The sequence below is a fragment of the Salvelinus alpinus genome, chromosome 30 (assembly GCF_045679555.1).
Source record: "Salvelinus alpinus chromosome 30, SLU_Salpinus.1, whole genome shotgun sequence".
Taxonomy (NCBI): domain Eukaryota; kingdom Metazoa; phylum Chordata; class Actinopteri; order Salmoniformes; family Salmonidae; genus Salvelinus; species Salvelinus alpinus.
Window position 1 is genome coordinate 31,564,383 of NC_092115.1, and position 72,089 is coordinate 31,636,471.

The following is a 72,089-nucleotide window of genomic DNA, read 5'->3' on the forward strand; positions in this document are numbered from 1 at the left end:
TTTTTTTGTACAGCTTTGACAGTGCTACTTATAGTAGTGGTGGCGCTTGGCTTGCACGTGCAAATTCATCACACACAACATTCTATAACAGAATTGTGTTATTTGATTATAAGCTTATTTAAGAATTGCGTCAAATTAAAAGCTTATTTAACGCGTCAAACAATGTTATATGACGTATCTTTTTTGACACACAAAAACGCCCAGACGAGTTCAATGTTTAGAGAAATGTAATCATTGAATATTGTAAGATCTTTCATTGTCTATATATGTAACGGCCCATGTTCTGAATTCTATCGCTGTACATTTCAAAACTGCTGAAAAAATAGTTATATTGACTACGTCCGTCGTCTCTCGCTCATTAATGTCTTAATCGAAATTACGGATTGCCTCTTCTCCGCTTATCATCCCCTTATGCCATAGTTTTTACATCTCAATTGTCAGTAGAAACCACATTTGTTTAAGCAAGTCAGCCATATCATCTATGTTTTTTTAAAAGGCAGTAAATGAGGCTGAATGAACTGTAGCAGTGGTAAGGTGTTGGGACTGCTGTTGGGAGTCTGCTGTTGGGACATCTTTATGTATGCCCTAACAGTTTGTGGGCACCATTTGTCACCGTTATAGTGCAATTAATGTATTGTTTAGTGTTGTGTTGTTGCTTTGCTGGCATGCATCCTACATTTTTTTAGTTTGCCACTGGGCCCACTACACTTTGCAGTGATAGACAGATTAACATCAACCAATTATCATAGAATGCAGATTGCAAAGCCTAACTGCCTTGTACTTCCAACTGTCTGCTAACTGTCTGCAGCTATTGTGCAATAAATTCTCCAGTACTCTAACCTTTAAACCTTCAACTTCAAAATTTCATAACTGTTCAAATTCACACACAAAAAAATGTGCATCTCTGCCACAATTCTATGAGACCGTAAATAGCAGGCAAAGCCAGAGAAGGAGCAGGTCCTTGCCTGTTTACGTCTTTGTGTTGCTTCTATTTTGGTGATGTGGTCTCCTCTCCACCTCACCTTAAGGCTATGGGTACACAGCCTGCCAAACAGATGGCAACAAAAACATATAAAGACTGTCAATTAAAATAAGGAGGGAGTAAGGTTATCCAGAGGTGACGTTGAACCCAGAGGTGACGATGAACCCATTTTGCCGTGTTTTATGCTGTGTTCTTACGCTATCTCAGTTAACCAAATATGATAACAATATCAATGTGGGCCCCATTCCATGACATTTTAGCAATTTTTGATTCTCCCTGACTGTCTAGTTTTTATTTTGTTAGTTTGCAACTATGAGTTTATTTTGATTTATTTTTGTATTGCGTACTTTATATATGGTTTTAGTCATTAAAGATTACTCTGAAAATGTTTCACCATATCTGAAAAACGTTTTTTTAAAGTAAGAACTTAAAAATTGAGTCCTTTTTTGGAGTGGCGAAAATGATTTTGAAATTAATATAGGGGAAACGATGTTGTGTATGTACAGTATCTCAAGAAACGGAGGTAGTAACAATATCTGACAGATGACTGCCTATGAGTTTTTAATCAACAACTCGAAAGAATGATCCCATTTGGTGCCTTCAGAATGTGTTCATACCTCTAGACTTCTTCCACATTTTGTTGTGTTACAGTCTGAATTCAAAATGGATTAAATATATTTTTGTCACGCATCTACACATGTTTTTAGAAGTATTTGCAAATGTATTGAAAATGAAATACAGAAATATCTACTTTACATACTGTAGGTATTCACACCCCTGAATCAATAATTTGGAGAAGCACCAGCGATTACAGCTGCCAAAGGTAAGTTCTGGGTAAGTTTCTAAGAGCTTTCCACACCTGGATTGTGCAACATTTGCCCATCATATTCTTCAGAATTCTTCATGCTCTGTCAAATTTTTTGTTGAACATTGCTAGACAACTATTTGCCATAGATTTTCAAGTAGATTTAAATGAAAACTGTTACTCAACCACTCAGGAACATTCACTGTTTTCTTGGGAAGCAACTCCACTGTAGATTTGGCTTTGTGTTTTGTGTTATTGTCCTGCTGAAAGGTGAATTCATCTCCCAGTGTCTGGTAGAAAGCAGAGTGAACCAGGTTTTCCTATAAGATTTCGCCTGTGCTTAGCTCCATTCCATACATGTTTTATCCTGAAAAACTCCCCAGTCCTAAACAATTACAAGCATACCCATAACATGATGCAGCCACCACTGTGCTTGAAAATATGGACAGTGGTACTCAGTAATGTGTTGTATTGGATTTGCACCAAACATGCTTCATTCTATACCTCGACGACTGCTGACATCTCCAGGAGTTTTGCTTAATCTACTTAAATTCTACCTGTCTTCCCAGTAGCCTACTTGGTGTGTGAACTGCTGACTGCTCATAACTTGCAGAGGATTGTTGACACAGTCGATTGTTGCTGGATCCCAGGAATAGAAATACATTAACCAAGATCAAGTGGCAGGGCAATTTGTAACTTGTTTTGGTAATCAGTGGCTGTATTGGAGAGGGGGGGGGGGTTCCTGTCCTAGACAATAAGCAATTAGTGTTAGTACTTCAGTCTACCCTGGTTTCTCAGCGACAGCTGTAAGCGGCAGTTGTGTCAGTGCGGGGCCGTCTGCAAAATTAAGACCAATAGTGAAACAAAGACGGGTCTGCCGAGTTGTTCTTCTGAGTTATTTGAGGAAGGAAAGAGAGGAAGGCTCCACATCACTCCCTCACTTGAGTATCATACGTAGTTATTTTCTGATTATCAAATTTAGCTCTTTGGCAGCTTTGTCAACAATGTGACCGGCAGCCTTGACTTTTGGGCCCTGACTGAGACATGGCTCACCCCAGAGAACACTACAACTCAAGCTGCTCTCTCTTCATCTGACCATGTTTTCTCTCATAGTCCAAGAGCATCTGGCCGTCGCTGTGGTGGCACAGGGCTACTCATTTCTACTAACTGAAGATTTTCAGTTTCAAATTGTTGAAGACTCCAGTGCCAAGTCTTGGTCCAAGAGGCTTCTAAACATCTTCTACCCCCAAGCCATAAGACTCCTGAACATCTGATCAAATGGCTACCCAGACTATTTCCATTGCCCCCACCCTTTGACGCTGCTGCTACTCTCTGTTATTGTCTATGCATAGTCACTTTAATAACTATGCCTACATGTACATATTACCTCAATTACCTCGACTAACTCTGTACCCACTGTATGTAGCCTCGCTATTGTTTTTTTTACTACTGCTCTTTAATTATTTGTTACTTTTATTTCTTCTTTTTTTTGTTGTATTTTTCTTAAAACTGCATTGTTGGTTAAAGGCACATGTGACAAATACAATTTGATTTGATATGCTTGACTTCATCTTTATGAGAGGCTGTTCGCCTACTCATATCACTGCAACCCCCCTCTAGGTCTCTGATCACTACTTTGTTCCCTTTTCTGGCTCCCTTTCCTCCAACCATAGCCACCAGCCTCTACCCAGATGGTCATGCACCGTTGCAATCTTCACTCTCTCTCTCCCTCCCACTACTCTCTCCTCTTCTATCCTATCATCTCTCCCTTCTGATAAATCCTTCTCCCTCCTGTCTCCTGATTCTGCCTCTTCGACCCTACTCTCCTCCCTCTCTGCATCATATGACTAGCACTGATCCCTTACCTTCTCTCCTGCTCTGTGGCTGAGTGACTGATTGATGAAATGGAGGAAAACAAAACTTCCGGAGGACCTATCATCCTTTCACTCCCTTCTGTCTACCTTCTCTGTATCTGCTGCTAAAGCCACTATCACTCTAAATTTCAAGCCTATGCCTCTAACCCTAGGACATTATTTCCCACCTTCTCCTCCCTCCTTAATCCTCCACCCCGCCTCCCCCCCCCAATCTCCCTCTCTGTGGACGACTTTGTCCCCCCTCTTTCCAGATGAAATTATATGACTAGTGACATCTGGCCGCCCGACAACCTACTCAACCGCTCAACCCCATCCCCTTCTCCCTTCTCTAGACCATCTCTGGAGACCTTCTCCCATTCCTCACTTCCCTCATCAACTCCTCTCTGACCCCATTGACTTCAAAATGGCCCAAGTCGCTCCCCTCCTCAAGAAACCAACACTCGACTCATCTGACATCAAATACTAGACCTGTGTCCCTTCTTTATTTTCTTTCCAAAACACTTGAGTGTGATGTCTCTGATCAACTCGCCAGTTATCTCTCTCAGAACGATCTTCTTGACTGCTCTTTTCTTTCTCACTGAGGCTCTCCAAAGCTGACTCTCTTTCCTCTGTTCTGATCCTCCTAGATCTATCCTCTGTCTTCGACATCGTGAACCATCATGTCCTCCTCTCTACCCTCTCACGGCTGGGCGTCTCAGGCTCTGCACACTCTTGGATTGCATCATACCTGGCAGGCAGCTCCTACCAAGTGATGTGGAGGGGATCTGTGTCTGCACCACATACTCTCACTACTGGTGTCCCCCAGGGCTCGGTTCTAGGCCCTCTCATTTTCTCTCTATACACCAAGTCACTCAGCTCCGCCATATCCTCACATGGTCTCTCCTATCATTGCTATGCGGATGACACTCAACTACTTTTCTCCTTCCCCCTTCTGACACCCAGGTGGCGACTCACATCTCTGCGTGCCAGGCAGATATCTCAGCTTGGATGTCGGCCCTCCACCTCAAGCTCAACCAAGACAAGACAGAGCTGTTCTCTTCCCGGGAAAGGCTTGTCCGCTCAAAGACCTCTCCATCATGGTTGAAAACTCCCAAAAACCTTGGCGTGACCCTGGACAACACCCTGTCGTTCTCTGTAAACATTAAAGCAGTGACTCGCTCCTGCAGGTTCATACTCTACAACATCCATAGAGTATGACCTTACCTCATACATGAAGCGGCACATGTCCTAATCCAGGCATTTGTCCTCTCCCATCTGAACTAACGCAACTCTCTATAGGCTGGTCTCCCAGCTTGTACCATCAAACCCCTGCAACTTATCCAGAATGCTGTAGCCCACCTGGTTTTCAACCTTTACAAGTTCACCCATGTGACTCCGCTTCTCTGCACACTCCACTGGCTTCCAGTTGAAGCTTACTTCCACTACAAGACCATGGTGTTTTTCCTACGGAACAGCAAGAGGGAGTGTACCTCCCCACCTTTGGGCTATGCTGAAACCCTACAACCCAACCTGAGCACTCCATTCTGCCACCTCTGGTCTCTTGGCCCTTCCACAAATACGGGAGGGAAGCTACCACTCAGCCCAGTCCAGGCTCTTCTCTGTCCTGGCACCCGAATGGTGGAACCAGACTCCTCCTCCTTAGCAGTCCCTGCTAATCTTCCAAAAGCACCTGAAACCCTTCTTCTTCTAAGAGTATCTAAATAATCCCGTTCCTCACCTAGATCCCCCCCCCCCCCCCCCCCCCTTGTATTCAGGACAAGAAGTGAATTGCTTTGCCACATTTTTTTCCAGTATTACTTTAGTGTCTTGTTGCAAATAGGATGCATGAATATTTTTATTCTGTTGAGGTTTCCTTCTTTTCACTCTGTCATTTAGGTTAGTATTGTGGAGGAACTACAATGTTGTTGATCCATCCTCAGTTTTCTCCTATCACAGCCATTCAACACTAACTGTTTTAAAGTCACCATTGGTTTCATGGTGAAAATCCTGAGCAGTTTCCTTCCTCTATGTCAACTGATTTATGAAGGACCCCTGTATCTTTGTAGTGACTGGTTATATTGATACACCGTCTAAAGTGTATTTAATAACTTCACCATGCTCAAAGGGATCTTCAATGTCTGTATTTTTCTTTTTACCCATCTACCAATAGGTGCCCTTCTTTGTGAGGCATTGGAAAACCTCCCTGGTCTTTGTGGTTTAATCTGTGTTTGTAATTCACTGCTCAACTGAGGGACTTCACAGATAATTGTATGTGTGTGGTACAGAGATGAGGAAGTCATTAAAAAATCATGTCAAATACTCTTATTGCACACAGAGTCCATGCAACTTATTATGGAACTTGTTAAGCACATTTTTACTCCTGGATTTATTTAGGCTTGCCATAAGAAAGGGGTTGAATACTTATTGACTCAAGACATTTCACCTTTTCATTTTGAATTAATTTGTAGAAATTTGTAAAAACATATTTCAATTTTGCCATTATGGGGTATTGTTTGTAGGCCATTGACAAATAAATTCTAAGTTGATCAATTTTAAATTCAGGCTGTAACACAACAAAATGTGGAAAAAGTCAAGGGCTGTGAATACTTTCTCAAGGCGCTGTAAATTCCTACTTTTCTTCCATCTGTATAAGTTCAGGTGTGAATTTTGAAAATGTTTATGAATAACTTAATACATTATTCTCGGCGATTGCTCTCGATGAGTCTTATTGACTGCAGAGAACACACTGTAACTGCTTTTCTCTGTTACACTGTGGCACAGAAAGTTACAGTTTATGGGGTACAATGTAGTTCATATGATAAAGCTCTAACTTTGATGTTTGTCATTGCATTCTATAACTATGTTGGATTCTCCGGAGGGATTTATTAATTCAAACGTCTCGTCCAATTGCACAATGGACGTTCGTCATTGAGAATCTTACGTAAGAAGAGGTCATTGGCAGGTTGTGAGTGGGGAAAGATCTGGCAACTGTGTAGAGATACTGGCAGCCATTGAAATGCAATGCTAATTTATCATGCAGTCTTTTGGCATTTTGTATACAGACAAATGATGGACATCTATGAATACAGTAAGAATATAGCAGATATAACTACTGAGTTAGTGCGAAACATGTATTTCTTTAGTTGTGAGGGGTCTATTGTTTCTTGTGTAACCATAAATGGGTCTGGGACTTGATATCAAGGCTATTATCCCTAACATTCTACAAATCCCTAACTGAGCTTCAAATGATGCGGCCATAACGACTGACAAGAGACAATTATGTAACCACTAAACCTGTGTGGCTGCAATTGATGTATTATCACTTTTCTCCTTGCAGTAACTAGGTCACTGAGTTGGATGACTCTCAGCTGAGCTGTGATTGAGGTGTGAGGGTCTATAAAAAGTAGCATGTGAAGGGCCTGACTGAGAATGAACTATGTACAATATGATATTTTCTGTAGCAAAACAAGGTAAAAAGAAAAAATATGCATGTGGTGTTCCCATAGGACATGATACCGTACATGTTGCCCTTGCTTATCATGTCAGAGATATATTTGACAATCTAAAGTTTAGCAAGACACGATTCTTCTCAAACTCATGAAACACAACCAGCAGATTTAGGCTTTATCTAGCCTCTGAGCCCCCCTAGTTTGACGTTAGTGGTTGGTGTGTGGTGTGGATCTGCAATGAGATGCTTATCTGATCCCTCGCTCGACCATGGTGTGGACTTGTTAGCTCTCCTAGCACAGCTGCTAACGTAGCCAGAGTCTGTCAGTAACAGCTTATACAGATCTGTCTCTCTCTGGCCTGGCCCTTCACACGCTAGCCCTCCCTCCACAAGGGCTACACCACCAGAGCCTATAGGAGAATAAAGAGAGGGAAATGATTGATACCCATTCTAAACGCTTTAGCTGTCTGTTATCACTCACCCTGTTATGACGCTGCCCTCATTCAACACTGAGGATTTTTTCTTCTCTCGAGAGGTTAAATCGTATCCCTGATCTTCCCCTCTCTCTGCACTTTACATCAGCCTCACCTACAGTACAGTGCTGCTGCCTTCTTGGCAGCGGTTTCACCCCTTCCCCCCTTTTTCTTTTTGTCTAAACACGAAAGAGGAGCCAAACACCGTACTCACGCAGAGGGCTTGCACGAGATGTACCGCTTAACCGCCGTACCACAGTGCCCCTCCAGCATCCCCTGCTACCCTCCACCTCTCCACCCCATTCTTGTTTCCTTCAGGTCGGGCAGAGGAGGACCTGTTTCTCCCTATGACTGGATTAAACCAGAAAGCCCTGGAACCCTCTGCGCTGAAAGACTAATTGGCTTCTAAGATGCAACTGTAATAAAAAAATGGAATGCTGTTGTGTCAGTCAAGTGTATTTTTATACTTGTTACCTTTTCACCTTTGCAAACAGCCAGGAGTCTCTCGAGAGAAAAAAAAACCACCACACTTGAGTTAATAAATCCATTCATCTCTCTCTCTCTCTCTCATATCCCAATGGGTTTTCAATTCCTTCTCTTTCTCTCTCTCTCCTACTCAAAACCAATGGCTAGGTGCCCTTCGACTGACTCAGAAACAATCTAGAGAAGATCTAGAGAAGATATTAGTCATCTTACCTGGAGAAGTCCGTCATCCAGTATAGCCGACACAAGACCATAACCAAGTCTTTTAACAATTAATCTCTTCATCAAGGACCACACACATGCAGCGACAGAATCCTAACACTTTGCATGGTGCAATGCTATCCCTTCAATCAACACTCTTTGGACACACCTACTCATTCAATGTTTTTTCTTTATTTTCACTATTTCCTACAAAATATGGAATCATGTAGTAACCAAAAAAGTGTTAAACGAAACCAAATATATTTTAGACTTTAGATTATTCAAAGTAGCCACACTTTGTCTTGATGACAGCTTTGCATTCTCTCAACCAGCTTCATGAGGTAGTCAAATGGAATGCTTTTCCAACAGTCTTGAAGGATTTACCACATATGCTGAGCATTTGTTGGCTGCTTTTTCTTCACTCTGCAGTCCCAAACCATCTCAATTGGCTTGAGGTCGGGAGATTGTGGAGGCCAGGTCATCTGATGCAGCACTCCATCACTCTCCTTATTGGTCAAATAGCCCTTAAACAGCCTGGAGGTGTGTTGGGTCATTGTCCTGTTGGAAAACAAATGATAGTCCCACTCAGCGCAAATCAGATGGGATGGTGTATTGCTGCAGAATGCTGTGGTAGCCATGCTGGTTACGTGTGCCTTGAATTCTAAATATATCATCAACAGTGTCACCAGCAAAGCACCCCCACACCTCTCAAATTTGTCGAAGGACCATGAAGGCCTTGAAGGACCACGCAGTCTCCTCTGAACAGTTAATGTTGAGATGTGTGAGGTGCAAACTGAGGTGCAGTTAGTTGCCAATTTCTCAGGCTGGTAACTCTAATGAACTTGTCCTCTGCAGCAGAGGTAACTCTGGGTCTTCCTTTCGTGTAGCGGTCCTCATGAGAGCCAGTTTCATCATAGCGCTTGATGGTTTTTGCGACTCCACTGGAAGAAACTTTCAAAGTTCTTGACATTTTCCTGATTGACTAACCTTCATGTCTTAAACTAATGATGGACTGTTGTTTCTCTTTGCTTATTTGAGCTGTTCTTGCCATAATATGGACTTCGTCTTTTACCAAATAGGGCTATCTTCTGTATTCCACCCGTACCTTGTCACAACACAACTGATTAGCTCAAATGCATTAAGAAGGAAAGCAATTCTACAAATTAACTTTTAACAAGGCGCACCTGCTAATTGAAATGCATTCCAGGTGACTACCTCATGAAGCTGGTTGAGAAAATGACAAAAGTGTGCAAAGCTGTCATCAAGGCAAAGGGTGGCTACTTTGAAGAATCTCAAATAGAAAATATATTTTGATTTGTTTAACACTTTTTTGGTTACTACATGATTCCATATGTGTTATTTCATAGTTTTGATGTCTTTACTATTATTCTACAATGTAGAAAATAGTCTAAATAAAGAAAAACCCTTGAATGAGTAGGTATGTTAAAACTTTTGACTGGCTCTGTTCGTTCCCATAAATAATCTTTACAACATGCCATCTTCCCCATCCATCAAACAGTGGCAGGCTGACGCCTCAAATAACTGATTTCTAATTGCAGACTGACAGCACAGTCAATCGTCAGCGAGCGTTCATTCCTCTGATGTTTAATGAAACCGTTAAAACAAGGGAGGAGTGCTAATCGTTTAGCATTTGACTTCTTGACCCTGTGTGGTGGAGTTTTTATGGACTTCGTTGCAGTATTTCTGCAAGGTTAAGCTTTGACTGCTCTATTTAGACTAGACTACCATCGAGAGATTTACAGGCACCACGTTCCTCTTCACCGGTAAATAACCTTCTCCCCTTGTTATTTGAAATTGTGGGTTTTGATACATTTCTGTTGCCACCTAGTTGTCACGTGAGGAAACCACATTACCAAAATAGAAACTTCTTCCAGCCAACAACAGGCAAGGACATGCTCCCTCTAACAGTTTGGTACTTTTCACATGGGAGGGCATGAAAAAACTTTGTTCACTGCTATCTTCACATCATTAGACTATATGAAAGCATTGTAAAAGCTTTTGTAAGCTGACCTTGCTAGTATTTATATCATAACGTAAGAAAATAAAAAGTTGAACACTTGGCTCAAAGACCTCCGGAAGAGATCTTATAAAGATAAAGGTCAGTGCTTGCCTTAAAAAGTGTTCTTATAAACCAATGCTTTTGGTTTTGGAACTCAACATCATCCAAAAGAACAGCAACACCTGTTTCTATATACTGCAAAGACTGTTACAAAATATGGTTTCCAAATATGCACAACAACGTAGGACTGTGACCAATATGAAGAAACAGCCTCTATTGCAAGTCGTTGTTATTACCAAGAGCACACAGACACACATTTGAGCAAAACCATAAAGCTCCAGTAGAACACTAGGCGCTAGGAAAGGTGGTTTGGGAACAGTGCTGTCAAAACACTAATTATTGGCTGATGGAATATGCTGGGCTGGAATGCATTGTACAATGAGGATAAAACGCAGTAGCTGTCATTAAGAACATGAAGGAATGTCTGGAATCACCCTGGAATTCAGAGTTCTATTTTGAGCCTTGCTTTTAGTCGATCTCCACTCAGTGAAGTGATTCAGTGGTCTTAATACTTTCAGCCACGTAATCTTCGGCAAAACATTGGAACATCTACCCAAATTAGCATCAGCGTGGCACACGTAAAAAACTGTTTGGTTGCTCAGAGGGAGAGAGACACAACCTTTTGAGCTGAAGCTATGCAGACTTACCGCTTGGCAGGTATAAGATCCACAGATGAGGATATTTTTAGACAGGGCTGGGCAATTAGCTGAGACAGTTTACATTACTGAAATACTTACAAGGTCAACATTTTAAAAGGCTTTTCTAACTTTAACAGATGTTTCTAGATGACTTGTGATAAATAAAATATATTTTACTCCACTGTAACTGTGTGACCTGTACAGTTCAATTACAAGATCCATTGACATGAAAATACATTACGTGCTTATGTCTAATACATTTAGACCTAAGGATGTATTGATATCACACAAATGTATTAGGCCTTACGACACAATTCCAGACCATTTCCTAACATTGTATAATGGAAACGGACCAATCTCAACGGCCATTGGCCCAGACATACAGTTGCTTGGCAAAAAAAAAATTGTGGGCCCATTTAAAGCTCATGTTTTATTTGACCATATCCCATATCAGGGCCTGTTTATTCTCAACAAACACATATCTCCATCACTGTATTGTATTAACACTCAAATACATTTCAACCATTTGAATAGTCCAAAACATTTCCTGTATGTTTGTTTGAAGAGCAATCACCATGTCTCAAAGTTTGAAAGCAATGCACCTGTCTGACTGTGACAACCACACTATCTGTAAACATGATAAAACAATTTGTAAAATGGCCACCCTTATGCTAGTTTCAATCAAACAATACTTTACTCATTCTTTCATTCCCATTGCACTGGTTGGCACATAGGTCAAATGGTACTACAACTGATCAAGAAAATTCAGGGGTTGATCATATTGACAGAACAAATTACAACACAACTCTGCCTTTGAAGGATCATGTTAAGAGAAATCATTCGTTCACCGACCATAAATCTTGTCCTCTATACTTTCATCCCCTCCTAATTTATGTGTAAAACCTTCAATCTGCTGAGAGTGCAGTTGTTTATGTTTGGGCCTGCCGGTTGGGCACTCCAATCCATACCCCAAATGACTAAGGCCCACTTTGTCTTTGGAAACAAACACAAAGACAGAGGGAAGGAATTAGAGGGAAAATATCTGTGACTACTCCTCTTTATAGGATTTACTGCTGAACCCAGTCAGAGTAGAGTTCTGCTGTAAACCAAACTAGGTTGTTTATTTGACTGTGGTATTGAATGGTGAGGGGTTTTAGTTGGGTACTGTATGGGGAACGGATACAGGTATTTAATCATGTCTTAACACAGAGTTTTCTGTTACAGAATTCAAACCTCCTGACCCAGATACATAAAAATAAAAAAAATAAAAACTTTTTACCTGAACATACTGTACGATGATGAAACAACTTGCAGCTAGCTATATGGCTAATCATAATACTGACATTATTCAACAGCGTGATGAATGTTGGAGTGTCTGGCTGAACTGCACATAAAGTACTGTACATGAACGTGACGTGAACCAGTGTGCGTGTGTGTATGCGTGTGTGTGTGTGTTTATACCTGACCGTGGTCATTAACTGGAGGTGTCTTATCTGATCTAGGGCCTGTGGCAAGGCTCCTGAATGTAATCTAACGTCCTCATAAATCTCACAGCACTGATCTTGACGCAGGTGAGAGTGAGAAGGAGATTTCTTTGATCTTAGGCCACCACATAGAAAACATCAAATGTTCTTTCTCAAGTTCTTTGGGAGTTCAACAACACCATTGGCACTCACGCAGAAAACTCAGTCCCCGGAGGGTTAACGGGGTTAATGTTTGTGCAACTGGAGGATTGTCTAAGATGGCCACCGCCACAACACATCAGTTGCTCGTCTACCATTGGTTTGTTTGTTCGTTGGTAGTCGGTCGGTAGCCATTCCTCGTTGTCTGTGGCACCCAGCCCGTGGTCCGTTCCAATGCAGTCGACAGGGGGGGGGGAACAGCAGTTCGACATGCTCGTCCTCCTCCAGCTGCAGCTCCCGAGTGAACTGCGAGCTCCATTTTAAGGAGCTAAGGAGTTAGTCAATGAGGCCCAGGTGTGGCAGATCTGGGCCAATTCGCATCGCCAAGGAAATCATCCAAGGGGGAGGAGTCTACCATCGATCAATTAGAAAACACGAGGGAGCAACACAGAAAACCATAATCATATGAAATTAGAATAAGGAACACCAATATACTGTATATATAATAATGGTCACTGCTTTGAGAAAAATACAAAGGAGGGCAACGTGTAACATTTACCCTGGGTTGTCCCATCCACCTGAAATGCTACAGGTCATTCTACAAACCCCAAACCAGTCTGTTTAGGGTGCTGGGATCCTGCCGACTATGCCCAGTGTCAAAAACTGGTTTCTTTAATCCCAGGCCAGCACACAGACAAGGTTATACAGGTTTGAAAATGTTCCTTATCTCATGTTCTTGTGTAGTACAAGTTCAACAACACCATTCACACACACACACACACACACACACACACACACACACACACGGTTCTGGAGATAATGTCTGTGCTGCTGGAGAATTGTTAGTCTGTAGTCATTTGGCAGTCATTCCTCATCGTCCATTGTCCTCAATCGTCTGTGGCACCCAGCCCATGATCCGGTCCAATTTAGTCAACAGAGGGGGGGACAGGAAAACATGAGCAAAGAGCCATTCTGAACAGAAGTATTCAACCAAACTCACACATAAATGGTCCCCCTCTGGTTGCAAGGTAAGTGGCAGAGCGGTGTGACATGGTCCTGTTGATGGTATCGTCGGTAGTGGCAACAGCAGTTCAACATGGTCTTCCACCTCCAGCAGAGTAAACATGGAGATCTGTGAAACTTACTCCTCAGCCTGAAGTGTCCCGCTGGCTAGGTTTTGAGATGGCGCAATCGACTAAGAGACTTGAGGGAGGACGGTCACGTGTGCTTTCAAGGCAGAGGTCCGAGTATGGGCTGAATCGGGGGGGAAGTGGTACTCGCTGAGCAAGCAGCGTGCCAACCTTTACACAAGCTCCATTTTAAGGAGTTCAGGTAGCTCGTTGGTCAATTACGCCCAGGTGTGGCAGACCTGCAACACAAGGAGGGAGAAAAATAGCAAACCTTAATAATGCAAAATTACAAAAAGGCACAACAAATATATATAATAAAGGTCACGGCAAACTCAAAATAATGAAATACACACAAAAAGTCCTGGTCTCCAATTTGGAGAAAATATTAAGGAGAGCAACATGTGACAATAGCAGGTAGAAGAAGCACTGGTTAATCACAGGTTTATTTAATAAATCAAAGAGTCAGACACCATGTGACTGGGGAGAGTGAACGGGGACCACCATGACAAATTGTTGATGATCTCCTTTTGTTGTCAGCTTAAACTACAATTCAATCCCACACACCCATACAGAGGCTAACAATTTCATGAACATGGCTATATTCATATTGACAACTAGGCTACCATACCAAGTCATCCTGGTTTTCTATAGTGGCACTGTTCTACTCTATTCCATCACTGTGACTTTCACCTGCACTCTGACGTAGGTCCCAATGTGATATCTCTCTGTGATACCCATCTGCCATGCTCTCTCCCTCTCTCCAGTCCCACCTGCTGCAGCATGTCAGCCAAGCTATTATTAAGAGGATCAAGACATACAGTGCCTTCAGAAATTATTAATGCCCCTTGACTTATTCCACATGTTGTTGCTGCAGCCTGAATTGAAAATGTATTAATTGCATTTTTTTCTAATTCTAATTTATTGAAAATGAAATACAGAAATATCTCATTTCCATAAGCATACACACCCCTGAGTCAATACTTTGTAGAAGCACCTTTGGCCGTGATTACAGCTGTGAGTCTTTCTGGGTAAGTCTCTAAGAGCTTTCCACACATGGATTGTGCAACATTTGCCCGTTATTCTTCACAAACGTCTTCTAGCTCTGTCAAATTGGTTGTTGATCATTGCTAGACAACCATTTTGAGGTCGTCATAGATTTACTAAACGAAAATATAAAAGCAACGTGTAAAGTGTTGGTCCCATGTTTCATGAGCTGAAACAAAAGATCCCAGAAATGTTCAATACACACAAGAAGCTTATTTCTCTTTATATATGGTAGTATGTGCCAGGCACACCAGCCACTATAATGTGCAGTTTTGTCACACAACACAATGCCACAAATGTCTCAAGTTTTGAAGGAGCGTGCAATTGGCAGGCTGACTGCAGGAATGTGCATCAGATCTGTTACCAGAAAACTGAATGTGAATTTCTCTACCATAAGCCACCTCCAACCGGCCTAACAACCGCAATCCACGTGTAACCATGTCAGCCCAGGACCTCCACATCCGGTTTCTTCACCTGCTCTGAGACCAGCAACTTCACACAGCCATTGAAGAGGAGAAGGACAACATTCCACAGGCCACAATCAACAGCCTGATCAACTCTATGTGAAGGAGTGTGTCACGCTACGTGAGGCAAATGGTGGTCACACCAGATACTAAATAGTTTTCTGATTCACGCCCTTACCTTTTTTTAAGGTATCTATGACCAACAGTTGCATATCTGTATTCCCAGTCATATGAAATCCATAGATTAGGGCTTAATTAATTATTTTAATTAACTGATTTCCTTATATGAATTGTAACTCAGTAAAATCTTTGAAATTGTTGCATGTTGCGTTTATATTTTTGTTCAGTAGATTTAAGTCAAAACTGTAACTCTGCCGCTCAGGAACATTTACTGTCTTCTTGGTAAGCAACTCCAGTGTAGATTTGGCCTTGTCTTTTAGGTATTGTAATGCTGAAATGTGAATTCATCTCTCAGGGTCACGGATCCCTCTGGAACTTTCATCACGCACACCTGTCCCCTATTCCCACTGATTAGTACTTATATAAGTGTGCATTTTGGTTTCCCTTGTTTGTCGATTATTGTTCCAATGTCCGTTGGTATGTGTGAGTACCTGTGCTGGGTGTTTTGGCTTTCATGCCATTGTGGAATGTGCAGATGATTACGGGTCTCCTCCCGTGTGTTAATCATCGTGCGCGTGTGTTATTTATTCAAGGTACTCCTCACTCTTTTGTTTGGGTTTCAACCCTGTGTTTTTGTTACGTGTTTGTTTGGTCTTTGTCCCCGTGCCTTTACATGGCACGCCGTAATTTGGGCTTAATAAAAAACCCTACTACGCATTCCTGTGCCTGTCTCCCGAATCATTATTTACCAACATGACAGAATAATCAACCATTAAGGGAGACAGTGGGAATGGCCCGTCCGACGACGCTGCGACTGGTCCGTCCGGCACCGCCGCATCTTCAGCAGCTGCAACTGGCCTGTCCGACGTTGCCACACGGGTCCGTCCGACGACGCAACTTCAGCAGCCACAATTGGCCTGTCCGACGCCGTCACAATCGGTCTGTCCGACGCCACTGCTACTGGTCCGTCCGAGGACGACGCAACTTCGGCAGCTGCATCGGATCCTGATCGACCCGCACTGCGTTCCTGTGATAGTCCTGCTGCTGGTGTGTTTTGGCTTTCGTGCCATTGTGAATTGTGCAGATGATTACGGGTTTTGTCCCGTGTGTTAATCATTGTGCGGGTGTGTATTTATTCGAGGTACTGCTTACTCTTTTGTTTGGGTTTCAACCCTGTGTTTTGTGTACGTGTTTGTTTGGTCTTCATCCCCGTGCCCTTACACGGCACGCCGTAATTTGGGCCGTAATAAAAATAAATATTACGCATTCCTGCGCCTGTCTCCCGAATCATTGTTACCAACGTGACACTCAGTGTCTGGTGGAAAGCAGACTGAACCGGGTTTTCCTCTAAGATTTTGCCTGTGCTTAGCTCCATTCTGTTTGTTTTTTATCCTGATAAACTCCCCAGTCCTTAAAGATTACAAGCATACCCATAACATGATGCAGCCACCACTATGCTTGAAAATATGGAGAGTGGCACTCAGTAAAATGTTGCTTTGGATGTGCCCCAAACATAACACTTTGTATTCAGGACCAAAAGTGAATTGCTTTGCTACACTGTTTGCATTATTACTTTAGTGTCTTGTTGCAAACATGATGCATGTTTTGGAATATTTTTATTCTGTACAGGCTTCCTTCTTTTCACTCTGTCAATTAGGTTAGTATTGTGGAGTAACTACAATGTTATTGATGCATCCTCAGTTTTCTCGTATCACAGCCATTACACTTTTGTAACTGTTTGAAAGTCACCATTTGCCTCATGGTGAAATCCCTGCGTGGTTTCCTTCATCTCCGGCAATTGAGTTAGGAAGGACGCCTGTATCTTTATGTAACGTGTGCGCTGGGATTCGGGAAGCAAGTTCAGGGAGTGAATAATTTAATAAATAAATGAAACATAATACGAAACACGAACAATGCACAGACAGGAAACTGAAACAGAAACACTTGGGGAAGGAACCAAAGGGAGTGACATATATATATATATATAGGGAAGGTAATCAGGGAGGTGATGGAGTCCAGGTGAGTCTGATGACCTGCTGGTGCACGTAACGATGGTGACAGGTGTGCGCCATAACAAGCAGCCTGGTGACCTAGAGGCCAGAGAGGGAATATACGTGACACTTTGTAGTGACTGGGTGTATTGATACACAATCCAATGTGTAATTAATAATTTCACCATGCTCAAAGGGATATTCAATATCTGCTTTTTTATTTTTACCCATCTACCAATAGGTGCCTCTCTTTGCGAGGTATTGGAAAACCTCCCTGGTCTTTGTGGTTGAATCTGTGTTTAAAATGCACTGCTCGACTGAGAGACCTTACAGATAATTATATGTGTGTGGTACAGAGATGAGGTAGTCGTTCAAAAATCATGTTAAACACTATTATTGCACACAGAGTGAGTCCATGCAACTTATTATGTGACTTGTTAAGCACATTTTTGCTCCTGAACTTATTTAGGGTTGCCATAACAAAGGGGTTGAATACTTATTGACTTTCAGCTTTTCATTTTTTATTACATTTGTAAACATTTCTAAAAACACAATTCCACTCTGACATTATGGGGCATTGTGTGTAGACCAGTGACACAACTTCTTAATTTAATCAATTTTAAATTCAGGCTGTATGTTACACAACAAAATTTAGAAAAGGTCAAGGGGAGTGTGAAAACACACATAAACACACACTAACACAAGCCATTACATGTGAGGAGGAGAAATAATACATAACACCTGTGCCTTACTCATTGTGTGGTTGGATTACAGAAACCTATAGTCAACACAGCCTCTCTAAAAACAGTGACTTCACCCAGAATTGGGTGTCACAGACAGCACAAACAGATTATCACACTCAATCTGCTCTGAAAACACACGGACAAAGACTATGACACACACACACGTTGACATTTGTAGTGCTTTTTCTGTAAACAAAGGGTGGAGGGCCTCGTGTCTGAAAGAAAACATTCGGGCATGTGTTGGTCCTTGTGAAGTCAACAAGAAATGGGAGAATTGTATTAATTTGCAAAACTCTGCATTCAAATTTGTCTTACTTAAATGCACTGTTGTCTTTGTGTCTACTTTAACCTCTTGACGCTAGGGGTCAGATTATTATAATATTTTTTTAAATAACGTTCCCAAGGTAAACGGACTATTTCTCAGGTCCAGATTAGGATAGAAAACACTCCAAAGTTTCCGACACTGTCAAAATATTGTCTGTGAGTATAACAAAACTGATTCTGCAGGCGAAAACCTGAGAAAATCTAACACGGAAGTTATTTTTATTTTTTTTATCTGTGTTTCCTGGCCCGCCTTTCTTCCATTTAAAGGGGTATCAACCAGATTCATTTTCCAATGGCTTCGTCAGGCTGTGACCAGGCTTTAGACATAGTTTCAGGCTTTTATTTTGAAAATGAGCGAGATTTTTCAAAAGTAGTCAGGTGTCCTCTGAATAGTTCCTGCGCGCGAGTGGGGTAGCTCTCCATTTTCTTTTTCTAGGTTACGGTCTGGTTGAAATATTATCGATTATGTTTGTTAAAAACAACCTGAGGATTGATTATAAAAAACATTTGACATGTTTCTACGACCATTACGGATACATTTTGGAATTTTCGTCAAACGGAACGAGGCTTTGGTTTTCTGAACACAACGCCCAACCCAAATTGAGTTTTTTTGTTATAAAAGTAATATTTATCGAACAAAAATAACATTTGTTGTGTAACTGGGAGTCTCGTGAGTGCAAACATCCGAAGATTATCAAAGGTAAGCGATTAATTTTATTGCTTTTCTGACTTTTGTGACCAAGCTAACCAAGCTAATATAAGGCCAACTGTTCTAGCATTGATTGATACACTCACAAAAGCTTAGATTGCTTTCGTTGCAAAGCATATTTTCAAAATCTGACACGATAGGTGGATTAACAACAAGCTAAGCTGTGTGTTGGTATATTTCACTTGTGATTGCATGATTCTAAATATTTTTTGTAATATTTTTTGAATCTGATACGTGTGGGAATTTTCTTCTGCCTTTCAGCACCGGAACGAGGCTGTAGTTTTCTGAACATAACACGCAACCCAAATGGCGTTTTTTTGTTATAAAAGTAATATTTATCGAACAAAAATAACATTTATTGTGCAACTGGGAGTCTCGTGAGTGCAAACATCCGAAGATTATCAAAGGTAAGCGATTCATTTTACTGCTTTTCTGACTTTCGTGACCATGCTAATTTGGGGCTAGCTGTTCTAGCATTGATTGATACACTCACAAAAGCTTGGATTTCTTTCTCTGTAAAGCATATTTTCAAAATCTGACACGATAGGTGGATTAACAACAAGCTAAGCTGTGTTTTGGTAAATTTCACTTGTGATTGCATGATTATAAATATTTTTTGTAATATTTTGCGCCCTGCAATTCAGCGGTTGTTTAGGAAAATGATCCCGTAAAAGGGATCCGTAGCGCAGAGAAGTTAAGAGATGGTAGCCAACCAATAAAACTATTGGCACAGGAGGTGTCTGGTGTACTCTTGTTATAGCGTGCCAACGATACAGGGCGCAACAAAGGGCGACCAATAAGTTATCCAGTTTAGTATGACTGCCACTTGACTCCGGCAGCGGCCCATGACGTGTGGTACGGGGGAGGAGAATATTTTATACATCTGGAGTAAACATATCAGGGATTTTGAGCTGGGGTGTGATGGTGCTAAAGGTGAATCAAAGCATTGGCATTAGCCATAGGGGGAAATCACATCATAAGTCAAGTTATCTCTGCTCTGCTAAAGCATGCCCTCAGTCTGCGATGTCCCTGTGGTAGAGGTTGGAGAAGGTTGATAGGACATTGAGAGGTGATCAACTGCTATGCCCTTTGATATGCCATTGCATATCTCCAACCTCAAACCAACAACACTTTCTTTCTTGAAGCATTGCCAATAGAATTCAGCATCCTCAAGACATCCATGACAGTTCAGCTACATTCAGTAATTACAGTAACATTCACTGCCACTGTAATAGCGTGCATTACAGAGACGTCTAGGGTGTACAGTATAAGGTGGCTGGCTATTGTTCAGTACTTTATTTGAAGGGGGAGATCAAGCTGATCCTAACTGGTATAGGCCTATTTCTATTTTTCCCTGTTTATCAAAAGTGTTGGAAAACTTGTCAATAATCAACTGACTGGCTTTCTTGATGCCTATAGTATTCTCTCTGGTATGCAATCTGGTTCCCACTCAGGTTATGGATGTGTCACTGAAACCTTAAAGGTCCTCAATGATGTCACCATTGCCCTTGATTCTAAGCAATGTTGTGCTGCTATTTTTATTGACTTGGCCAAAGCTTTTGATACGGTAGACCATTCCATTCTTGTGGGCCGGCTAAGGAGTATTGGTGTCTCTGAGGGGTCTTTGGCCTGGTTTGCTAACTACCTCTCTCAAAGAGTGCAGTGTATAAAGTCAAAAAATCTGCTGTCTCAGCCACTGCCTGTCGCCAAGGGAGTACCCCAAGGCTCGATCCAAGGCCCCATGCTCTTCTCAATTTACATCAACAGCATAGCTCAAGCAGTAGGAACCTCTCTCATCCATTTATATGCAGAGGATACAGTCTTATACTCAGCTGGCCCCTCCCTGTATTTTGTGTTAAATGCTCTACAACAAAGCTTTCTTAGTGTCCAACAAGCTTTCTCTACCCTTAACCTTGTTCTGAACACCTACAAAACAAAGGTCATGTGGTTTGGTAAGAAGAATGCCCCTCTCCCCACAGGTTTGATTACTACCTCTGAGGGTTTAGAGCTTGAGGTAGTCACCTCATACGAGTACTTGTGAGTATGGCTAGACGGTACACTGTCCTTCTCTCAGCACATATCAAAGCTGCAGGCTAAAGTTAAATCTAGACTTGGTTTCCTCTATTGTAATCGCTCCTCTTTCACCCCAGCTGCCAAACTAACCCTGATTCAGATGACCATCCTACCCATGCTAGATTACAGAGACATCATTTATAGATCGGTAGGTAAGGGTGCTCTCGAGCGGCTATATGTTCTTTACCATTCGGATTTACAACCAATGCTACTTATAAGACACATCAGATTTGCCACCAATGCTCCTTATAGGACACATCACTGCACTCTATACTCCTCTGTAAACTGGTCATCTTTGTATACCTGTCGCAAGACCCACTGGTTGATGCTTATTTATAAAACCCTCTTAGGCCTCACTCCCCCCTATCTGAGATATCTACTGCAGCCCTCATCCTCCACATACAACACCCGTTCTGCCAGTCATATTCTGTTAAAGGTCTCCAAAGCACACACATCTCTGGGTCGCTCCTCTTTTCAGGTCGCTGCAGCTAGCGACTGGAATGAGCTGCAATAAACACTCAAACTGGACAGTTTTATCTCAATCTCTTCATTCAAAGACTCAATCATGGACACTCTTACTGACAGTTGTGGCTGCTTCGCGTGATGTATTGTTGTCTCTACCTTCTTGCCTTTGAGCTGTTGTCTGTGCCCAATAATGTGTGTACAATGTTTTGTGCTGCTACCATGTTGTGTTGCTATCATGCTGTGTTGTCATGTGTTGCTGCCTTGCTATGTTGTCTTAGGTCTCTCTTTGTGTTGTTTTGTGTTGTCTCTCTTGTCCTGATGTGTGGTTTGTCCTATATTCATATTTTATTTTATTTAAATAAACAATACAACATCTCCATGATGTGAGTCAGTTTTACATCCAGTGTTTTGCTAACCTTTTGGCGGTCATCCCCTGGATTAAGTGGCCTAACCAAACCCAAAAACAACACCAGAGACAGAGAGACAAATGCTTTGTCACGGTGACAAAACCAACAGCGTGATCGTCCTTCTCTTTTGCTAAACTGTGCATGATCCTGAGATTAATGCTTACCCAGTGAGCATTGGGCTTGCCTAGCTCCCCCTTTGCATAACTTCCAGAAACCTGTTCTGTCATGGCTTCTAGCCAGACACTCTATTTTCATAGTTGTAGTGTCATCTTGGTATTAAATCTGCATAACTTCCCTGTTTCTTAAAGTCATCAGAACCCTCAAGGCTATTTATTTAAAGATTCATTAATTAATAGAAATTAGTGATTAATCAAAACAGCCTGCCATTCAGTCCCTCAGCAACAAGGGTGAACAGGAATACACAGGTAAATAGTCTAGCTTAGGGATGGTAATTAACGGCCCTTTTGACGGCCCTCGGATATTTCATAATTTTTTGTTTAGGAACTCAGTCTGGGTCTCAACTTGCTCTTGCGAGTTAGAGTAGTAAAATACACAAGTTGCAATTTAGAAATGTGGTTATGCATCAGCAGTTTTTCCTCATTGATTTTGTTAGTCAGTCTTTACTCAGATGTCATATTGAAAACTGCAAACATTTCTCTCCACCCTATGGTGGCAAAATGTGCTGAATTGTAGGAAATTGGCTGTAAAACAGATCATTTTCCTCTCCACCCCATGGCAAAATGAAGGGGGTATGGATGTGGGTACGCAGACCCGCAAGCAACTGCTGCTCCTCATGATGAGTTCAGACTTTTTTGTGGCCCCCACACAGATCAAAGTTGCCCATCCCTGGTCTAGCTGATGCTGTTTGGGCAAGAAAAACTCAACAACACAACAACATTGGTCTTCTATGGGGGTGCTCAAGTTGGTATGGACATGCTTTCAGCTGCACCAAAACAAAGTGCATTAATGTGCGATCATGAGAACACTTGAAAGTGTCCCTTTGCACTATGAGACTATTTGTTTTTACTTTTTCTTTGTCACCCTGACATCCACTAGTGTGAATGTTCTTCTTCAAGACATAACAACTGAACAATACTCACCACTAAGAATTCACAATTAGTCACCCCCTGACCATAATACCTGCCTTGTGATTTCTTCTCTACACTAACCATAGTATGGAAATCTCACACACCCGCATAGGAAAACGGAATGTTCACTATTCATAATGGCATTCCTTATCAGGGGAGCCTTTCACAGTAACATACTGCTGACTTTACAGACATTTCCTTGACTATAGTGTTTTTCTGAGATGTTGCCATGGTTGACACCTGAGATAGCGTTCATGTGTTTGATGGAATGCTGTTATCATTCACAGACGTATAGAGAATGCAAAGAGTAAAGAAACTGTGGGAAAATTATAATAATATTTAATTTGTAGAGCGCATTTCTCACACTCAATGTACATAATGCAAAATATAGACTTTTGGCAAATTAAGCAATCAAACATTTAGTTGTGTTTTAAATTAGGAAATTGAGGCATCTTCCTTGACATGTACAGGTAGAGTGTTCCAGAGCTAAGGGGCCATATGTGAGAAGGCCATGTCACCCATGCTGTGCAAGGTTGTGACTGGTATGACCAGACTGTTTGAGTCTGATGATTGTAAGGAGCGTGATTTGGTGCTATAACAGCCTCCACTCTTCTGGGAAGGATTTCCACTAGATGTGGGAACATTGCAGCAGGGACTTCCATTCAGCTACAAGAACATTAGTGAGGTCGGGCACTGATGTTAGACGACTAGGCCTGGCTCGCAGTCATTGTTCCAATTCATCCCAAAAGTGTTCGATGGGGTTGAGGTCAGGGCTCTGTGCAGGCCAGTCAAGTTCTTCCACAACAATGTCAACAAACCATTTCTGTATGGACCTCACTTTGTGCACGGGGGCATTGTCATGTTGAAACAGGAAAGGGCCTTCCCCAAACTGTTGCCACAACGTTGGAAGCATAGAATCATCTCGAATGTCATTGTATGCTGTAGCATGAAGATTTCCCCTCACTGGAACTAAGGGGCCTAGCCCGAACCATGAAAAACATTCCCAGACCATTATTCCTCCTCCACCAAACTTTACAGTTGGCACTATGCGTTTGGGCAGGTAGTGTTCTCCTGGAGTCCGCTTAACACTGATTCATCCATCGGACTGCATGATGGTGAAGCGTGATTCAGCTATCCAGAGAATGCGTTTCCACTGCTCCTGAGTCCAATGGCGGCAAGCTTTACACCACTCCAGCCGGCGCTTGGCATTGCGCATGGTGATCTTAGGCTTGTGTGTGGCTGCTCGGCCATGGAAATCCATTTCATGAAGCTCCCGACGAACAGTTATTGTGCTGACATTGCTTCCAGAGGCAGTTTGGAACTCGGTAGGGAGTGTTGCAACCGAGGACAGATGATTTTTACGCACCACACGCGTCTGCACTCGGCGGTCCCGTTCGGTGAGCTTGTGTGGCCTACCACTTTGCGGCTGAGTCGTTGTTGCTCCTAGACATTTCCACTTCACAATAACAGCACTTACAGTTGACCGGGGCTGCTCTAGCAGGGCAGAATTTTTACGAACTGACTTGTTGGAAAGGTGGCATCCTATGACAGTGCCACGTTGAAAGTCACTGAGCTCTTTAGTACGGGCCATTCTACTGCCAATCTTCGTCTATGGAGATTGCATGGCCGTGTGCTCGATGTTATACAACGGTTGAGGTGTGGCTGAAATAGCGGAATCCTCTAATTTGAAGGGATTTCCAGATACTTTTGGCTATGTAGGGTAATACATTCACTGCATAGCATCTTTATAAAAAAAGATATAATTTTTATCAGTGGTGGCTGCTTGTATCAAATTCATATAATAGGGTATTATTCCAGGTATCTGCAGACATATGATGGCCAAACTGAAACATTTGAAGAATTCATATGCTATTAAAAGATAATAAGTCAGGTATAACTCTCCATAAGAATTGCATCATGCGAGACAGAACAGATGGAAATGAAACGCACGCCACCTGTTGTCTCAGGTGAAGTACTCCAGCGGTGTCTACCTCCACAGCGAGATCGAGTTACACAGGTAAGAAATATAGCCTATTCCTACTTGTCTTGTTATACTGAAAAAGGGAGGGTGAAAGGGCTACTCAACGCAATTCCATTGTCAAACAAGTATTGAAATAAAAATAGATAATGACTGTTATGATTTATGATGTGTCATAAACACTGAGAGTGCATGATATTCAGTTGTTCCAAAATATCCATGTAATTATCAAGCCCCGCCTCGTTGGGTTGGTCCTGAGGTGAGCCTGTTGCTATAAACAGCCCACCAGACAGACAGAAGGTGAGACGAGCTCTAGTGCTGCCAAAGGTATAAACTTCATCGGGTACTTATAGGATATTTTGACTGAAAGCGTTCTGCGCTTTGACACCTTTACAAACAAGACGAGACTTCCTCTGAGGCCTGAGCTCTTCTGGCGACGTGCCTGTTTTTACTTGGGCATCGGATAAACTTTGGATAGAAACTCGCAGTAAAGCAGAAATTATAACAGACAACATGAAACTTGAAGTATTCTGTGGAAACCACCACTATGAGGTGAAATCTGTGGAGCTGTGCGGCGATGCTAAGAACAGCGTCCGCTCGCCTGTCTCTGGTGAGGAGGAGTTGGGTTCGGATGGGGACTGTCTAGCGCACAGCCCGCCACCTGTCACACTGGGTGCAGATGGCAAGGGCAAACCGTACACGCGGAGACCAAAACCTCCATACTCTTACATCGCACTGATTGCCATGGCTATCCGTGACTCAACGTCGGGGCGTCTGACTCTGGCGGAGATCAATGACTATCTGATGACAAAGTTTCCCTTTTTCCGGGGCAGTTACACCGGTTGGAGGAATTCCGTGCGCCACAACTTGTCACTGAACGACTGTTTTCTGAAGGTCCTCCGGGACACGTCCAGACCATGGGGAAAGGACAACTACTGGATGCTGAATCCTCAAAGCGAGTACACCTTCGCTGACGGAGTGTTCCGACGCAGGAGAAAACGAATCAACAAAAAGACAGGCAAAGAGCAAGACGTGTCTGACCATCGTCCAGACGAGGACACGCAACTCACCACAACACCCGCACCACCAGCCAGCAGTGCCAAGTTCTCCAGTTCCTTCGCTATAGACAGTATCCTCAGCAAACCGTTCAAGAGACAGGAGTGGGCTGAGAATTCTCCCACCGTTGGTGCGTTACCGTGGCCCGGTTACACTCAGATGATGCCCCACATTGTGAGAGGACCATCAGTCGCCTTACCGCATCCCGCCCATTCGATGTTTCATATTGACTCATACGCTGCGCATATCCTGGGGGCATATGGTGGTGGATTGTACTGAGATGGATCATCGAAAATATAGTTTCGCAGCTCTGAAATTGACATAAAAGGGCTCATACATTTACCAGATAATCCCAGCAGTTGCAGCGCTGGCTACTCCAGGATCTGACGTTTACCACCGATTCAAAACAGACAGTCTTCTTTCGAAATGGACCCGAGTGGCAAATAGAATAAAAACACTGGGTTGGCATTAGGTGTACTTTGACAGTAATTATGTTTGAACTAAATGCATTTTATTTCATTGCCTTATATTTGGAAAAGGTCATAGAGAATAGTATGTGTTATATCTGGACATGTTTGTATGGATCGACGCACCCTGTGGGGAGGAGTAGGCTTTATTTCGTTGCTTTGATGTTCTATGGTAATTTCCCTTTAAAACAATAGCATTTTTTTTGCTATACTGTGTACATACAGTTCATGATGTATAGATTATAGGCTATTTATGTTGTTGGTTTGTTTAAAATATTGTTACTGAATTGTCGAATCACTTGATCACTTCAAATCATGCTGTTTAGGGTAACTTGGGGCTAAACGCCCCCTCCTGTAATTCTCACAGAAACCACTTCATGTCAATCATTTTTTAACACTTTCCCTGGATGCCAGTAGTCTTGCTCAACTAAAAATGTCACGTCTCATCTCAACTTTTTAAGTCACTCCAACAAAATTATTTTTGTTGGAGTGACTCCAGTGGGGCAAAATGCCCTCAGGATAATTCAATGCAAATCAGTGGTATCTATATTAGAACTTTCCAAATCATATCCACATCCTCCAGAAGTAACTTTATTGAGAGTTAGGAAGTACATTCAAACCGCATCATAGTGAGGACATTAATAGTAAGTGAGAAGTGCAGTTAAATTGTTTTTCTAAATTCAATGTATTTAATTAAAATAAGATACCTAAACTTTAGCTTTTAAGAGTCAATTACAAAAAAATCTCAAATTAAACGTATATAATGGGTTTTAACACACTAATCTTCAGGGTGCATTTTGCTGGGAAAGTGAGTTCAAAATGCCCACTCTATGGCGTTTTAATTAATTCTGCCCACTTATTTCCCTTCAAAATGTGTTTGCCTAAGGATAGCCAATATGCACATATCTAAATATTACCAAAACATTGCTTTTTTTCTGTCAGAACATAGACATTTCCCTTAATGGGGCGTTTCCCCCTAAGTTACTTAAGCAATTAGGCCCAAGGGGGTGTGGTATATGGCCAATATACCACGGTTAAGGGCTGTTCTAAAACACGACGCAATGCGGAGTGCCTGGCCATAGGCCTTAGCCGTGGTATATTGGCCAAATACCACAAACCCCCGAGGTGCCTTATTGCTATTATAAACTTGTAACCAATGTGATTAGATCAATAAAAAAAATATTTTGTTATACCCATGATTTACGGTTTGATATACAATGGCTATGAGCCAATCATCATTCAGGGCTCTAACCACCCAGTTTATAATCTACAATATTACATTTTGCATTTTGTGATCATGTCGAGCAGCTTGTATACGTTTTTTAATTTTGTTTAAACACAATACATATTTTGAATAAAGAGTAACTTTTACATTGACATTGTGATGTGTTTTTATGTTGATATATTTTGTTGCATTGAATTCATAGCGCATGGAATAGATTGTGAACAACCAAGATATCTGCGCTACAAGTTGTTTTCAAGACAAACGTCAAAATGCCAATCTATCATCACAAACACTGACAGGTGTATGGTGTCGGCCTGCAGGTGCCTGATCCCTCATCACATTCCCCAATGTCTACCCGCCATTTGTAGCCTACTACTTATGCTACTGAATTAAAAATGGCCTTATCAACTTGGTGTAATATCAAACTCATTCAAAACGTATATGCCTATCATTGTGAGCTCTCAAACAGTGGATGTCCTGTATGAAGCACATTGATAATGTTGTAAATATCCTTAATATTCAATTTATAGTTTAGGCTAGTATCGTCTCGCCTAGACTATATATGTATTGAATAGTCTAACCAAAACCAAAGAGGAAGAGAAAGGAAGTAAGGGAGGAAGAGGCCAGAGAATGGAAATAAAGAAAGACAGAAGGATGAAAGGTAAGAAGGGACTGAGGTGACGAATAAGGTTGCGAAAAGGGAATGGGCCTAACACTAAATATAATCCAATAACATTAGTTTTACGCATTCAAATGTTTCACATACCTAATTCTAGATTTAAGATAACATTGTTACCTAAAGGTCCCTTAGTAGCATACTCTCTGCAACTCTACAAATAGGCTATCACAGTAGGCCAATTCATATTTAGGCCTACTACTGCGTTACAATAATTGTTAATAACGATTGTTATTGACAAAATAGCTTGGAATAATAATAATACAGCCATAATGTTGTTAAAGAAATGATGTGTGTCATTATTAGTGTGGCACATATCTAATTATAAATTGGTCCCTGTATTGGGGCAGAAATACGGCATTTATTTTTCTGTGTCTGAGAAGCTCCCTGTGAGCGGAAACAGACATTCAGTATTTATATTTTCTGTCTGGAGCTACAAATAACCGTCGCCTCAAGTCGAGACACATAAGCAGGGGAGAGATAATCGCAAAATAGCCTATCCAAGTGGATTTCAGTCCACATTTAAAAGCTGAAAAACAACTATTTTCGATTTTACCAAGACGGTATGACAGGATTCTGTGTGCAATATGTTCAAAGCCTTCTAAGTATTCTTCTGTGGCTGAGAAAATAAAAGTCATTTAAACCAGCTGTGCGTCCTGAACGCAGCGGGTTTATTAGTTTTTATGTTGCCGGAAATTATGAGGAGATTATGTTCTTTACCTTTGATTTTATAAGGGGAAATGATTTTATCTCGACATACTTGTTTGGTTAATAGTTTGAGCTTGTCGTTTAATTGTTGCATTAAAGTCGTTGGGTTAAAATACTATACTGTTATTACACATTTAACGGGTAACGTAAAATTCGTAAAACCACGTCTGTAAATATTTTCATATTTCGTCATTAAATCTTTGACTTTATTGTTTTTGTAATTTTACCTGTATTGCCTTATAGCAAGTAATAAATGAAATGCAGTTGGGTGAAAATGTTCAGTTCAACTCAAAATCTATATATTTGTCTTCTATACATGTCTCAGTTTTCCTCGATGATTTGTATATAGTTTACCTCCTGAACTGATTTATATTGAAATTAAACTTATCGTGATCAAGAATTGGGAGAGGCTACACATGCAACCAGCTTTCGTTTGACCTTCTTTTGTTTTGCCAAACATGTTCTCCTTACAAGCATTATGCATGCTTACGCACTGCACAATGTTCCCTAGCACATGGGCACCATAGGCATGCATGGTTTCTTCTTCGACAATAACAACAGAATAACATCAGAATCATCATTATAAGCTACTATAAAAATTATCAATTGGACCTATTTTTCTAAGACCTCATTTGGATCTGTGTAGTTAATTCATCTCTCGAGGGATATGATCCAACGTTCGAGGCGGTAAACTGACACTCGCGCGCCGTGTGTGGTATGCTGGAAGCGCCTGATGGAAAAATCATGTTTCCACTCATGTCAAAGTACTATCCTGAACAGCCCCGAACAAATGAACACGACAACTGTGGACTGTTATTTCTCCATGACCTCTGCTAGACAAAGCGACAAGCTCTAAGAAGCTCTGACTGTGCAGCATAATACTGTGATCTGTAGTTCTCTGCTCTCCATTACTTTTTTCCATCCTCAAGTACATCATAGGCTTTATACATAATAGGCTGTATATATGAATATATACAATACCAGTCAAAAGTTTGAACACACCTACTCATTCAAGGGTTTTTTGTTATTTGTGAACATATCAAAACTATGTAATAAGATATGGAATCATGTAGTAACCAAAAAAGTGTTAGATTCTTCAAAGTAGCCACCCTTTGCATTGATGACAGCTTTTCACACTCTTGGCATTCTCTTAACCAGCTTCACATGGAATGCTTTTCCAACAATCTTAAAGAAGTTCCCACATATGCTGAGCACTTCTTGGCTGCTTTTCTTTCACTCTGCAGTCCAACTTATCTCAAACCATCTTAATTGGGTTCAGGTCGGGTGATTGTGGAGATGCAGCACTCCATCACTCTCCTTCTTGGTCAAATAGCCCTTACACAGCCTGGAGGTGTGTTGGATCATTGTCTGGGTAAAAAACAAATGACAGTCCCACTAAGCGCAAACCAGATGGGATGGCGTATCACTGCAGAATGCTGTGGTAGCCATGCTGGTTAAGTGTGCCTTGAATTCTAAATTCATCACTGACAGAGGCACCTGCAAAGCACCCCCACACCATCACACCTCTCAAATTTGACGGTAGGAACCACATATGCGGAGATCATCCATTCACCTACTCTGCGTCTCACAAAGACATTGCGGTTGGAACCAAACATCTTAAATTTGGACTCATCAGACCAAAGGACAAATTTCCACTGGTCTAATGTCCATTGCTCATGTTTCTTGGCCCAAGCAAGTCTCTTCTTCTTATTGGTGTCCTTTAGTGGTTTCTTTGCAGCAATTTGACCATGAAGGCCTGATTCACGCAGTCTCCTTTGAACAGTTGATGTTGTGATGTGTCTGTTACTTGAACTCTGTAAAGCACCCCCACACCATCACACCTCTCAAATGTGTCAAAGGTCCATGAAGGCCTGATTCACGCAGTCTCCTCTGAACAGTTCATGTTGAGATGTGTGAGGTGCATTCTGAGGTGCAGTTAATTGTCGATTTCTGAGGCTGGTAACTCTAATGAACTTATCCTCTGCAGCAGAGGTAAGTCTGGGTCTTCCTTTCCTGTGGCGGTCCTCATGAGAGCCAGTTTCATCATAGCGCTTGATGGTTTTTGCGACTGCACTTGAAGAAACTTAAAGTTTTTGATATTTTCCTGATGGACTGAACTTCATGTTTTAAATTAATGATGAACTGTCTTTGCTCTTTGCTTATTTGAGCTGTTCTTGCCATCTTATGGACTTGGTCTTTTACCAAATAGGGCTATCTTCTGTATACCAGCCCTACCTTGTCACAACACAACTGATTGGCTCAAACGCATTAAGAAGGAAAGATATTCTACAAATGAACTTTTAAGAAGGCACCTGTTAATTGAAATGCATTCCAGGTGACTACCTCATGAAGCTGGTTGAGAGAATGCCAAGAGTGTGCAAAGCTGTCATTAAGGCAAAGGGTGGCTGCTTTGAAGAATCTAAAATCTAAAATATATTTTGATTTGTTTAACACTTTTTTGGTTACTACATGATTCTATATGTGTTATTTCATAGTTTTTATGTCTTCACTATTATTCTACAATGTAGAAAATAGTAAAAATAAAGAAAAACCTTTGAATGAGTAGGTGTGTCCAAACTTTTGACTGGTACTGTATATACCTAAAACTAGAATTCTAGTAAATAGGATAGGCCTACATTATGTTTATGTCTCATTCATGGTTAACTTGGAACCATTGCCTTCATCGTCTGGCGTGTTGCACTGTTGACTGGAATGTCTAAATGAGTTTGATAAATGGTTTAATTGCGTGTATGAGAGTTGTGAGGAGTGGATGGGAAGAGGTCTCTGTTAGTCTTCTGAGCTTGTGCTGTGATGTGTGTGGCTCTTGCTAGAATTATGTCTGGACCGCTGGACCGGGGCCAGATCTGGGAGAGGGTGGGTCTCGAGTTCCTGGCGATTTCTTGGAGGGATTTAGCCGGGATCTAGGGGGCAGAGAGAGATTTAAGAATTGATAGGTGGTCGAGTTTTGTTTGGCCGAGTGGATATGCGCAAGAAAGTCGAGGAGCTTTATGTTTCCCCTCTTAAAGGATTATTGCCAGCGATGGCCACAGTGAGACGGAGGAGGAGCAGCCGCCACACCGATACTCAGCTGGTGTTCCTGATTAGAACTGCAATAAACGCGCAGTGAATCGCCACTGGACACTAACCTCTCAAATTATCACATTTGGAAACATATTTTTTTAGAACGTCTGAAGGAGGTATGCTGAGTAATTGACTGAAGTATTGGGTGTAGGATACTGCTCTCATTAGATTTTTCAGGCCAGTGCAAAAAAAAAGAGCATTGGTCATACTCTTGGTTATAGGCTACTCATACTCCTCTGTGTCCCAATTTGGGCGCAAACATGACGACTGAGAGCTCACAGCAACATCTGGACTCGTCTCATTCTCTGAGATCCAGCCCAGCAGCCGGAGTGATGCACGCCACTCAGATGAGCGCACAGCCAGTGGCGGAGAGCTCACCAAATGCGTCAAACAAAAGGAAAAAGGGCAACTCTGGCTTGAGGCGTCCTGAGAAGCCGCCCTATTCATACATCGCCCTTATTGTGATGGCTATCCAAAGCTCCTCGACAAAGAGGCTTACTCTGGCTGAAATCTATCAGTTTCTTCAGGCCCGTTTCCCGTTCTTTAGGGGGTCTTACCAGGGATGGAAAAACTCTGTGAGGCACAACCTGTCTCTAAACGAGTGCTTCATAAAACTGCCCAAGGGCCTCGGCAGACCAGGCAAGGGACACTACTGGACCATAGACCCGGGCAGCGAGTTTATGTTCGAAGAGGGGTCCTTCCGTCGCAGACCTCGCGGATTCCGTAGGAAATGCCAAGCTCTGAAACCCATGTATCGAATGATGAATGGCATGGGTTTTGGCGCGTCGATACTGCCCCAAAACTTCGATTTCCAGAACCCCTCTGCGTCCTTGGCATGTCATAATGGTTACAACTTGGACGTGATGGGGAACACGGTGCCAGGGAGCTACGACGGGCTGGGTGGAGGGCTTCATGTTCCTCACATGTCGCCAAGCCCCGGGTCCACCTACATGGCTGCCTGTCAGGTGTCGTCTAATGGAGAATACTGCCCAGACAACAGTAGTAGCCCTCTGCACTCATCGCCGGCGGCGATGGCAGCAGGCACCTTGGACTGTCACTCTCCCTATACCAGTGCCTCCTCACACTGGACATCACCAGGTGTGTCTCCATACATCAAGCAGCAATCCCTGGCCTCAAACAGTCCCACATCCTCTGCCTTGCACTCGAGTATATCCCCTTACTCTCTGGAGCAAAGCTATCGCCATCACAACGGAAGAGACTCATCTGATATTTCAAGTAAGCCTGTTTACTTTACTAATAGGCAAACACAATACTTAATTGCATGGGCACACTATATGACCAATTATAACATATGCAACCCAGTAATAAATATTATACTCTTATGTACAGTTTGCATTAAATCGTGCGTATTTATATCTACTGTTTTATTTGGAAGTAGACCTAGTCGAGATGGGCAGTTGCTGATTGCGAATCATAGGGAAGGGGACATTGGGCCTAGTTAGGCAACACTTGCATTGTTCTGCTTGTCCATTTAGGAATAAAAGACAATTGTAGAACTATGATAATATAACTAAAAACATAAATAAATAAGTAATATTAATATTAATGCAAATTCTACTGCCAAGATTAACATAATCACTCTCAAGGAAGTTTTAAAAAACTGTAGCCTATATTTTATTTTCAAGGCTATTGGCCAGCTCAGCCACAGACCGACTTACAAACACCAATATATGACATGACAATAATATGTCGACACCTAATTATGTGTATAATAATACACAAAAATGTACAAGCTTATATATGTTGTTCCATGTAGTGAAGCTGTTATTCAATGCGTTTATAGTAGTAAGGCCAAAAACTGTAGCCTAGATTTCATTTTCAAGGCTATAGGCTTAAATGAAAATGCGCCAAACACCAATATGTGTCATGACAATAATATGTCAACATCTAATTATGTGTATAATAATACACAAAAATACATCAGTAATGTCAACAACCAAGTATGTTTTCCCTATCCGTACATATGGTTGATTCTGGGCATTGTAGATAGAACTGCCTGTGACCTTTGTGCGCAATGGTCTCCATAAGAAACAACACATAAATATGAACAATAATATCACTGAATTAAATAGTTTCATTACAAATACAAATGATGTTTGTCAAATAATTCAACACTAAATAGAAAGCAAAGTATTCATGGCAAATATCAAGGACACTTTTCCAGGAAAATATTCAAAACCTTATGTTTACAAATGATCTATTATTTTCACATTGTAAAAGTGATGTAGCCTATATATAAATAAATATGTGTGTGTTTCATGAAATCGTTTGTATTTTGCATGTATGCTCTAAATGATCTGCATGCAGTTGTTTTAGGAAAAATGTAGCCTACCATTTAAGAAAAATAATTGGAGTACATGCCATTGGCATAAATACAACGTCCAAATATTGGCGCCATGTTCTTTCATTTTTTGCATTAGAACAAGTTGGTTGTGTATTTTAAAAAGTTTTGTGTTTGACTGTCACGTCTCTTCCATCTGTTTGCAGTGGGATTATCTCGATACTCAAGCCATTCATCGCCAGTATGTGACAGGAAAGATTTAGTTCTGAACTTTAACGGAATCTCTTCATTTCACCCGCCAACTGCCAATGGATCGTACTACCACCAGCTACATCACCATCACCAGAATGTCTATCAGGACGTCAAGCCATGCGTCTTGTGAAATCAACGCGTTGAGACCACTGCCATCTTGGATGAGGATCACAACAACTACACAGCTACTATATACAAGCCATACGCTTCCTTGTCATTTGTCCCAGATGTCAAGACCTGTAAAAATGGGGGTGGGGGGGTTAGGCTATATACAAAATGTCAGTCACTCTGTCTGTGAGAACATCCATGCCATAACACCTTTCCGGAGAAATGAAACACTTTAGGACTGAGTGCATGGAGTAAAATTGAAAAATAAAATACATACATGTAGCCTATTGCCATTGTCAAGCACGGCTCAGACAGCTATTGGATATAGTTGATCAATGACATCTTAAGTCAGCCTACCTTCAAACTCTGTCACCATGCCATGATGCATTCAGGAGTGAACTAATTGTGTCGTTTCATTCATATTGTAGGCTAGTGTTTGAGTATAAGTTATCAACACGGATAAAATGCAATACTACGTTAAATATGTTTAATAAAAAATACATGCACATTCACTCCGATTTATCTTTACCTATTTGCACTTAAACCTAAACCCTTGAGTTTTCGAAAGATTTCGCTGCAGCAAGTCAATAAAGAGATCTATTTTAAAACTGTTTGGGGTCATTCTTATTCAAGGGTAGGCTACATGTTTATGCTATGCAGCATATCGCAAATCCTATAGGGATTGTATACAGCGTGGGAGATCTTTTGGGACTACAATTGCCCAAAATTGTCTTTGAGTTCTTTATGACAAATTAGGTGTTTTATTACATAGTTTTTTTGTTATTGTAACCTTAATATAACTGTTGTTAATACACAGATTGATTGTTATTGTTATAGCCTACTATTTGAATTCAACGAATTCACGGTTGACAAATAAATGACAAACACATGCATACATCTAATGTATTATATTCAGCATTTACAAATGCAATCATTATCAATTTTGGGTCAGAAATAACCCCCGTTGGAGCGTTTTAAGATACAAATATGTTGGTGCTTTTAGGATTCATTTCCATTGGGATCGAATATATAACATGATCATACTAATATCAACATATTGGTACATATTTGTTACAGAATACATTTGACAAATAATCATAACGGCATTACATTTGAGATAACCCATTGGTTAAAACTTTGAAATGTGGACTTTCAAAATGCTATCTACCATCCACTACAACCTTTTGAACAAAAGTAGGCCTACTATTCAACCAAGACTGTTTCTTCTCTAAATCCTGATTTTTACAAATCTGATTCTGAGGAATGACTCGTGTGTGGACATGTATGTTCAGTATAATTATTTGTGAGATATCACTTGGCTTGACCTGGTTATACAATAATAAACGTGTACACATTTGGATGGAATTGAGCGTTGACATGAGGTGAGGTCAGTGGCTGGCTAGGAACTGCCTGTCTAAAAAAAACAGATTTACTCACAAATAAACTTTGATGAAGCAAAAATTCATCATACAACAGATAACTCCAACAATCAGGGTGACATAAGCTATTAACCGAAATTGACAACGTCAAGAAAAATCCTCAAATGTAAATACCAATGTAGCCATGATACACAAGCGATAGCCTCAGATGGTGGCATATTTCATATCATACTACAAAATGACACACTGATCAACATAGCTCAGCCATAGACCGAGTTACAACTGATAGCTGGCACTAAAATACCAACATATGGACACATTTCATCCAAATAATTCGCAACACAAACTCCATAGCCTGTCACAATGGATTTACAATACTTCCAATGCACAGCATGCTGCGTGTGCAAACACACACACATACAGTGCTGTATATAATACATATGGTTCTAACAAAATCTTCATATCAACACTCGAATTGAATGAAAATGCAGTTTAAAATGTAAAAAAAGTGTCTCAAAATGAAATTCTACCTTAATAAATAAAATGCATCAAAGTGATGTTGTCTATTCTCATATTCATTCAACAGTAGTCTAACCCGTAAAATGCAAAGGAAATTGCATTTAGAAAATGCATCGTTGTAGGGCCATAAATGACAAAATGATCAAACCTGGCTTTCATTTGAACACTGATATTGTCAAAAAATGTTGTAAAACATTCCTCTTGTCTCATCTGTAATCGTCTTGTCTGCTTCGGGTTTCTGTGTCTGTCAGGCTGAGTGTGGTTCATTTGATCGGATGATCTTCTGTCTCTTTCTCTGATGAAGGTCAGGAAACTTCGGGGTTGGTATCCCTCTCTGAATTATACCAAGTTTTCCTTCAAAATACAACTTGGAAAATTGTTTTAGGTGCAGTATAGTATCAATTGGTCAGGTTGCTTTTGCTTGCCAGATAAATTATGTAGACACGCCCACATGTGCAGAGTTTACCTACACAACATGATGAGGTAATACTCATGCGCAAAATAGGAAATTGGCTCAATGCACAAATTAAACTATAGGCAAAGCAGCGAGGCCTATGCTGACCCTATCCAGACAGTGACTGTATGGGAACGGCCTTGCACGTTTTGATGCCATTTTAGGCAATTTTGAAATGTTGAGTATAAAAACCACCAGAATCAGCTTTTTTATTAGACTATCCCAGGGTAAGCACTGACTGCACTGCCTACCCTGACTGCACTGCCTACCCTGACTGCATGTCACTGGAATTGATGCATAGATGACTAGAGAGGAGAAAGACAGACAAATAGATACAAGGTGGAGAAACATACATGATTTGCCATTGTGAAATGAATAGTAGCTAAAAGGCATACATTGTGTAGCCTGAAATCTGAATACCCGAAAACAATAGTGAAATAGAACTATACTCAAGTTTGGGTTTCAGGTGATTAGTTATGCATACCAGTTGCTCACAAATCCATCTAAAGCAATGATGTAACAAGGCCACCACCTAGTGGTACTGCCTTACCTGTACACCTACCATGGGAAGAGAAATGTGAAATGTGAAATTCACAAAGATGGAAAACAACTACTGTACATTATTGAGACGATACAATCATAAAGTCAATATTGGCATTTAACTACCCAAAATAGTAGTTGAGGTAACCTGCAGCTTTACCACATTAACGGGGGCTCTCGGATGTCTGGAATGGGAAATGGTTCAAGTTTAATATATCCTCTACACTGGTGACGCTAGTGATCCTTTCCTGTTTCATGGACATGATGCATACCAGACCATATAGACAAGACTCTGGAGCCTTCCCTCTGCCTCACACATTACCAGGCTTACAGCTTTTCTATATGACTGGGAACAACTGACTTCCAAGCTTCGATTGGACAGGCCGATATTCAATTCATTCCAAGTCAATCTGACCCTTCTATAAGGTCTATCACAAACTTTTCATAAATTGGACATGTGGTTCCTGGGTTCAATATTGATTTGAATGTACATTGACCTATCATGAAAGTACATTGGATTGGATTATTCTATGTAGTGGATACATTTTTTAATTTGAATCAAAACAGCCAAATGTTTGTAAATTACTGAATATTATATGGGGTGTATGGGGGCCTCGGGATGGGGTCTACGGGGTCCTCGGGCCGGGGTCTATTTATTGTGAAAAATTAAGAGTGGTAAAAGCTCTATTTTTTAATCTGCAGTCATTGTTTATAATCTAAACATCATATTTTCACTAACAACATCAGCAGGTGTGAATGATACATTCCGTGAGAGTGTTACATTTGGAAAAGACTGACACTTCAGAAATTGAAAAAACTGATAACTTTTTAAACATTTTATTGAACCTTTATTTAATCAGGAAAAGACTCTGGAGGTTAGAAACATGTACATGTAAATGCATAATAAAGTTCCCCTTAACATTGTAGTGATCTTATCCATGTCATATACACCATCATTGCACCAGGTTATGTTATATTATTAATCATCTGGAATGGTCCTGAAAGGCATCTGAATCCATTTCTGCAGCTATGAAATGTTTAGTCCAGATTTATATTAGCTATTCAGCGATTCAATTGGATTTGTTTTTCCTCCAACTGACTTGAGCGAGTTGGTGGTTGATCGATTTGTCTGCGCTCAAAGACCGGTCTTGATAGATACATTACGTGCGTCTCTCTCACAATCTATAGGCTACTTCCAATTGGTGGGTCCCTTAAACATGATGGATGTATTTAGAGTAACACAGGCCTACCTCTATCCATAGGACTCCTGTGGAACTCCTCATTTCCTGGCATGGCCTCCTTGCCACATATAAACAGCTTATCTGTTGAATAAATAAAAGGTCAAGTAAGTGAGATATTTTTCAGATAATGTAATGTGTATAAACTGTGTAGTTCAACCTGGCTATCAATGCTACCTTCAATGCTGTTGAGTATTCCTTCAACAACAATCACAACCACCAGAAATGACTAGCACCACCACTACACATCTTAATGATTCACAATCCATCATAAATCTACTTCCCTAAACTGCCGAGCGTTTCAGTTGGACAGAGATCAGTCCTACCGCATGAATCATGCATCATGTTTTATCAACAAAGCCCTGACATTATGATTAGATGCATGTTATGTATGATTGATGATGGATAGATTTAGATATCAGCCTGCCCATTCGATCACTTTAGACAAGACATGTCTCTTTAAAATGGGACTCGAGGGTAAGCTTGCTTGGCTCTTCTGAAAGGTTACTTTAGAAAATAAGTACATCTTGGACTGGGATGTCTATTGGTACAGCTGCGGCTGGGTTAATCCACGTTGCTCTAATAGTCAGCCATTACCTGGCAATGATCCCCTGACTCCATTTTAAACGTTGGGTGTGTTCGAGCAGTAAGCCTAACGAAGACGACTGTAGACGAAAGTCGGTGAGTGACGTTGTGGAAGGTGCATCTGCAATAGCAGAAAGTCGGACGCTCTAGTGGTTTTCCAACAGCAAGGGCTCAGATCAACATTGCAGTGTCACCATAGCTGCTATTGGTTATAAAAGTTTTTTCTGTATAAATGTCTAAATCAACTTTTCTACACCCCCATATCACACACTCGCAAACTAGAAACATAATGTGTGTGCAATTAATTGGTTACAGAGATATCTAAAATCTCACCTTCATTCTTCTTATTCAATGAGGTTTAACAGCGGTTGGCATCCAATAAATGTTGCATTACCACCACCGTATACTTTGCTTTAAAGAAAATGGAATTGAAAAAAAATCTACAAATACCCTACCATCTAACCCTACACTCACTAAAAACCCACCACCCTTCTCCACTATTGAAATCTATCTAGTCCTACCTCAGTCCAACAGCCTGAAAAGACGGGACACCACCACTTAACACGCCCTCTAACTCCTCTGACGTCAAGTCTCGTACACCCAAATACCTCTCTGCAGCTTCCACCACAACCTACATTTTCTGCAACTTACATTCCATCCCTGCAGTACAGTTGAAAACCATTGCTATAAACGCTAAAAATCCAATCTTACTCAAGCATATACAGTATCTTAACATTACTTTGTCGGGCAAAGACTCAACATCAAAACTCAAAGGAACAGACTACTCTTCTGTTTCACGCCGCCCTGTCTGTGTTGCACAACAATTCACATTCGTTTAACGAGGAGTGCCTGCTCCCTCTGACCAGTAGAAACACAAACAATTATCACAAGACCACTTCTGGTTACCTTCCCCGATTCCACAGCACCCAACTCTGTTTTTACCCACCCTGAAAGCACAAATGGATCAGCCAAAAAGCAAGGGTCCACTTTTCCCAAAAATGTCACTCCTACAGTCACAGACTCATCTTTATCCTGACCCTCTGTGCCATCCACGGGCTCCGAGAAATTCACCAAACCTACCACCTCCGATACTTCACGCTCACTCACTTCCATTTCTCATCCTGTCTTCGATCCAGCATACAGCTCACCCTGCTTACACTTTCTAACATTCTTTGTTAACAAACCATCTCCCCTTTTCCGCCATTTTAACCGATTCAAGCTCACGCTCTTCCTCCCTCTCTCTCTTTGACCTCCTCTGCCTCTCTTTTCCCCTCCATTCCTCCTCCGTAAGCCAAGTAAAATGTCTCCTGATGATAATACTGCACTTCTCCTGTCATATATCTTGTTCTTGCCCTCTCAAGGGATGCCATTTTCCACCCTCGAACCAGTATCTTTGGCTAAGTCAGCTTCCTAAGGAAAAGAGGAATCTCATTTCAATAACGTGTACCTTGATAATAAATGGAGAAGAGCCTTCATTCATTCTCATCACTTTCATTTGTATCCTTTGTAGATTTTGAATTGTGGCAAAGTTGGTTCCTTTTTCAGTCACATCTTTGGCCATCTTTGGCCACATCAGTCACATGCCAATTGTGATTGGTCCCTGAACCCATGTGATGCCGTTTTGAAGTGTATAAAATCCTCCTTCATTTCCCTGCCTGTAAAAATCCTGATAAATTTTACTGTTACAGGTTACTGTTAACCTATAAAGCGTTACATGGGCTTGCTCCTACCTATCTTTCCGAGTTGGTCCTGCCGTACATACCTATACGTACGCTACGGTCACAAGACGCAGGCCTCCTAATTGTCCCTATAATTTCGAAGCAAACAGCGGGAGGCAGGGCTTTCTCCTATAGATCTCCATTTTTATGGAACGGTCTGCCTACCCATGTGAGAGACGCAGACTCGGTCTCAACTTTTAAGTCTTTACTGAAGACTTATCTCTTCAGTAGGTCATATGATTGAGTGTAGTCTGGCCCAGGAGTGTGAAGGTGAACGGAAAGGCTCTGGAGCAACGAACCGCCCTTGCTGTCTCTGCCTGGCCGGTTCCCCTCTCTCCACTGGGATTCTCTGCCTCTAACCCTATTACAGGGGCTGAGTCACTGGCTTACTGGTGCTCTTTCATGCCGTCCCTGGGAGGGGTGCGTCACTTGAGTGGGTTGAGTTACTGACGTGATCTTCCTGTCTGGGTTGGCGCCCCCCCTTGGTTTGTGCTGTGGTGGAGATCTTTGTGGGCTATACTCGGCCTTGTCTCAGGATTGTAAGTCGGTGGTTGAAGATATCCCTCTAGTGGTGTGGGGGCTGTGCTTTGGCAAAGTGGGTGGGGTTATATCCTTCCTGTTTGGCCCTGTCCGGGGGTTTCTTCTGATGGGGCCACAGTGTCTCCTGACCCCTCCTGTCTCAGCCTCCAGTATTTATGCTGCAGTAGTTTATGTGTCGGGGGGCTAGGGTCAGTTGGTTATACCTGGAGTACTTCTCCTATCTTATCCAGTGTCCTGTGTGAATTTAAGTATGCTCTCTCTAATTCTCTCGTTTTCTCTTTCTTTCTCTCTCTCTCGGAGAACCTGAGCCCTAGGACCATACGTCACGGCAAACCGGGCATGATGACTCCTTGCTGTCCCCAGTCCGCCTGGCCTTGCTGCTATTCCAGTTTCAGCTGTTCTGCCTGCGGTTATGGAACCCCTACCTGTCCCAGACCTGCTGTTTTCAACTCTTAATGATCGGCTATGAAAAGCCAACTGATATTTATTCCTGATTATTATTTGACAATGCTTGTCATTTATGAACATTTTGAAAATCTTGGCTCTCTCTAATTCTCTCCTTCTCTCTTTCTTTCTCTCTCTCGGAGGACCTGAGCCCTAGGACCATACGTCACGGCAAACCGGGCATGATGACTCCTTGCTGTCCCCAGTCCGCCTGGCCTTGCTGCTATTCCAGTTTCAGCTGTTCTGCCTGCGGTTATGGAACCCCTACCTGTCCCAGACCTGCTGTTTTCAACCCTTATTGATCGGCTATGAAAAGCCAACTGATATTTATTCCTGATTATTATTTGACCTTGCTTGTCATTTATGAACATTTTGAAAATCTTGGCTCTCTCTAATTCTCTCCTTCTCTCTTTCTTTCTCTCTCTCGGAGGACCTGAGCCCTAGGACCATACGTCAGGACTACCGGGCATGATGACTCCTTGCTGTCCCCAGTCCACCTGGCCTTGCTGCTATTCCAGTTTCAACTGTTCTGCCTGCGGTTATGGAACCGCCACCTGTCCCAGACCTGCTATTTTCAACTCTTAATGATCGGCTATGAAAAGCCAACTGAAAAGTATTCATGATTATTATTTGACCATGCTTGTCACTTATGAACATTTTGAACATCTTGGCATAGTTCTGTTATAATCTCCACCCGGCACAGCCAGAAGAGGACTAGCCACCCCTCATAGCCTGGTTCCTCTCTAGGTTTCTTCCTAGGTTTTGGCCTTTCTAGGGAGTTTTTCCTAGCCACCGTGCTTCTACACCTGCATTGCTTGCTGTTTGGGGTTTTAGGCTGGGTTTCTGTACAGCACTTCGAGATATTAGCTGATGTACGAAGGGCTATATAAAATAAACTTGATTTGATTTGATTTGATAAAGGCCAAAATGTGTTGGGTGAAGTTGTATCAATAAAAAATACTGTCCTCCAAATGTTGCTGTTGCTGTACCACTTGAGGAATCTCACCTTAGCCTTGAGCCACAAGCAGCCACAACCCCTAACGTGTAAGTAATTTATCTACAAAAACAATGCTATGACACTAAAATAGTGGGCACGCTCGAGCGGATCACTTTTGTCTTCAAGTCGCTGCAGTTGCTTCTCACCAATTTTGTCAAACAAAAACACCCTAATGATTGGTTGACAAATGGTGCCTCCCACAATGCAGGTGATGGCTGCATGTTGCAATTGGTGAGAAGCAACTGCAGCGACTTGAAGACAATTTTATCATAAACTGCATGACCTTTGATCTCATGATTTTTGTAAAGTTCATGCAGTCGACATGTAGGCGCAAGTCTGAAAATGTTTATGCCCATAATGCAACACAATTTGACAGGCAGTGACCAAAGATGGTCAAAGTCTTGACAAAAGTGATCCGCTCGAGCGTGACCACTATTTTAGTGTCATAGCATTGTTTTTGTAGATAAATTACTTACACGTTAGGGGTTGTGGCTGCTTGTGGCTCAAGGCTAAGGTGAGATTCCTCAAGTGGTACAGCAACAGCAACATTTGGAGGACAGTGGATGTTGATAGAAAGTATTTTTTTATTGATACAACTTCACCCAACACATTTAGGCCTTTATCAGGATTTTTTGCAGGCAGGGAAATGAAGGAGGTTTTTATACACTTCAAAATAGCGTCACATGTGTTCAGGGATCAATCACAATTGGAATACAATACAAAACATGATGGCAAAGTAGACAACCGTGGGCCGTCAACCCTCAGCCCTTGAATTACGTTTTAAATCGTCACATCCGAGTGTACCTTAAATGTCGCTTCCCGATGTGAGGGTCAGTGATGACCAGAGTGGTAACGTCCTGGGTGGAAATCTTTGTTGAGCCTAAAAACAATCAACCTTAAGCTATTGATGTACTTAGCAAGCTAACGTAGCTAGCACTCCTGTCAGGTAGCTAGCTACAGTTACCCATAGCTGGATAGCTAGCTCTATAGTTTGTCCATTTATTCCAATAAGTTTCTGAATTCCAAAAAATGTGTTTATAAAGCTAGTTAGCTATGTTTTATAGGCTCCTCACTATGGGCTCGTTTGAGTGGTAAGGCGAAAGCAACCGACTGTAGACTAAGGTTTAAGGAGTGAAGTCGGGAGAGGTGCATCTGTGACAGACTAAAGTCGGACACTGATGTGGTTTTCCAACAGCAAGGCTTAGTGTTGCCGTTGTATATAAATCCTTTTGAAATTAACATGTCTCCAACCCCCTAAGCCAGTGTTTCCCAACCCTGGTCCTCGAATGCCCCCAACAGTACACATTTTTATTGTAACCCTGGACAAGCACACCTGATTCAACTTTTCAACTAATCATCAAGCCCTCAATGAGTTGAATGAGATGTGTTTGTCAAGGGATACAACGAAACAGTGTACTGTTGGGGTACTGGAGGACCCACTGACATAGGCCTTGGGAAACTGACATAGGCCTTGGGAAACACTGACATAGGCCTACTCACAAAATTGAAAATATACTGTGTGTGTGTACATTGTACAACCAATTGGTGAGAGAGAGAGAATCAAATATCACATTTATTTGTACATAACCACTGTATACATTCATTGTGGCCAAGTTGGTTCCTGTTTCAGTCACATTTTTGGTCATGTTTACGTGGGTCAAACAAATACAACCTAATAATTGGTTGACAATAGAGCCTCCCACAGCGTAGGCGATGGCTGCACGATGAAGTTGGTGAAGAGCAACTGCAGGAACTTGCAGTCGAATGCAGTCAAAACTTCATGACCTCTTATCACAATTTTTGTAAAGTTCATGCAGTCGACGTGTATGCGCAAATCTGACAATTATTAACCCCATAATGCAAAACACTTTGAAAGGCAGGTAGCTTAGCGGTTAAAAGCATTGGGCCAGTAACCGAAAGATTGCTGGTTTGACTCCCAAAGCTGACTAGGTGAAAAATCTGTCGATATGTTGAAGCACTTAACCCTAATTTCTCCTGTAAGTTGTTCTGGATAAGAACATCTGCTAAATGACTAAAATGTACAAAAAATAGTCACCGACTTGACTGTTTGCATGCGCCCTATGAGTCTGAGCGCTTTGAACCTCATATTACCATTTGCCACAGTTAAAATCAATGGGCGCGTTTGAGTGGTAAGGCAAAGCAACCAACTGTAGACGAAAGTCGAGCAGTGAAGTCTGGGAGGTTCATCTGCGATAGCCGAAAGTCGGACACAAATGTAGTTTTCAGTATTGCCATTGTATATACAAGTTTATCTTTATAATGTTGAAATAAACATGGCTCAACCCCCATATCACACACTCACAAACTGAAATCATATGTAGGTACATCAATCAGTGAGAGAGAACATCAAATATCACATTCATTTGTATATATCCACTGTATACATGAATTGTGTCAAGGGTGGTGCCTGTGTCAATAATGTGCTTGGTCACATTCGCATGGGTCAAACAAAAACACCCTAATGATTGGTTGGCAATAGAGCTTCCCACAATACAGGTGATGGCTGCAGGAGGAAGTTGGTAAAGAGCGACTGCAGAAACTTGCAGTTAAAACTTCATGACCTTTGATCGCATGATTTTTGTAAAGTTCATGCAGTTGACATCTAGGGGCAAGTAGGACAATTTTTAACCCCATAATGCAACACACTTTGAAAGGTGGTGACCAAAGATGGTAACCGACTTGACAAAAATTATCTGCTCGAACACGCCAAATGTTATCTATATGCAGTATATATATATTTTATAGCTAAGATAGCTAGAAAGCTAGCGTCATAAGTTTGTCTCAAAAAAGTGCAGCGTTTTGATTAAATTTGACACTTCGCGGCCACAAGAGTGACACGTGACTACAGTTTTCATTGAATTGTGGGTCATATCAACACTGCAAGTGACCATACTGGGCATGTTTGACTGGTAAGACTTAAGCAACCGACTGCAGACGAAAGTCGAGGACTGAAGTCGGGGGAGGTGCATCTGCTACAGCCGAAAGTCGGACACTGATGTGGTTTTCCAACAGCAAGGTTCAGTACAACATGGCAGTGTTGCTATTATTTATAAACGTTTTTTTTGTAATGTAACCCCCATATCACACACTCACATACTGTAAATATATGTGTGTACATTGTACTATCACTTGGGGAGAGAGAGCCTCAAATATCCAATTTATTTGTATATATCCACATCCACTGTATACATATAAATCCTGGCAAAGTTGCATCCTGTTTAGTCAGGTCTTTGGTCCTGTTCGCATGAGTCAAACAAAAACACTCTAATGATTGGTTGACAAACAATGTGCCTCCCACAATGCAGGCATTGGCAGCAAGTTGCAGCTGGTGAAGAGCAACTGCAGACAATTGAAGTCAACTGCAGTCGAAACTTCATGACCTTTGATCGCATGATCGTTGTAAAGTTCACGCAAGTTGGACAATTTGTATCCCCATAATGCAACACACTTTGAAAGGCGGTGACCAACGATGGACACCAATTTAACAAAAGTGATCAGCTTGAACGCTCCCACTGTGAATCCCAAACCACCTTCTCGCCCCTAACTACCTACTCGCTCGTAGGGCCCTCCATTGTCACGTGTTGCTGATGAAACTCTGAGGGTGACTTCCAGAGAGTGGCGATGGGATCAATAAACCCATCAACTTCAAGACACACTCCTAAAGTAATGAAGTGAAATTCAATTCAACTGAACAAATCCCCTCTGTTTTACAAGATATAAACCTCAGTAACAGTTAAACATGTAATTTGAAAGGTATTTCATCTGTTACGTGTCAAGTCTCGAAATCTGACATAAACAAATGCAGCCTGCAGCCTTGCTGGCTCGGTCGAAGTGGCTATCTGAGGGTCTAAATAGCCCTTACACCCTCAGTAATTATCACTCTCTCAGCATTGGGACACTTGTGCCAAAGGTGTTCAATCTCTCCCTAGAGCTAAATCGAGGGCTGAGGAGGCATCTTTTGGGGAATTGGACAGCACCTTAAGATGGCAATCAAACTGCATCCGGCTTTGATGGGGATTCATGGATAGTGGCTAGCGCAAGTGACGTAAAGTAGTTTGATATTTTCCAGTGAGCAACGTCTGCCATCAAACGACTGTTATGATTAATGAGGTAACCACTTCTGCTGCTCTAAGGGGATCTATTATTAGGCTATTGAGAAAGGGTTTGTTTATCATTTGTTCTTCTTCATTTTCAGGTCCTCCATTGCTTTATTCCCCTCTTGCCAAAACTTGAAACTTGAAACTTTACTTGAAAACTTGAAACAAAAGCAGCCAAGTTAAATGTAATATGGACATGAAACACATGGGGGCAGCAGCATAATATATATGAAACATCCCAACCATTAACAAAGCCAAAATCCAAGTGAACTAAAACTACTGTCAAAGAAAGCCTGTGGCATTTACCCACACTCAAATAAACATAATAGGAGTAATAAGCTATGTCTGTCACATTTTAAGAGATTGTTGGTGCTGTTGTGAATTTTTTTAAATCTAGTGCGTTGGATACCTTTGGTGTTCATTGATTATGTTGATGCTAGCTTATACAATAACACATGGGGAAACTATAGTGTGCATCCAGCAAGGCTATATAAGCTACTCAGGCGAAGTGAGTATTTCAGCGCAAAAGACAAGCATGTCCTACCTGTGATTTGAACTCACGTCCTTGGATTCAGAGTACTAACCAGTACAACATGGAACCCGTCCATAACCTTTAAGCTGTAGAACCCTAGCTCTGGGCTCTCAGCTCAAGGTATGGACCACATAGTGGCAATTTTAGCATGTCAATCTTGGCGAGGCAAACACATCAAAAAATGTGGGATGCAAGCCAGCAAAGCCACTACACAACACACCACTCGAACAATACATGAATTGCCTTATAACGGTGACAAACGGTGCCCACAAGCCACCACACAACCCAATACTAAACAGTACATGAATTGCACTATAACGGTGACAAACGGTGCACATTCAGCCTCATTTACTGCCTTTAAAAAAAACATAGCTGATGTGCTTTCTACTGACAATTGAGATGTACCAACTATGGCATAAGGGGACAACAAGCAGATAAGAGGCAATCCATAATTTTGATTAAGACATTAATGAGCGAACTAGGACGGACGTAGTCAATATAACTATTTGTTCAGCACTTTTGAAATGTACAGCGACAGAATTCAGAACAAGGGCCGTTCTTACAGTGTTCTCCCTGTACACTAAGTCAGAAACGTAGGATAAATAAAGGGGGCATATAAGCAGAGAATGAAAGCTCTTACAATATTCAATGATTACATTTCTCTAAAACAGGTTATAGGCTACATGTGCACCACCAAGTCAGAACAGTAGCAAAATTAAGAGGGGAAAATAGACCAAATTATTAGGGTTAGGCACATGGGCTACTAACAGTTTACTACATAACATACACTTAGTATTGCTTTCTTAGCTACAGTATACATATCTCCCTGGCTTATTACATAATTTATGCAGCAGCACACAAGACATTTTTGGACTCACCTTGTTGTGCTGTGCTCACTTGAACAGGAAGGTGGCACTGTGGTCCATCACGGGCAAATTTTGTCATCAAACTTTGTCATCAATGTCTGACATTCTCTGGATTTAAGTTGCTTTCAAGACAACTGGGAACTCTGAAAAAAACAAGGTTGAATCATGATGATGTCAGTGATCTTCAGGTCGTAGCTCTAGAAAGAAAGAGGCCCGAGTTCCGGATTTACAATTCCGAGTTGGATGACCGTTCAAAATGTATTTTCCCAGTCGGAGCTCATTTTTTCTGAGTTCCCAGTTGTCTTGAACTTACGGAAGTCAGATCGCGCAGTTCCAAGTTAACAGTTGTTTTGAGCCCGGCACAAATCATGCTTCATTGACAGAATGGCCAATGTTGAGTGTTTATAATTTTTAACTTGGAAAAGAGACCCATAATCTCAGACTTGGGGCCACACCACCACTCCACTGAATAGCAGGCTAATGATCACTTTGCAATGCTTGCAGTTAGCCACTGATTCCTTCCAAACCACTAATTGTTGAATTTGCAATTTCCAACTTGTTTTGTAATGTTTATGTCAAATGGCCGATGAGCACCGACACGTTTTATCTATAATTTCTCTTCATTATTTTTCTTCATATGACAAGGATTTTGGATTTTTTTTTTTTATGTTTCCAAAACCGTATCAGGTGCTAGGAAACATTTTATTTTAGACAGAGCATTTGGCCAGCATCAGACAGTCGGAGCGTCGGGGCATTTGCCTAGGACGGTATGGTAAGTGGAATGACCGAATGTAATGTAATGCAACTGGAGTCATGATAAGGGCAAGTAAAACCCTAGTGCTCTCAAATTTTAGGCGGCATTTCGCCTTCTCCCTACAGTTCTCAGCAATTAGCTTCGCCCACGACTGCCTCATGTGAGCTACAATCCCCACGCTGTGTTTTAAAGTTTAGAAACGTCAATAATCATCGCTTCCAATGCAGCTTTCAAAACATCTGGCCCTTATATTTCATCAGCGAGAAAGATTCCTTCCAATAGAAAATATACACTTACTGTAACAGTTTTGCACAGATCCATACAGCTATGGGTGCCTCCATCCGACGAAACTACATTTCCGCTTCACTTCCCGAGTTACGCTTCCACACTGGTGTTCAGAGCATGCTAGATAGCTACTTAGCTCAGGTGGTCACCTCTTGTTTTCCGTCTGTTATCCGCAAACAAGTGCTGGAACATGGCGATATGGCCATGTGGGAACACTAAACATAACACTATCAAGGTGTGTATCAATTTAACCACTTAACCGCTGATATGAAAGATCAGGTCCTTATGCTTCCAAATCCGTACCAGGAGCGATGCGTGTTAATGTTCAGACTGAGTGGTGAGGATCTTAACAAAACACTGCCTTTGTCCAATGACTCTTATGTGTAATGTAATGGAACTGAGAGTCATGATCATGGGCTAGCAGAACCTGTGATAGTAAGAGACAAGGGTTAATAGAACACCTTTCTTGGCAAGCAGGGCATGATTGAGTCTGAAACAGTAAACAGTAGGCCTAAGTGTGATGTGTGAGTCTGAATCAGTACCCAGGATCAGAACTATGCGTTTTAAACAATAAACTAAAATGAAACAGTAGGCCTAAGTGTGATGTGTGAGTCTGAATCAGTACCAAGGATCAGAACTATGCGTTTTAAACAATAAACTAAAATGGGCAAATACTTAGACCTATGTGATTGATAGGTGCCATACTGATCGCCAGGGGGCGCTCAGTCCACATATGGTCGCTGAAACTCATTTCATGGAGCACAATTAGTCCCATCCTTCCCCATACTGCATGCAGTTGATACGTGGGGCCAATAAATCTCTCTCGCTCTTTCTGCATTGTTTATTAACAGTTCGATGTTTTTATTTTGAGATAGTAACTTTTGTCATGGTGTTATTTACCATATTCTCATTTCTTTGTGCTGTAATCTCCAGGGATTCAATTATGTCTATGGTCTATTCGATTTTATCTGGAAATGACCCATGTGGGTCCTTTGTATATGAATGATATTTACATGGGGGACTTTTCCCCAATACTTTTCGGGTAGTCGATATAAACCAAAAAAAATACACCACAAAAGACCATGACACAACGAAACTATATTGATGACACGCAAGGTTGTAGGGATTTACTTTACAGTCCCAGTAATGTTTCAAACAAGTTGAACTTCTTTATAATATGTTTTATTTAGTTAAAACATATTTATGTATATTTAGTCGATAACTGTACTTGTACATGATTTCAGGCTAATGCATTCATATCTTCAGTGATAGGCATATAAAAAATAAATAACATATAGCATTGGCCTACTAGTTGCTGTTATTTACAGAAGTCACTGTACATAATAATAATAATAATAATAATAATAATAATAATAATAATAATAATAAATAATACCTATTACTTATTGACTTTATTGCACGTACATTTATGTTCACTGATAATGGTCGTCGTTTACCGTTAATACAGAGAGGAATCGGGGACTGGGTGGGCAGAGGCATGGGGTTGTAAGTAAGAGGCACGTTGTGAATTGTGTAAACAGCTCGGGGCAGTGGAAAAGTTCATGCCCGGGTCCCAGTAAGGAGAAACCGGCGGAGCACCAGGCCAGTGGACGGCCATTTAATCAATACGACATGTAAGGGATTAGTGCGTTATTGTGCCTCACAAAGACCATTAATACATATATATGCCATTTAGCAGACGCTTTTATCCAAAGCGACATACGTGTATACAATGTAGGTATGAGTGGTCCCGGGAATCAAAACCACGACTCTGGCGTTTCAAGCGCCATGTTCTACCAACTGAGCTACAAAGGATCAATTAACAAGTTCATGTTTTTGCCTCTTCTGTATATTCTCTAAACGTTTGGCAAAAGAGAATCTGTTGGGGAGCATCGTATTCATACTAAATCATTTGTTATAGCCTGTGTAATAGCCAAAGGCATGTCATATCAGTTACGCTCCCATACAAGTTTGTGTTGCTTGCATTTGTTTTTAGGCAAATTTTAAGAACAATGGATTCCCTTAATTGCATTAAATATATTCAGGATTTTTTTTTTTTACTATTCTTGCTGAGGGGCTAATACCTCTTGTAAATAGGTCTACTTTATTAATTCAAAATTGCTAGGTATGCATGAAGAAATACTAGGCTAAATAAATATCAAAACGATAATATAACTTAGGCCTATATAGAATGACTGTAATTGTTTCGATATAATGCAAACCTGGTCGTCCATAAAAATTTCTGGTTGTGTTTTTTATTTTGAATAGTGTCTCCCTGAGATCATTTTGGTTGAAAATGTTTTCTTTTAGTACTACAATTGGTCCTCTTAAAAAAAAAACATTTTAAAACGGAATATCGTGGTGTCCACGTTTAGCCGCCTATAATATAGAGATGGTGAGAAGTATGAAGGCTATATAGGGAATAGATAAATACGATCCAAGGGGTCTGAAGCTTGTTAGATACCTTCAACTTGATACAATCTGTTTGAATTTAATCAAATATTTATTCACTGAGCAAGAATATGGGAGCTTTCCCATGCAACAAAAACTAACGGTATGCCCTATATAGTTTCTCTTGTCTAGCCTACATTACAATGCCCTTATTCCGTTAATATTCACACATTTTGACCACAAGAATGACACAATTAGCTGTCTGATCACACCATTTGGTTCTTCTGTTCAATCTGCTTCTCACTTAGAGCAAACTTTCGCAACTTGACCCTTTCTCCGGCCAAACTAGCTTTAATTCTGCCGTAATGAGATCTCACATACCGCCCACTGAACCGAATGAGGAGCGCTCTGTGGAACTTTGATCCGACCACGCGTGTTGATTGAGACTTTTAACTAACATACCGCCTTTATAAAGCTTCGCATTAAGATGCTAAACAGCAGGAGGCAAACACTGGGGATTATTTCCTCCTCTTAACGCGTATTTATTGCTTATTTGAAAACAGATGTGCGGCTGGAGATTTTAATGGAGTGATTCACCTTAACGGAGGTGATGGAGTGTTTGTTCTTTATTTATTTCGTAATGAATATCACAATGTCACATTCTAAGTGAAAACTCTTTCGAAACATTATTGTAATAGCCTAGTAATTCATGTGTTAATTAAGGCCACACCATAGAATAAGGAATTTAATAGGATCTCTATGGTTCACACAATCGCCAACTCTTCTAATCATTAATAGCACATTAGTATGCTTAAATAGAAATCTAGGCCTATAATCCCATACAGTAGTTAATTAATTTACAAAATACATTGATATTTATTATGTATCATTCCACCTGGTGGTCTCAACAATGTGTTTGCTCGTGTATGGAAATATTCTGCAATAACTAAATCTAGTCGATAATCTGATTTGTACGTGAGCAAGCAGCGTGCTCACTGCTGAAGTCCTGTCTTTTGTCGGAGTGGGCTGGGAGTTACACCTCCTCTCGTTTTTCTAAAGACGTGTGTGTGGCCAGGAGCTCGATCCATTGCTGCTCACTCCGCACTGCCTGACCTACAATTGGACAGCTCGGATTCTCTTTGGGAGGAGCATACTGGCAGCAAAAAGGGGGAAAGAAGTTAACAGCGCAAAAGTATTCTGTAGTGACGGATGCCCAAAGTTCATACGTTTTTCAATGCGCGCCTCAGCACACTGAGATGGAAACCGCTTAAACCCTATTAAGACCTAGTACAGTGCATTCCTGATAGTATTATTTGTCAAGTGACAAGACAGGAACTCCTGCTTTGAGAGCCTCAACTTTTCAGAAAGAAAAAGTGGAGCTCTCCGTCTGCATACTTTGGGAAGTTCGTTTTTAGGCAGGAGCATAGTTGAGCTGTGGGGAGAAGACATGCAGGCGCGCTACTCCGTCTCGAGCCCCAACTCTCTGGGCGTCGTGCCTTACATTAGTAGCGACCAAAGCTACTACCGGGCCGCCGCCGGTGGAGGATACACCGGGATGCCGGCCCCTATGAGTATGTACTCTCACGCGGCCCACGATCAGTACCCGGCCAGCATGGCGCGAGCCTATGGACCTTATACCCCGCAGCCCCAGCCGAAGGATATGGTGAAACCCCCGTACAGTTACATTGCGCTCATTACTATGGCTATCCAGAACTCGCCTGACAAGAAGGTGACCCTGAACGGGATTTATCAGTTTATCATGGAAAGGTTCCCGTTCTACCGAGACAACAAGCAGGGCTGGCAGAACAGCATCAGGCACAATCTCTCTCTCAATGAGTGTTTTGTCAAAGTTCCCCGTGATGACAAAAAGCCTGGCAAGGGGAGCTACTGGACCTTGGACCCGGACTCATACAACATGTTCGAGAACGGCAGCTTCTTGAGGAGGAGGCGACGGTTTAAGAAGAAAGACGCAATGAAAGACAAGGATGACCGGGGTGCTAAGGAGACGCCGTCTAGACAGGGCCGGGACGCGGAACAGCCCGTGCAGGGCTCCCAGCCAGTCCGGATCCAGGATATTAAGACCGAGAACGGGAACGCGACACCCCCACAGGCCGCCTCGCCCTCCCTGAGCACTGTGCCCAAAGTCGAGAGTCCCGACAGCAGCAGCAGCAGCATCTCCAGCAACGGCAGCCCCCACAGCATCCCGTCCAACAGGTCCATCGGCATGGAGAGCTCCGAGCAGCAGCAGCAGCAGCACCACCAGCACAGCCAGGCCCAGGGCTTCAGTGTGGACAACATCATGACTTCCCTCCGGGGGTCCCCGCAGGATGCCACAGAGCTCGCCCCGTCCATCATCGCTTCGTCCAGGACAGGTATAACACCGTCTTTGTCCCTAAACTATTCACCGAACCAGACGTCAGTCTATAGCTCACCCTGTAACCAAAACTCTATCTCCACTACCTCGAATGCTAGCTACCATTGTAATATGCAAGCCATGAGTTTATACGCCGGGGATAGATCTGGCCACCTAGCTCCGACTACCACCGTGGATGAAACGTTGCCAGATTACTCCATCACGACCACCTCCTCCCCTCTGGCCCACGGCAATCTAAACACTGGGCAGGAGGGCCACCATCCCCACCAAGGGCGGCTTCCCTCATGGTACCTCAACCAGGCCGGGGACCTGGGTCACATCGGGGCGACCTACCCCGCCCAGCAGCAGAACTTCCACTCCGTGCGCGAGATGTTCGAATCTCAAAGAATTGGCTTGAATAATTCTCCTGTGAACGGGAATAACAGCTGTCAAATGTCATTTCCCCCTAGCCAATCCATCTACCGCACTTCAGGAGCTTTCGTATATGACTGCAGCAAGTTCTGACCAAATTATGTTTTCATTGTATTGATCTTCTTCATAAAAATATCGTGAGTCGTTTTACCCACCACCTGCCACGACGATGGACTAAAACGAAACAGAACACAAATAATGGACAGATAAAAAAGACATGATCTTGGTTTGTAAAGAACAGTGTTACGGCTAATAACACGTAAGTCTCTTCTCGCTTTTGTGACATGTTTTAAAGATAACAATATGCCAGTCTTTCATGGACATTTTATTACGTGTAAATTGCATATAGTAATTTATTTCTAAACTGCCGGAAATTATGGACCAAACACCAAAAAGTGTTTCTAAATTGAAATGCCTTAATTGTCCAAATATGTTCCATTATAAAAAGCGGAACCTGTATATCGTCCTACTCTTTCAAAGTGTCTTCTTTTGTTGAAAAGTATTCTGAAGGAATTGCATTGTTTGTTTAATAAATTGCCATTTTATTTGAGTTAAAGCTACGCCTGATTTCTTATAGACTATATGGCATTCTCAACACTGATATATTTTTGACAGTTTGTGTAATTTAACCAGACCTTATTTCTCACAGACTTTTAAGCTGTAAGCTATTTTGCACCCTGTTTCAAACCTATCGACGTGAGATCACTGGCAGCGATTGATAAATCAGATTTTAAATCACAGCCTTTTTTTTGACAGGTTAAGTTACCATTCTCACTATATATTTTCTCAGAAAATGTATAATTGTAATCACGGAGTTTGGTCAGTTCGTTTTGGCTTGTCAACAAAATCGAGGTCGAATAAAAGAATTAATAATTACCCAAATTAACTTGGAATCTTTCTAGAATAGGAAAACATTTATTTCCAAAACGTTGAATTTCAATGCAACTTGATCTAGTCAGTTTTTGTTATGATGACCAAAAAACTATTGAATGTTATGTGCGTAAAAATTCTCCAAGATGTTAACTGCATAAACAAACAGACATATTTATCGTATGTGTTGAAGATGACTTGAAGTGGCAGTGCATTTAGATGATTGTTTTGCTTCATATTTAAAGTGACACAACTCTTCTCTTGTCAGACACGGACGATCTGTCAACATCTTGACCTGGGGCCCTCTGGCCTCATAACAGTTCATCGATGCAGGCTAGCAGTCCACACAGCAAAACTGACTTGTTTTGAATAGCCACGTGTGTTTACAGTCACATTCCAACGCTTAATTAATATCATACCACGCATGCCAAAGATAGTCCTGTAGGCACACGATGGTTTGGGGACTGCGATCTATAAAGATGACTCCAAGTTGAACATTTATCTATATTAGGGAGATGAGAGCCAAACGCATCCTAAAGCGCGTGCGCGAAGTATAGTTTCCTATGTGGCTTTTGTTTTGTATTTATAGTTAAACATATCACAAGGGTCTCACCTAGTTTGAATCTTCTTTAAAAATTGAGAAATTCGTAAATAGGCCTATTTTAATTGGCAGGTCTACGTAAATCATTTTTATTTTTTTCAGACAGCTGGTTTGCCTCGACTGGTTAATGAAGGGACATATTTTCCTCCTTGTCACATTTTGAAATTACAGAAACATGTTCCACTGCCTAAATTTAAACCCTTGGGAACAGCATGGTATGATGTATGGTTGAAGTAAATTCGATTCATTTGTTGAATTTGCCATGAGGAAAAACATGGGCGCGTAAAGCCATGTGGTGCATACATCCATGTATTTCTCTTAGACTTTTATCCCTCCATTTGAATACTGTTATAAATGACATCTTCAGTTTATTACGGTTTTGCAAATTACATATGCCAGAGCAAAATTGACATACATAGGCCTACTTTATTGTTTTTTGGTGTGACGGTAGGCCTGTGCGTAAAGTAGGCCTATGCGTAAACAAGGCCTACTATGCGTTAAGTGTATGCCTATTCTCAAATCTCCACTAATAATAATAATATTAATAATGATAATTATAATATTACTACTATTTTAGTGATCCTTTTGCACACTATTTCCAATTGCCAAAACAACTATTGCTAAAGGCTACCAGAGCGCAACGGATGTTTTCAAAGTTCAAGCATGTATTAGATATTTTCGGTTCATGTGGTTGATTTAGCTGCTAATTGCCTAGATAGGGTCAACAAAGCGCTTAAAATGTTCTTAGAATTTCCACGGCTATAGGTTATGTTACGCGCAAAGTTAACAGTCAATTATTTGACTGTTAACTTTGCGTTAGTCTAATATCAATGTAATGGCATTGGTTGACTTGATGTTACGTTCAAGCGAATGAGGGGTAACTCTTTTCAAGGAGGCCCTTGGGGCTAGAGGGTCAAACGGGATATGATCATATGAGCATGGCAGCGTGTCGTGTATCCTCTGGGCACAACCATAGGCCTGGAGGTTGCAATAAATGGAACAATGTACGTCTATACGGCGTATGACTAGTCTAACTGATCGTGTGGGCTGATAACAACATTACCTTGACAAGAAAGGTATAGGCTAGCTATAGATATTTCCTTTTACAAGATAAACAACTTCAACAAAAGCATCAAAACAAAAGTCATAATAATAGCGAGACCTATACCCAGTAAACACGCACTCCTTTGGCGGACGTATCAAGTTGCGTATGGGAATGCAGTTTGGATAGCGTTTTGCACATTTGGAGGACGTCGACGAAACACCAGAATATAATCTTGATGTCTGGCCAACGTATAAACGATGTAGAACTGCAGAATTTAGAATGTAGGCATCTGCAAGAAGTCTTGCCAATGAGCAAACGGTATGTAAACTGCATCTTCCCGATGTATCCTGTATACATCGCGCCTACATAGAATAGAGTATGAATCACACAGCAGTCACAATAACGTTGAGAACAGAATCACAATGGAGCACAAAAATCAACTGTTTAGCAAAAATAATAGTGTTTAATTGAGCAACACTTTGGCCTAGAAAAACGGAATGAAATGTAGGCCCCATTATCTCCCACCGTCGAATAGCTGTAATCAGCCTCATAAAACTAAAAGTCATTACATCCTTTCCCAAGTTATAAACAAACGTCGTGTTAGTCCCAAGATTGATGGCACCCTCACAGAACGGGCCAGGTCAGGAAGGAATAAAATTCAATCAGAGCGCTGGAATCATTTTTCATGGGACGGAAAAGGCAGAGAGGGAGACGGGGGTCAATGGGGAGGATGTCGGCCGCCGGAGCACCATCAACAATACCGCAGGAGAAAGCAAGGCATGGCAGGAGAAAGAGAGTGTGCTGTGTGTGTTCAGGAACACTTCTGACTCTATCATTTATGATTTCTTTCCACTCTTGGACCCCACTGCGCAGTTGGAACGTGAACTGCGACGAATGCTACCACAAATATCCTAGAGCTGGAGAAATTAAATAACAAAATGTGCCATAATACTATTTGTGCCCAGTTCCTAAAAGTGCAACAGAATAGCATGCACATCGGTTGCACTTAAATCGTTATCCCAAACATGACCTGAGTTGGTGCCCAGTTGGGCACACTTTATTTTATTCATTTGTATAGGACAACAGTTAAAATAAGTCCGTTTTTAAAATGCATAATGATAATACAATTTATCAACATCATTATTAATACTATGATCCATATTTATATTAATATTATTTGTGTTATTATTATTATTCAATCGCTATTGTACAGAGATTATTATGTGTAGTTCTTTCTTCTACTTGTTACTACTTACTAAAACATACTAGGCTACTCAATTAGCCTATAGATATACCGCACTACTACAACAGATTGACCTACTACAACTGCTACTACTGCTACTACTGCTACTACTACTACTACTACTACTACTACTACTACTACTCCTACTACTACCAGTACAACTATAGGTCTACTTCTACTCTTAGGCTACTATATGAGATAGGAATATTTATATCGATGTTATTACTTGTGTGTGTGTGACTAAGAGTTGTACAATAAGTACGCCTATGTTAATTTCTTTACAGATAACAATCCCCTGTTTTATTCCTTATAAGGTCTCTAAGAAAACGTATTGATTTTGACATGGCCTAAAGTTAGGCCTATTGATTTGAAAGCCTACACGTGTAATGCTATATAGGGGATTCCACATTGTACATTTGGCAAAACTTTGTTTATTTGGACACTTTTCCCCCACTGACTTCACTATCCCCTCAATATTCCCCCCTTTTCCTGAAACGCTCCGCTACATTCCTGAAATGCACAGCTTCACATGCGCGTCAGCACGCATCCTTCCCTTCTCACACTCTCTCCCACATTTCTTTGGGTCAAATACCAAAAACAAAAGTGACTGTGTTCTACATTCCTTTTATATTTAGCTCGTTAAAACAACACTGATTTCAATATCAGTTTTAATTGAACAGAAGTTGACTACAAATAGAGAATATATTTCTGGTGAGCGTTTGGACAGTAGGCTATTTAAAATACATGTTTAGATACATATATTAAAATGCATTAGCCCTATGTGAACTTTGTTCATCTCCTGATGATTGAGTGATAAATTACCAATGCGTACTTTCCTATCAGCTATATTTATATTTTCCTCACACACAAGCATCACTCAGTGGAAAATACCTACAATTTTATATCACCATCTTAACAATGCCATCTGTGCCATATGTTGCCTAGGCTATAAAGGTAAAATCACAGCCAGTGACGTAATTTATTTTGAATTGTAACTACTTTGTAGAGATTTGCTTAACTTCGATGCCATTTTCAGTGAAATATCAGAAAGAGACCCACTGACACCAGTACGTTTTAACGAGGATTTAAAGACATGGGGGTCAAAGTTCACCAACAAATAATTCGTCAATCACCAACTGATAAACAGATTTTAAGATGTCCATATGTGCAGCAGTCTAACAAGAATGTGTAAGGCCATTTAACGAAATTAGTGACAAACGACAAGGACTAATTTCGTTTTTCTAAAGATGTTTTTTCAAACCAAGTTAATTGAGTAGTCAATAATAAAATTAAAATAAAAAACACACAGTAAAGTTATAGAAAGGTATTTGTGTACCGGAAAAGTATAGGAACAACAGTCGGATCACCGCGCGTGCTGTATGCACTGTCTTTTGCTGTCTCGTGCCAAAGCCTGGGGCACAGACATCTCATCTCCACTGACCCGCACGCCAAGGAGAGAGAGGGGAAAGATCAGCTCGCTCACTGTTAACCATAGTTCGATTCTCTAATACCAATTTACAATTCCTCAAATAGCTTATTCTACACACTATGCTAAATACAACATTTAAAGATGTCACTAAAATAAAAAATGAACGATATTTAAAAAATATATAGAAAGTTTAGCCTATCCGCGAATTGAAATACTGTAGCCCTAACGCATAGTGATCAAATAAAAATAGATCTTAATCAACATTAAATTAGCTGAAAACAACCACCCAATATAAACAGATGGTCTAATTAATTATGAATACCACATCATATAGCCTATATGCTACAATAACAACAACATAACGGTTAATAATGATAGCTATTATGACAGATTTTTTAACATTGACAAATGTCTGATATTAAAACATATCAAATGTATTGGATTTCACTAATAAACGAGAAGGTGCAATAAGCCTAACAGTTGGCCTATTAGTTTTGGTTTTTGATTATTCTGTGTAAAGTAGCCAAGCATTTTTGATTGATTCAAACCGATAGCATTTCCAAACAGCGTCGTGGTTCCACTGTAAATGGAACAAATAGGTGAGAGGAGACTCGTTGAACAGCAGTCCTTCACTTGTACCATGCCCCTGAAACAGTGGTGTCACGCACGCGTCACCTTGGACTGTGCGCACTTTTTCAGAATAAGTCAACTCATGTTCGTTTCCATTTTACCCCGAGAAGGGGGGCAGGGGTGAGGGGAGAGAGAGCACACCGTGGAGAGGGACACACCGTGGCGGCCCACTACGGCCCCGGGGACTGTGCACCTGTATGGCTGGGTGACCAGCTCCGTCAGCTCAATGGAAAACTGCTGTGTTTCAGCTCACAGTTGGTTACAAGGCTCGACCTCAAAGCGCCATCTGTTTATAATTAAGAGTCCACATAGACGCAGGCTCTGTTTGACAGTCAAACTAGTGAAAGGCTCGAGGTCCAACACTTGTCTTTTAGAAGAAAAAAGAAAACCCCATAGACGCCATTGCCTCTTCTCTGAAACCCACAATGTCAAAGGCAAATCCTTAAATCCAGCTTTTCTCAGGTGAACTATTTACGTAAAAACACACAATGGCCTATACCACAATATTTCTATAGGTCATTTTATAATACAAAAATATTTTCAAGTTGGACACCCTGTACACATAGCTGACCGTATATTAGAACCGCGTGCTTTCAAGGACCAAATCAAGAAAAATGGTACATTCAAGATTTTACTCTGCAGCACGATTATGGCAAAAGTCTTGAAATCGCGTGGTTATTAATACAGACGTCTTGCACAGAAAAACGTTTAATATTAAACACATCCAAGCGCGCGCTCCAGCAGTTTTGGAACACAGTGGAAAAGGGTGGAATAAAGGAGTAGTGTGATTTCAGACCAAGGGGAAACGTCTGTGCCCGACGACCTACGGATAACCCGAGAAGCCTGGCAATGAACGCATAAACTACACACTTTAAATTGTACATTAAACCTACCTCTGCTCTGCTCTACTCCACTCGGCCTTGTGTGGAGACTGGAGACAGGCTAATTATAGCCGTTTTTTTACACACGGTGCTAGGCCCTGAATGTCTCGATTCTGCCCGTGTGACATACAGGATTTTATTGTCTCCAGTTTAAATTTACGATGATATTTTAAATGTCTCATACCAGACGTGTTGAGTATAGGCATATTTTTCTGTTTTAATTATGCAACAAGGAGGAACACATGATTACTCGCTACAGCTGTAGGCCTAAGTGATAAAATAATAACGACACCTTTTATTTCTATTGCATTCTATTTGGATTGTGTTGATATCATTATATCATGTTTCCCCTCGTTATAACAAAGGTTGCCTATTTCAAATCGACATCCACTCATTGCATTCATGGACATTTACATCAAACAGAGAAATAGGAAATTGTTCTTTGTGTATGAAATGTCAAGTTGTGTTGAATTAAAATGAGGTTCAACCAGTAGGCTAACATTGAGTCTGGTGCATTCCATGAGCAGGTATGAAGGAAAAACAACATTTACCTCAGCTATGTATACATCTAGGCTTACATTTCTAACAATAGGCCAATTATACATATTGTGTAATTACACATGATGAGACAATAATTATTACAATATGGTAATAATTACAAATTATGACATATATGCCTACTTCGTATAGAAGTTTAAATAATGGAAACCAAATTTAAATTCATTCTTATAAATAAGCCTAGGCCTATATATTAAAATATAAATAGCCCGTTGTTACTTGACCAGATAGCCTGTCATCTGATGTCAAACCGAAAAACAAGAACATAAAAAAGAACAACAATAAACAGCTGTTATTCTAGTGTAGAAAATAAACGAAAATAATGAAATCAAGTTGAACAGTGTCTCTATACGTCCATATATAGCACCTTGCTTTCTAGCAATGAAGCACACACATTGAACGAACTTGAACCCGTGAGCATGTGACACGATACATCAAAGTGGCCTGAGCCCTGCTTTTTGAGCGACAGTAGCAGTTGTCTGTGTCTTTCGCAGGTCTCGCCCCATTTTATGGTCCTAGGCAGCCACTAGAGCCACGTCAACAGCAGACTACGCTGGTGATTAAACGTTCGTTTGTGATTGTCTGGCTCTTTTTTTCAAGGGATTGTTCGAATTTGGAGTCCTTACTTGACGTATTTTTAAGAGTCATCTAACATGAGATAAAATACGGGGATAACACTAATGGCCAAAATATTTCATCATTGAAGTCAAAAGATGTGCTCCTATTCTTTGCTCTCAACAGAATAAGTGGAAGGTCTTTATTAGTCAACATTGTAATATACATTTTGCTGTATGCTATTTTAGAATGATCAACAAATAGGTTTCAGTCAGTTTATTCACCATTTCAAAAATTCCCATTATCATGTTCATGAACTCCCAGCACTTGCAATGGTGATATCCCTGTCAGTCAACACACATGCACACACACACACACACACACACACACACACACACACACACACACACACACACACACACACACACACACACACACACACACACACACACACACACACACACACACACACACACACACACACACACACACACACACACACACACACACACACACACACACACACACACACACACACACACACACACACACACACACACACACACACCCACACACACACACACACACCACCATCTTGGCTTCTTATCTCCAGACAGTGCACAGTGTTCTCCCCCTGTTCCTCACACCTTATAACTCCAGAGTGGTGTAATGTCATCGGAGCAGATATGCAGGGTGTGCAGGGGCAGGCCGTCACCCATCACAACACAGGGGCCGGCAGGCCAACACAGCCCTGCTGAGGGCAGAATGGCGTGGGCCGGACAGAAACTGATCAAGAGAGATGGAGAGAAAAAAAGGGATGGACAGTCAACAAAATGAATCATAATAAACAGTGGATAGAGGGATGAGGTGAGGGAGAAATAATGGAATTGAAATATTCTCTCTTTCTTTCTCATAAATACCTTTATGTGTGTGTTTATGCACACTGTTTCGCAAGGAACAGTATCATGCCATGTTCATGAGTATGTATATTTGTGCGTAGATGTGCGGATGTATGTGAGTGTGTGCGTACGTGCATGTGAATGCGTATGTGTGTGTTTGTGTGTGTGTCGGGGCAGAATAGCAGTAAGTAGAGGCTATAGAGTCCCATTGGTCATCAATCCGAGGCAGCAGTGTCACCTTGGCCCTGACCGCCGTGCCAGCACCAAAAGATAATGAAATGAGGGGGCTTGTGTACATTCTGTTCCTGTTGTGATTTGGGCTGTGCAGAGAAATCCACTGAGAATGAGTCTCAGACCATCAAAACAGTCTGTAAGCAGTCTGCAACTTGAACAGGCCACTTCCTCTGTTTCTCTCTCCCCAGTTACCATTCTCTTTCCCTTTCTCTCTCCTTTCTGCCAGTTTCCCACTAGCTACAAAGAGGTATAGCTGGCATTTTAAACTCGGTGGTTTGAGCCCTAAATGTTGATTGGCTGAAAGCCGTGGTGTATCAGACTGTATATCATGGGTATGACACATTTGTTAAATTTTTTACTGTTCTAATTACGTTGGTAACCAGTTTATAACAGCAATAAGGCACCTCAGGGGTTTGTGGTATTTTACCAATATACCACTGCTAAGGGCTGTATCCAGGCACTCCATGTTCAGAACAGCCCTTAGCTGTGGTATATTTGCCATATACCACACCTCCTTGGGCCTTATTGCTTAAATATCATATGCATCTCAAGCAAAAAAAAATCCAGAAAGAAATCGTCATGTTTTGTTGCTATTCTACAACATTGAGCAAATAATTCATTCTACAAATAGCCATGAAGTCAGGAGAAAAATAAAGATATTGGTTAATTTCTTACAGTTACATGAATGCATACTTTTTCCTCAGGTCTACTGCTGAAGACGAAGTGTTAATCATTTCAGAGCTGGTGATGATAGCCATGCAGAGGAAGCTAGAATATGACCGTGTGATGGGTAATGGAACTGAACTGAGGAAAGCAGAGCGGCAAACAGGATAGTGGATACAGATGATGTCACCAAATAGATAACCACTGTACTGCAGACAGAAGCCAATGTTTCCCCCTCCCTCCCTGCCTACAAGAGTTCCTAACAACCATTGTAGTGTGTGTGTGTGTGTGTCCATTAGTGTGTGTGTGTGTGCCAGAGAGAGAAAAGGAGAGCTTTGTTCCAGTGACAGCCTTGCGCTCAAGCATACTCCATGTTTCCACTTAGATTATGATCAGTCCCTGTAACCAGAATAGCAGGAAGCAGGGGTTTACCTTCTGAAGCAGAGTGCTGTAAACACACACACCTACAAGGGCACAGGAACACACACACACACACACACATACACATGCAGGAATGCACACACAAACACACAAACACACACACACACACACCGCATTGACATGGAGGATTACTATGCCGGGGGGTGCGAGGTGAAAAACGTACATGGAAACCCAAGCCGGTGAAAAGAATAACATTCACTAAACCCACAACTATTAGAATATTCCACTGACTAAGAACACTGAAGTAGATGCATGTTTCAAATAATTCAACAGGAGTTGACAGCACATAATCATCATACGGATCCTATTTAGTCTATAGCGCTAACCTCAACCACATATCCTGTTTTATCAATGTAATCTGCACGTAGTATGAGAATGTAGTAATCATATGCCAATAAAATAAATTGCAATATACATTGAAATGTAAAAAATGCATAAAAATATAAACATTTGGCAGTGCTTAGGCCTAAAGCATGTTTCTTTTTTAATATAATATACTTTAAAAAGTATTAGAAAATGGTTACAAACCAAAATTGAATGGTCCTACTTCTATATACTATTCATTATAATACTGCAAAGAGGTATTCTAATGGTCCTATGGTGGTGATGAGTCAGGGCTAGTACCGCCGGAAGCGGTGCGTGTGTAAAATCACAGGGGAAGCCAAGCCAGGAAAAAATGCCATATTACAACCTATGTGTTGTGATAATTGCGTTGTTTGCTTTATAACCTGTTAGTTCATATGCCTTGCCACCGTGATATATAGGCCTAAGGCCGAGACAATAAGAAGACACAGTAAATTCAACCACAACTTTGTTTCATCACAAAACCGGAGAGCCACCTCTGTCCGATGATGTCCACAGAAAGTTACTGCAAGTCGCAAAGATAACAGGAGCTGCCTTCACTATTCCAACACCATTTCAGCTTAAAAACTTCAGAATCATCAAATCACCTATGCTTAGTCTAATACAGTGACAACTAAAAGAAGCCAAAAACAATTTAGTCCAATCGATGTTAGCTAAATATGATGTGGCTGTCTGTCCATGGTTCTGATTTCTCTCTCTCTCTCTGTGTGTGTGTATGTGTTTGCATGCATGTGTTTATGCAAGTAGAAAAAACATGCTGACTCGCCCTACTTGTAGAGATACCCCAATGCCATCCTCCTCTCTTTCATGTTGACGAAACAGTCTATGACTCTGTCATACAGTACACGTTTACTTTTTTTGTTGTCCTTGGTTACCTGGCTAAAATGCTTACTCACTAGCCTAACTTGCTTTCATGGGAAACGATGAGCGAGCTAGTTAACTTTAGCCTTCTACATCTAGCTACATATTGAACTTCCATCCTCTCAGGCCAGAGTAACAATGTATGAATTAATGGTTGGATCAGAATCGCCGATATAATCATTGGCCAGTACAGAGAATTAAGTAAAACCACAAGTCCAAATCCCTATCTCCATCCATGGCTAATTTGGGAAAGGGCCAATTTTAGTAAGCTAGCTAGCCACCGGAGGACAACAACACAATGAGATGCAACAATTCAAGTTCTTTCTGTCAATGACGTTTGGCTCGCGATGTGATGTGATTGGAGTGAAGTCAAATGCAAACTTGCTTCCCTTGATACTTGTTTTTTGGTGCACCAGGACCATTCACAGTGGCGCTCAGTCAGTTTAGTTCAACAATGATTTTTATCAAGGGAGGCCAAATGCTCGCTGGCTTTCTTTGCATTCAATGCTACGGGCGGCAACAAAGTCATACTCTTTTTGACCAGACAGCTGCAGATAGATGGCCTACACATACAGTGGCAGAGGGGTGCTTTTTTGCTCGCTCGGATGCTTCCTCCGGTGAGATACATTCAGCCTTTTGCGAATTGAAGGACAATTATGAAACACAGAGAGAAAAAATATACATTATTTTATAGGTTTCTATATTTTTTTAGTGGTAAATGTTTTGGGGACCCTGGATTCCCTTGACATCTATGAATACACAACACTGATAACCGCTGGACAATCTGCCCTTTGACCTCTCTGTTCAATAGAAAGCAGAGCGCCTTCCTGATGGGACATTTCAACACCTTGTTGTTTACACTCAAGTCAGTTAACTAATTTTCTCTAAGTCCTCCTTCTCTCGCTTGACTGCTTTGGAAAGCGCTGTCAAGAATCAGTGAGGGGGAGAGCTAGCTGCTGACGGGAACAGAAAAATGACAGAAAGAAGGTGAGAAAAAGGGAGGATGTAAGAATGTGTATTTAATATGTGTGTATGTGTGTGTGTATGTTTAAGCGATGGACGGATAGGGCAAAGAAGAGAGAGATGGAGGGAGGGAGGGAGGGGTGGACTGGCGTCTTACTCTAACAGGCAAATGAAAATGTGCGGTCGAGTCCTCCTCACTATTTGTTTTAACGTCCAATTGTAACGATTAGGAGGAAAGCTCTTTCAACTTCCCCTCCCCAGCGCTGGCCTTGACAAAGAGAGTGCAACTTAAGACAGCAGAGTTATAAATTAGCTGTCTGTGTGCCAAAGGCGAAGGCTATAGGAGGAGGTAGGAGCACACATACAATTATACATCATTATCCCAACAAGCTCTCACAGTCTCACCACAGAATCCAACGTTTGTCCATAAACGTAACATTTTGAAGGTTCATTTTAGGCATGAATTAAGTTAAGATAAGGGTTAAGGTTTGGGATAGGGTTAAAACAAAAATAACTCCACGCTTAAGGATAAGGTATTCATTCTGAATGGTTAAGGTAAGGGTTAACGTTTGGTATAGGATTAAAACATAAAAATAAAAACGAGTGCCTGGGATTGAATACATGACCATCGGAGACGCAGCTCACGGTTTACGCCTGTCCGCCATCCCCGTCCACAACGCCCTTGCAAACCACAAGCCTACTTGATGGTCATATTGCTCACCTTTGCCCCTGGTCGCTGGTTTTGAAGGAATCTCCCGATGTCCTGCTTACCTGGACGGACCTCGAATTTTGCGGTGGATCTTGAGCGACCTGACTTCATTATACACTAGCAGATATTGGAGACTGAGCTCAACTTCTCTAGTTCAGTTCTCTATGAACCCGATGGCTTCAGTAAGTATTTAGTTCTGTATACTTCTGGCCCCTCTTTGGACACTAACTAACCTCCAGACGAGCTTCAATGCCATACAACTCTTCTTCCGTGGCCTCCAACTGCTCTTAAATGCAAGTAAAACTAAATGCATGTTATTCAATCGATCACTGCCCGCACCTGCCCGCCCGTCCAGCATCACTACTCTGGACGGCTCTGACTTAGAATACGTGGACAACTACAAATACCTAGGTGTCTGGTTAGACTGTAAACTCTCCTTCCAGACTCACATTAAGCAACTCCAATCCAAAATTAAATCTAGAATCGGCTTCCTATATCGCAACAAAGCATCCTTCACTCATACTGCCAAACATACCCTCATAAAACTGACCATCCTACCGATCCTCGACTTCAGCAATGTCATCTATAAAATAGCCTCCAACACTCTACTCAACAAATTGGATGCAGTCTATCACAGTGCCATCCGTTTTGTCACCAAAGCCCCATACACTACCCACCACTGCGACCTGTACGCTCTCGTTGGTTTGCCCTCGCGTCATACTCGTCGCCAAACCCACTGGCTACAGGTTATCTACAAGTCTTTGCTTGGTAAAGCCCCGCCTTATCTCAGCTCACTGGTCACCATAGCAGCACCCACTCATAGCACGCACTCCAGGAGGTATATCTCACTGGTCACCCCTAAAGCCAATCCCTCCGTTGGTCGCCTTTCCTTCCAGTTCTCTGCTGCCAATGACTGGAACGAACTGCAAAAATCACTGAAGCTGGAGACTCATATCTCCCTCACCAGCTTTAAGCACCAGCTGTCAGAGCAGCTCACAGATCACTGCACCTGTACATAGCCCATCTGTAAACAGCCCATCTATCTACCTCATCCCCATACTGTATTTATTTAGTTATTTATTTATCTTGCACCTTTGCACCCCAGTATCTCTACTTGCACATTCATCTTCTAATTAATTGTTTAATTACTATATTGTAATTACTTCGCCACCATGGCCAATTTATTGCCTTAACTCCCTAATCTTACCTCATTTGCACTCACTGTATATAGACTTTTTTGTTTTCTTTTTTTTCTACTGTATTATTGACTGTATGTTTTTTTTATTCCATGTGTAACTCTGTGTTGTTGTATGTGTCAAATTGCTATGCTTTATCTTGGCCAGGTAGCAGTTGCAAATGAGAACTTGTTCTCAACTAGCCTACCTGGTTAAATAAAGGTGAAATACATTTTTTTTTAAAGTAGATCTTAATAGCTCTAGTGGCACAAATATGAATTGATCTTCCCACGGATTATCTTTTTGGCAAAGGCGCCGGTAGTGTTCGGGGGAAGAAATATGCGGACGTTTTCAAAAGTCTAGTGTTATTCAGTTTTTGGCAAATGGCCCATCTTGACTAGGTTCACTTTAAAACCTGTGGTATTAATGTTAATTCAGGCATTATTTAGGCTATTGACTCAGCTATCTGCCAAAAATATGGCAACTCATGTGAGAATATAAAATGTGGTTCACAGTCACACAACAATGTTGGAAGAAGATAAGAACATACTTTACATTTGACCCACCCCCATATATGACATGTGGTTCTCACAACATGGGAATCAGATTAGAGCATAATGCAGTTCAGTAACTCCAGCAGAAACACATGTGAATACTGCATCCTGACCTGACCCATCTAGGGCTGTAAAATGACAGGTACATACTGTGGTGTGACTGATTATAACTCATGCCCAGTTGGTGTGCAGGCGTGAGGTCCTCTGTCTGTCTGTCTGTCTGTCTGTCTGTCTGTCTGTCTGTCTGTCTGTCTGTCTGTCTGTCTGTCTGTCTGTCTGTCTGTCTGTCTGTCTGTCTGTCTGTCTGTCTGTCTGTCTGTCTGTCTGTCTGTCTGTCTGTCTGTCTGTCTGTCTGTCTGTCTGTCTGTCTGTCTGTCTGTCTGTCTGTCTGTCTGTCTGTCTGTCTGTCTGTCTGTCTGTCTGTCTGTCTGTGTGTGTGTTGGGGAAGACAGATGGTGTTTGTGTGTGATGGCCAGCATCAGTGATTCCTCCTCCAGATATCCCCAGATCAGTGGTTCATATCTCTGCTCCATCTCAGGCTCTCTGCTCATATAAACATCCCCAGTCCATGGCCCCTCTGATGTTTTCACCATTGTGTTTACACTGACAAGTCATGCAAATATGTGAACTTTTGGACAAAGAAGGAAAAAAGGCCCGACAACGCACATTAGAATGACTCACGGACCGCGGACAGAATAAATTAATGCACATAATTTCAATAATGTATCTAAAATAATTAAGTGCATTTCAGAGGGTACAATGTATGAAATACAGCTCTGGCAGTGCTGTAGGCTACATGATGGTTCCAGGAAAACATACTTGAGAAAGATTTCAAAAAGAATACGCTTTAGATATCTTCTCAGATAGCAATACAAAGACATTGACTATTACACCACACATTAGCATCATCATTCTCTGTTGCATGCGTTTGTTTAATCCAGCGCCAATGCCGTCACACACTGTGTTTCTCATGTGCTGACTGAACCTGAAACACACACAGTTTACCCCCAGCTCCCCATAGAGCTCCCAGAACAACACACACACACACACACACACACACACACACACACACACACACACACACACACACACACACACACACACACACACACACACACACACACACACACACACACACACACACACACACACACACACACCCACACCCACACCCACCCACACCCACACACACACACACACACACAGACCCCTCTGGTCCTCGCAATGTAGTCCGCACTCGGTGGGAAACATATATAATTACACTGATTCAGCATTTACAAGCGAGGAACCAGAAGTCACGAGAAGGGAGTTCAAGCAAAGTGGAACAGTCCACCTCCCACTCTCTCTCTGGGTAGCCTACACTTAGGGTTCTTCGGCCCTTTTTGGTTCCACATACAACCCTTTTGGGTTCCATGTAGAACCCTCTGTGGAAAGGGTCCTACATGGAACCCAAATGGGTTCTACCTGGAACCAAAAATTGTTCTTCAAAGGGTTCTCCTATGGGGACAGCCATAGAACCCTTTTAGGTTCTAGATGGCACTTTTTTTCTAAGAGTTTACTACTGGCATGGAATGGAACCCGGTAAGCAATGGAGCCAATGAGAAGTAGCATACAGTTTAGTAAATGGAGCTAAGGCCATTGGGATTAGCTCAAAATTTGACGAGATTTAAAAAAAAATCTATATGCACATATTCAATCATACAGAGCCATTAAACTCCCCTGTAATAGGTTCTGAGATCAAAGCGTTGTACAGCCCAAAAAAATCTCCCTTTTCTACCGTCAGTTTTTCAGCTGCCACGCTGAAAAGAGGGAAAAAACCCTGAACTTCAAAGCAGAGACGGAGAAAGTAATTGTCCCTTATCTTAATTGACTGTTGGGGGGTGGACGCTGATGCTGGGGGGTGGGCGAGGGTGGATCAGGCAGTGGGACGAATATTCAGCCTGGCACACACACCCACACACGCACAGACGCACACACGCACGCACACACTCACAACACTAGGGGGCAAGATCTCTGTGGCCCTTTGGAGCTCCTCTGGCTTTCTAATCTCCTGCAGCCCCAGACACATCATTGGCCAGTGATTAATGATGACCTAATGTTTTGTTTACTTCATGCTCATAACGGGGGATAGATTGCATAGAGTGTGCCATATGGGGAAACATGAAAGAGTTCCTTCGGCTCGGGCTGCAGGGCTTCTCACTCACTCACTCTCTCTCACACACACACACACACACACACACACACACACACACACACACACACACACACACACAC

The 72,089-nt window shown here is 41.5% G+C and overlaps 3 protein-coding genes and 1 long non-coding RNA gene across 4 annotated transcripts; 3 read left to right on the forward strand and 1 right to left on the reverse strand.

Moving 5' to 3' along the window:
• Positions 1-25,425: 25,425 nt before the first annotated feature.
• On the forward strand, positions 25,426-28,021 carry LOC139560057 (forkhead box protein Q1-like). Its single transcript, XM_071376549.1, has one exon. It carries the CDS (start codon positions 25,635-25,637, stop codon positions 26,454-26,456), a length of 822 nt encoding a protein of 273 aa, XP_071232650.1. The 5' UTR covers positions 25,426-25,634; the 3' UTR covers positions 26,457-28,021.
• Positions 28,022-32,177: 4,156 nt separating this feature from the next.
• LOC139560100 (forkhead box protein F2-like) lies at positions 32,178-35,604 on the forward strand. Its single transcript, XM_071376606.1, has 2 exons — positions 32,178-33,570; positions 34,843-35,604. The coding sequence occupies exons 1-2, from the start codon at positions 32,595-32,597 to the stop codon at positions 35,016-35,018; spliced, it is 1,152 nt and encodes a 383-aa protein (XP_071232707.1). The 5' UTR covers positions 32,178-32,594; the 3' UTR covers positions 35,019-35,604.
• A 3,125-nt stretch (positions 35,605-38,729) lies between these two features.
• On the reverse strand, positions 38,730-50,418 carry LOC139560332 (uncharacterized). The gene is made up of 3 exons (XR_011671915.1): positions 49,978-50,418; positions 48,939-49,069; positions 38,730-39,210 (listed from the first exon to the last, which is right to left on the reverse strand). It is a non-coding gene; the product is annotated as an uncharacterized lncRNA (long non-coding RNA).
• A 3,017-nt stretch (positions 50,419-53,435) lies between these two features.
• LOC139559906 (forkhead box C1-A) lies at positions 53,436-55,691 on the forward strand. Its single transcript, XM_071376351.1, has one exon. The coding sequence runs from the start codon at positions 53,804-53,806 to the stop codon at positions 55,232-55,234; it is 1,431 nt and encodes a 476-aa protein (XP_071232452.1). The 5' UTR covers positions 53,436-53,803; the 3' UTR covers positions 55,235-55,691.
• Positions 55,692-72,089: the final 16,398 nt, after the last annotated feature.

What these genes read in the sequence shown, in the direction of transcription:
- LOC139560057 (XM_071376549.1), top strand. Translation starts at nt 25,635, where the DNA reads ATGAAACTTGAAGTATTCTGTGGAAACCACCACTATGAGGTGAAATCT.
- LOC139560100 (XM_071376606.1), top strand. Translation starts at nt 32,595, where the DNA reads ATGACGACTGAGAGCTCACAGCAACATCTGGACTCGTCTCATTCTCTG. An exon ending in AGACTCATCTGATATTTCAA is followed by an intron (nt 33,571 to 34,842) that starts GTAAGCCTGTTT and finishes ATCTGTTTGCAG; the next exon opens with TGGGATTATCTCGATACTCA.
- LOC139559906 (XM_071376351.1), top strand. Translation starts at nt 53,804, where the DNA reads ATGCAGGCGCGCTACTCCGTCTCGAGCCCCAACTCTCTGGGCGTCGTG.